The sequence below is a fragment of the Chlorocebus sabaeus genome, chromosome 8 (assembly GCF_047675955.1).
Source record: "Chlorocebus sabaeus isolate Y175 chromosome 8, mChlSab1.0.hap1, whole genome shotgun sequence".
Lineage (NCBI taxonomy): Eukaryota > Metazoa > Chordata > Mammalia > Primates > Cercopithecidae > Chlorocebus > Chlorocebus sabaeus.
Window position 1 is genome coordinate 70832739 of NC_132911.1, and position 60948 is coordinate 70893686.

Sequence of the window (60948 nt, forward strand, 5' to 3'; positions counted from 1 at the left end):
TGCTTTGAGGATTTTGTGGCATGCTGGTAAGTTATCATTTTAATGCCCTGAATACCCTCTTCCCTAACTTGGAGTTCCTATCCTTCATTTTGAACCCTCGGTTAGTAGGCTTACTTGTTGTAAATGAGGACTAGAGTTTGAACATTATGGAAAATTACTTTTTGAAGAGAAACATTACTTTTATTATTACAGGCCAAAACTGTTGAAAATTTCAGCAAAGGTGTATCAGTTTCCTATTGCTGCTGTAACAAATTACCACAAATGTAGTGGCTTAAAGCAATACAAACATGGCCGGGAGCAGTGGCTCACATGTGTAATCCCAGCACTTTGCAAGGCCGAGGCGGGCAGATCACGAGGTTGGGAGATCGAGACCATCCTGGCTAACATGATGAAACCCTCTCTCTACTGAAAATACAAAAAATTATCCAGGTGTGGTGGCACATGCCTGTAGTCCCATCTACTTGGGGGGCTAGGGCAGGAGAATCGCTTGAACCCGGGAGGCAGAGATTGCAGTGAGCTGAGAGCGTGTCACTGCACTCACTCTGGGTGACAGAGTGAGACTCCATCTCAAAAAAAATAATAAAATACAGGCTGGGCGCGGTGACTCAAGCCTGTAATCCCAGCACTTTGGGAGGCCGAGACGGGCGGATCACGAGGTCAGGAGATCGAGACCATCCTGGCTAACACGGTGAAACCCCGTCTCTACTAAAAAATACAAAAAAACCTAGCCAGGTGAGGTAGCGGGCGCCTATAGTCCCAGCTACTCGGGAGGCTAAGGCAGGAGAATGGCGTAAATCCAGGAGGCGGAGCTTGCAGTGAGCTGAGATCCGGCCACTGCACTCCAGCCTGGGCAACAGAGTGAGACTCTGTCTCAAAAAAAATAAAATACAAACATTACCCTAAGGTTCTGGAGGCCAGAAGTACAAAAAGGATTTCATTGCGCTAAAATCAAGGTGTCAGGAGGGCTGTGTTCGTTTTCTGGAAGCTCTAGAGGAGAATTTGTTTCCTTGTTTTTGCCAGATCCTAAAGGCACTGTGCACTCCTTGGCTCACCACCCCTTCCTCTATTTTCAAAGCCAGTGGTGTAGCACCTTCAGATCTTTCTCTGACTCTCCTGTCTGCCTCTTCCATTCGTAAGTATTCTTGTGATTACACTGGGCCCACCTGGATAATCCAGGTTAATCCCTCCATGTCGAAATCCTTAATCACATCTGTAAAGTCCCTTTTGCCATGGAAGGTAATATATTCACAGGTTTTGGGTATTAGGACATGGACACTTTTGAGAAATCATTATTTTCTCTACCACAAAAGTGTAGAGCAAGGGGTCTTGGGTTTAAGTAGGGACACTTTAAAACATTTTTTTCTCTTTACAATTTTTCTTCCCATGCAGTTCAAGTGCTCTTATTTTTAACTTTAAAAGCCAAACTAAGAATTCTATAACTGCTTATGTTAGACAGTGTGATTTCTATTTATAATTTCCATCAAATTTAAAATAGCACCCTAAATGTAGACTGAAGATTAGCAAAAATATTGGTGGTGAGGGGACAGAGAATGGAGCAAACATTTCTCTATCCAAGATAGAGTTCTGAACCTGAGTTTTGTTTTCAGATTGAATACATAGTTTCATCATTTCTGTCCAAGCACTTTTATTTTTTGGAGCTCTTTCCTTCTAGGATTGATTGGATTGACTGATTGATTGATTTTTTTGGAGACAGAGTTCGCTCTGTCACCCAGGCTGGAGTGCAGTGGTGCGACCTTGGCTCACTGAAACCTCCGCCTCCCGGATTCAAGTGATTCTCCTGCCTCAGCCTCCAGAGTAGCTGGGATTACAGGTCCACACCACCATGCCTGGCTGATTTTTTGTGTTTTGTTTTGGTATTTTTACATGTTGCCCAGGCTGGTCTGAAGCTCCTGAGCTCAGGCAATCCGCCTGCCTGGTCCTCCCAAAGTGCTGGGATTACAGGTGTGAGCCACCGTGCCTACTCATTCTAGAATTAAAAAAAAAAAAAAAAAAAAATAGCTGGGCCTGGTGGCACCCCTCTAGTTCTAGCTACTGGGGAGGCTGAGGCGGAAGGATCCCTTGAACCCAGGCATTTGAGGCTGCAGTGAGCTATAATCACACCACTGCACTCCAGCCTGGGTGAAAGCGGAGTGGCTCACATGTGTAATCCCAGCACTTCGGGAGGCTGAGGTGGGCGGATCACAAGGTTAGGAGATTGAGACCATCCTGGCTAACACGATGAAACCCTCTCTCTACTGAAAATACAAAAAATTATCCGGGTGTGGTGGCACATGCCTGTAGTCCCATCTACTCGGGAGCCTGAGGCAGGAGAATTGCTTGAACCTAGGAGGCAGAGGTTGCAGAGGGTAAGAGTAGGTTAAAGAGTAAGATCCCATCTCTTTAAAAAAAAAAAAAAGAAGTATAGTCTTCTAGGTACTGTATTAACCAGGGCTTTTCAAACCAGCATAAGCAAATCCTGGAGTATTGTCCTTTCGTTACAGGAGGATGGGAAGCAGTAGGGACAGCTCTGTGAATGGTGCATATTCCTGGGGAAGCAATTTAAAGATTTAGCGTAGAAAATGAATTACGTATTTTTTATTATTTACATAATAAAAATACAAATATATTTATCATATTTCCAAACTGAATTTGTAGAGATAAAACAATTCGCAAATAAAATGCCAAAAATTAGCCAGGTGTGGTGGCATGTGCCTGTAATCCCAGCTCCTTGGAGGCTGAGGCAGGGAGAATTGCTTGAATCCGGGAGGCAGAGGTTGCAGTGAGCCGAGATCATGCCACTGCACTCCAGCCTGGGCAACTGGGCAAGACTCGTCTCAAAAAAAAAAAAAAAAAAAAAGTGAATAGTGGGACATAAAACAAGATAGTTGAAGTGTCTGTTAATCTTGTCCACAATCTATTCCTACTTTCTTCTTGTGGAATAACTGCTAATGAATTTATACCCAGGCAAAAACAAGAAGCTTTTTTCCAAATAAATTAAATTATAATGACTGCCTTGATTTCACTGGGTGAAGAAATAGGTGAAAAAACAATTACAATGTTTGCCTTGAAAAAACTCCAACTTCTAATTGGTGTCCCAGGAAAAAAAAAAAAACCCTTTTCATTTTATTATTTTTTTAATTATTCTAGGGAAAATGAAACCCTTTTCATTTTAATATTTGGGACCACCTTGGCTATTTATTTGCTTAATTAAACTATAGACTTTTAAAAAGGCACTTATGGCTAAAAGAACATAACTTGAATCCCATCAACCTTGACAATGTAAAAGTAATAAATAGGATAGTTGATTTAAAAAATTAGGAAGTAGAATGAGGAGATAAGGGATTTCAGAAAGTGTAAAAATGCTAATTTCCTCATTTTTCATAGGGAGAGTCAAGAGATAATGTTTGAAATTAATGGATTAATAAACAGAGACCTAACTATATTATTTAAAGTTATAGAGAAACCTAAAAAGGGCAAGGGAACTAATATTTTTCACAATGGAGGAATAAAATACTGTCTAAAGTCGACAAATCAAGAGATTATACCTATGATATCTTATTTAAGTTGTGGAGGTAACCACCAAAGATAAAACAGTTGATTTAGCGATTGGGATGGGAGAACTGGGTGCCTTCTATAGTTTTGAATTATTTTAGCCATGTACATGTATTGCTTTGACAATAAGTTTTTGTTTGTTTGTTTTGTTTTGTTTTTGAGATGGAGTCTTGCTATGTCGCCAGGCTGGAGTGCAGTGGCGCATCTCGGCTCACTGCAAGCTCCGCCCCCTGAGTTCACGCCATTCTCCTGCCTCAGCCTTCCGAGCAGCTGGGACTACGGGCGCCCGCCACCACGCCCGGCTAATATTTTGTATTTTTAGTAGAGATGGGGTTGCACCGTGTTAGCCAGGCTGGTCTCGATCTTCTGACCTCGTGATCTGCCCGCCTCGGCCTCCCAAAGTGCTGGGATTACAGCCACCGTGCCCGGCTGAGAGTAAGTTTTAAATGGGAAAAAATTAAGGCCTATTTCAATGAGAACTTTTCCAGATAGTAATTTTCCTAATTACCCCATGTACTAAACATAAATTTAATAACATTCTAACGTTTAGAAAAGAGCCAAATCACCTGCCATAAGAAAGATCACGTAATGATAATCCTAAATTGAAATGGAATACTGTAAGCACAATTTAAGATAGGCAGTTGATTACTAGACACTTAGGCAGTCCCACTGCTTAATGGAAACAGAGGTGACAGATACTGGTATAGGCTGTGAGAAGCTATAGGAAGAACTGAAACTAATCTTTCTAGGTCGGGCACCATGATTTGTGCCTGTAATCCCAGCACTTTGGGAGCGGAGGTGGGTGGATTGCTTGAGTTCAGGAGTTCGAGACCAGCCTGGGCAACATGGAGAGACCCCATCTCTACAAAAAATACAAAAATTAGCCAAGAGTGGTGGTGTACGACTGTAGTCCCAGCTTCTTGAGAGGATGAGGCACAAGAATCGCTTGAACCCATGAACAAAGATCATCCGCAGCACTCCAGCCTGGGCAACAGAGTGAGACTCCGTCCAAAAAAAAATTAAAATGCCGGGCGCAGTGGCTCACGCCTGTAATCCCAGCACTTTGGGAGGCCGAGGCGAGCGGATCAGGAGGTCTGGAGATCGAGACCATCCTGGCTAACACGGTGAAACCCCGTCTCTACTAAAAAATACAAAAAATTAGCCAGGCCTGGTGTCGGGCGCCTGTAGACCCAATTACTCGGGAGGCTGAGGCAGGAGAATGGCGTGAACCCGGGAGGTGGAGCTTGCAGTGAGCAGAGATCGCGCCACCGCACTCCAGCCTGGGAGACAGAGCGAGACTCCGTCTAAAAAAAAAGAAAGAAAAAGGCTGGGTGCTGTGGATCATGCCTGTAATCCAGTACTTTGGAAGGCCGAGGTGGGTGGATCACTTGAGGTCATGAGTTCGAGACCAGCCTGGGCAACATGGTGAAACCCTGTCTCCACTAAAAATACAAAAATTAACTGGGCATGGTGGCATGTACCTGTAGTCCCAGCTACCTGGGAGGCTGAGGCACGAGAATCACTTGAACCCGGGAGGCAGAGGTTGCGGTGAGCCGAGATTGCACCACTGCACCCTGACCTGGGTGATAGGGCAAGACTCAGCCTCAAAAAAAATAAAATAAAATAAAGAAACTAATCTTTCTATAGTCCTGCTAATGTTGAAAGAAATCAGAATAACTGAGGGCTTCTAATCCCTAATTTGATTCTGGCTTCACTATTTTGCTTACATTTGTGTTATTCATCTATGTATCTAATTTACATTGGTCATATTACAAAGACACCTTTTCATTTCAAAGAAGAAGCTTATGTATGTTACTTTTGTATACTCAGTGCAGAATCTCATTCCTTGCTAAAGGTTTTTCTTTTTCTCTAGCAACCCTATTTTCAACAGTTTTCTCAAAGTTCCTCATCCTTTTCTATTCAGCTGGCTCACTGCCCCCTTATAGGAAAGATCTGGAGTCTAAAGTATGGCAAACATAAGCATCCTATTTAATTTTGTTTGATAGACTGACCTAGTTAGTAAAATATTTTTGGAGATACTGAGTCTTTCCAATTTATTTTTAAGAAACAGGGACTCACTCTGTTGCCCAGGCTGAGTGCCGTGACACAATCATAGCTCACTTATAAACTTCCCCAGCCTCCTGAGTAGCTGGGACTACAGGCATGCACCACCACACCCAGCTAATTTTTTTTCAATAGTGTTGGGGTCTCGCTATGTTGCCCAGGCTGGTCTTGAATTCCTGGCCTCAAGCAATCCTCCCATCTCTGCCTCCCCATGCACTGGGCATGATCTTCCATCCCTGGCCAGTTTGATTTTTTTTTTTTTTGAGACGGAGTCTTGCTTTATTGCCAAGACCAGAGTGCAGTGGCGCCATCTTGGCTCACCACAACTTCCGCCTTCCGGGTTCAAGCAATTCTCCTGTCTTAGTCTCTAGAGTAGCTGGGAGTACAGATGCATGCCACCATGCCTGGCTAATTTTTGTATTTTTAGTAGAGACTGAGTTTCACTAAGTTGACCAGGCTGGTCTCCTGACCTCGCGATCTGCTGACCTCGCGATCTGCTGGCCTTGGCCTCCCAAAGTGCTGGGATTACAGACATGAGCCACTGCGCCTGGCTGGCCAATTTGATTTTTAAGTATCCTATCAATTATTTAGGTCTCAGATGGTACATCACCTCTCAGGAAGCATTCCCTAACCATTTCACAGGTCAGGTTAATTCCTCTTGCAGCATAATCCCACACCACCCAATGCTCCCCCAGTATGTACAGTTACTTGCTTGTTTAAATGTATCTCTCTCTCTCACTAAAAATGTAAGTGTAATGAAGGCAGGAAGTGTCTTTTTCAGTTTATCATTCCTTATGTTTAGCAAAGTACCTGACACATGATTCCATAGAAATAAATTTTCTAGGTGAGATGCATATAGCCCATGAACTATTTTTTGAGAAACATCACCTTTGGGAAACCTCCCCTCCAAAGCAGCAGACACACTTAGTAAACAAGAATTATTTTAGGTCCTTGAAAAACTGGACTTTAACCAGTGATTCTCAAATGTACCCAGGTTAGTCATGTAAGAAATTCTGAAACTCTTCCTTAAAGCACCTCCAAATTTACAGGAGGCAAGAAAACAAATTCAAGGAAGGAAGAACTTGGGATAGAGGACTAGGGTCCAGGAAGGGAACTAGTAGGAAGTGAAATTAAAGCTGTTGCTCATGCCTGTAATCCCAGCACTTCTGGTATTTGAGACTAACCTGAGCAACATAGGGGAACCCTTTCTCTACAAAAAATAAATTAGCCAGGTGAGGTGACACACATCTGTAGTCCCAGCTATTTGGAAGGCTGAGACAGCAGGATCACTTGAGCCCAGGAGTTTGAGATTGCAGTGAGCTATGATGGCACCACTGGGCACTCCAGCCTGCACAGCAGAGTGAGACCATCTTTTAAAAAAATAAAAAATAAAAAAAAGCCAGATACTCTATACACTGAAATCAATTAAAACCATGTTGGTGTATCTGAAAACAAGCTAGATTGAACAATAAATGTAAAGACTTATGTGACCACCAAATTTTATTCCTTTGCTAAATTACAAATGTAGCATTAAAGTTAAGAGCATAGACCCTGGAGTCTTAAACATCTGGATTTAAATCTTAGCTCTGCCACCTAACTCCAGGACTTCAGGTAAACCAACTAATCAACTTGTTTCCTAAAAGATGATAATGATAGTACCCAACCACGAAGGGTTTTGACGGTTAATTTAATTATTGCATGTAGTGTTCAGCCTATTGCCCAGATATAAGGAAAAGAGTCACTAAACGTTAGCTATTACCAATGTGTTTTGTGATCATCTCCATCTTTGGGATGTAAGCTCTAAGGACACATGGAATTTGTCTCATTTGGAACTGTTTCCCAGGTTTTTAAAACAGGCATTTGATCAGTACTTGTTTAAAATAATGAATGACCCCTCTATTTAGTAGAGACCCCGTTTCTACTAATACAAAAATTAGCCAGGCATGGTGGCGGGCGCCTGTAATCCCAGCTACTCGGGAGGCTGAGGCAGAATTGCTTGAACCTGGGAGGCAGAGGTTGCAGTGAGCTAAGATGGTGCCACTGCACTCCAGCCTGGGCAGCAGAGCGAGACTCAGTCTCAAAAAAGAACAGAAAATAAAAAATAAAATACTGATTCCATGAATCAAATATAAAAATGTAATCATTTTATAGGTAGACTTCGGACTATACCTGTTTCTATAAATAGAACAAACAGGGATAATCCCCCCCAATTCCTACATAATGTATCTGTTTTTCAAATAATTTATGTGGTATGACAAATGGGCCAAAGACAGGTTTACTTCTAAGGAGTGTGCAAATTTGAAAAGCCCATATGTTTTTCACCTCAGTGTATCATATACAGTTCAGAAAATCAATTAAAGACTTATTTCAGTTTTTCTATATACATTTTTAATGATTAGAAACAATCGATTATTAAGTCAGAATTTCAGTTACTGGGGTCTGAAAGAGCCAGACAATAAAAATAAAATCCATAATGAGCTGTTATAAGTAGGATGTTTATCTTACTAAAGAGTTTTTGAGAATTCTATTCTGATGGTATGTGACCAATGGCATGCATATACAAGACCTCAAGTCCAAGTTTGGGATAACTGTAGTCAACACCTAAAGGAAAGGTAATTATGTTTAGTTTACATGGGGCTCATACCCATGTCACTTGTCCCATCAGCACTATGCCCTCTGCAAGTGAGACTATGACGACAATGGTAGGCAGAACAAAAGGTTAACAATTGTGAAAACACAAGGTTACAGAAGAAATGGAGGCCTTGAAAGGCTCCAAGACTTGCCTTGGGTCACAGAGCACACTGTCAGTTCATGAGATTCTCAGTGCTGCACATGGTCATAAAGCCCTTGCATAAATGTTTGAATGTACAACCATCCATTTTTTAGTCAATTATGTACAAGTAAAATAAGTTTTAATGTAACAAATTACTTAAATAATGTGTGCCCTGTGAAGATTTATCCCACTTAATGGCAACTGAACTCTACCATATTACATTAACATATAACAATAGCGAATATTTACTATGTGTCAGGCACTCTTCTAATCATCAGATACGTGTTAACTCATTTAATACAGCCACCCTAGGAGCAGATGTGATTATCATCCTCTCACAGAGGAATGCACAGAGAGGTCACAGAAAGCAGCGTACCACGACTCAGACCTAGAAAGTCTGGTGTCTAAGGCTAGACTCTAAATTACTGAGTTAAATGATCTAATAAAATGTATATTACGCATATACAGTAAACATTAAAAGTAAGTATGTGTTGACTGCTAAGCTACACAAATGTTATTTAGTACCATTATCTGTAATTCCTTTCATTTATCACTAACCAGTATTTTTTTTAAACCACCACAAAATCAAGTTCTCTATTAGAATTTGCCTTTATTTCTGAATATTCAGTAAGCATTATGGCCCAATTATGTAATATGTCTAAAGAAATTTTGCTGGCTGGGTGCAGTGGCTCACGCCTGTAATCCCAGCACTTAGGGAGGCAGAGGAGGGCAGATCATTTGAGCTCAGGAGTTCAAGACTGGCCTGGGCAACATGGCAAAACCCTGTCTCTACAAAAAATACAAAAATTAGCCAGGTGTGGTGGCACATGCCTGTAGTCCCAGCTATTCAGGAGGCTGAGGTGGGAGGATCACTTGAGCCCAGGAGGTTGAGGCTGCAGTGAGCCCTGATCGTGCCACAGCAATCCAGCCTGGGTGGTGGAGTGAGACCTGTTTTAAAAAAAAAAAAAATTGTGCACTCTTTTTTCACTGGGTCCATTTCATCTAGCAATGAAATCTACATTAAGGGGAAAAATTACTATTCCTGTATGATAACTCACTTAAGTTCAACAAGAAAACTTTAAGAATTTCTTTATAAAACTGAATTATATGTTCATGCATTGTAATTCCAGGAAACTAAGGAATATAAAATTACCTTTAAAAACTAATGTGGAGAATTTTGGGGGAAAATCAGTATTAACTTATAGTTTTATTACTGATATAAAAGAAAACTTCAAATACTGTACAGTAAGGTATGTTGTAGAACACTATAATACACTATTACCAATTATTCATTACTCAAATGTAATATATACAGCAATCACGAAATCAGAAAATAATGGGCAACAGCCAGTGCCTTAAGGGTGACATAACATCTATACTATTTTATTGAGCAGTTAAAGCACTTGCTATTTTTCTAAATATTTACACTATTACTGCTTAGTTTACAAATTCTAAGTATCGTTTCCCTCCAAAAAGTAGACTTTCCAGTTCTTGGCACTAATTCTTAAGTCAAATAAGCCTGGAAATACTGATAACCTTTTCATTATTTTATTGCTCTACCACAGGCATAAGGGCTCAGGACGAGATTTCTGCATTCTAAAGAAAAGTATGCAACACCTTAAACTTTTAAAAACTAAGTAATTGATACTCACAAGCAGGTAACATCAACTAAAACTTTTTTCTTTACTAATTTTTCCTTTTCTTTTACAAGAGAATAATCATTAATATTATACTACAAAAGCATGTAGTCTCCATAATTAAAAAATTAAATGTCAGATATACAAGTAATGGCATTTTCTCCAGTAATTCACAATTTTTACAATTTCTGCTATTTTGGAACAAACATTAAAATTCCCACGATTTAGGTATCATTAAATATTAACTGAAACACTTAGCATCTCAAAGAATTATCAAGAATGGTAGAATTTGTAATTAACTCTATAACTTACATTGGTGATATAGTTCCCCTGTTATTTTATTTCTTAAATATACATTCTACTAAGCAATATTTTCATGTGAACAGCTCTGGTTTGAAAAATTAATTTATACTGTGAAGAGCCTTAAGATTGTACAATTTTGTTAAATTATATGATAACCTTGAATGGTAGGATACATTTACTCGACTTAGAATATGGCGCTCACTATTATTATTATAAATGGTCATTTTTAATTCACATTAAGTGGAATTTAATCCAATTTTGCAAAGGCTTTGTTTTTATAAAAAGCTTAAGATGGAAACCTTGCTTTGAGAACCATAAAACTCAAAATCTGTGCTGCAGTATTTTAAGTATGGACCAATTGAAATTACTATTGAAAAATGAAGACAAAACTGTATTGATATTCTGAAATAAACACTTTATGCTGTCACTATATTGACCAGTTGAAGTGTAATTAATGACAGAAGTAAATTTTTTACCTAAAGGTTATTAGTGAGGTCTACATATTTAGAGAGTTATTCAGTAGCAGATAGTATTGGTAGGTAACTACATAAAACAATACTTTTATACATTTTGCATTTAGTAGCTAACATGTGATGTCAGTACAATTCTCAAAAACCTGTCATTAGTAGTATGAGTTGCTAGCAAGTGATCTTCCCTGAGGTAAGAGACCATATGCAAAAGTCAGTGTTCATCTCCAATGAAGATACTTAAAAATAATGGCAATAAGGACCTGTGGCCAGGAATTATGGATGCATTTCAGATTGATATCTTAATTGCAAGCAGTAGGCTTGACTGTAAAAACCAAACTAAAAATCACTGGAAGACACAGAGCCAGTATCAGTCAAAAAAAGTTAGTATTTGCTAACTTTCTCAGGCCTCTACCCTAACATTTTCCAATAAAATATCTGAAACAGAGTGAAGCGGGAGAAATGGGTTTGCTCTTTAACTAGTTCCTGAGTAACCATTCTCATGGAGTTAATCATATTCTATTTTAATATATGGCAGCATCTTGTTTTCTTCAACTTACACCAATTTCTCACTACCAGTATTCTAGATATATACTATCTTCAACACTACCTGGACTTTAGGTCATCAACTTAAATTTGGTATGATTAACTATAGAATGGATTATTGAAGAAAAAATTTACAACTTTATTTCAGTGTTTAGTGAAGCACTGCAAACAGAATTGCAGGAATGCATTTTAGTTATAATCTTACATCTAGGGCTAAAAAAATTTTTTTTACCTGAGATGTCTAGCTTGCACTCCAAGATGTGGCTATATCACAAATGGCAGTACTAGAAAAATAACCATTCTACAGTAATGTATTTGGTTATGAAAACCATATGGAAAGACAAAGGATGATATTTAAAAACTTAAAGAAACCCTATTCTAAAACTTCTTTGTGAGGATACCTGGCCTACTTCTCAAAAACCATCAATCACCCCCACCAAATTTTCAGCTGATTTGAAATAATTTCAAGAAATTTGATCACTTATCAGAATTGAGCCTTTTATTCATTTATCAAGGGAGAACCCAAACTGTTATTGTACTATTCATACCTAACTGGCTTTTAAATAGCATTGCTGTAGCTAGAGAAATAAAGTTGTCAGAGATTAAGTCCATCTTCTAACATTCACATACGCATTCTAATTTGCACTAAAAGAAAGAATAGGGAGAGATAAAGTTTGTTTCTGATATTTTATGTTAATGCTATGAGAGATCTGTCAGTTATCAATGAAGAAAATATTTGTTAAAGATGATTATATCATTTTACATGAAAGCAGTGCATTTTTTGATTAAACAGTTTTCCTGTATTTAAATCCCCCCCAAAAAAGTTCCAGTGGCTGAAAAAGCCAAAAATAATTATAGTGGTTAGTGAAGTGATATTTGTAATTTGTAGTTACAAATAAAGGTGGCTTACAAAAGCCACCTTTACTAAGTAGTAAATAGTATTTGGTAGCTACAGCTCTTATTTTATGCAAAAATAGTGTACAATATAAAAGTTTAAAAATTTCCTGCTGTTTTGATAGGGAGAAGATGCTTGAAAGAAAATTTAGGATGAAAATAAAATATAGACAAATGTGATAATGTGACAAAAACTAACCCAAATATATATTTTGTTCAGATACACCTGTAAAATGTCTAGATTCTCCATTCTTTCCTTATTTAAAATAGTTTGTTTAAGAAGTGGGTTCAGTTAGAGATACTTTCACAGAAAGATGACCAAAATCTGCCTTATCTGGAAACACAAGTTAAAGTACTGTCTATATCCCTTATGAATCAACAGGCAGAGATTTTTAAACATCTGATAAAATACTTTCTGACATACATTGTCTTAGAATTACAAACACAGTTCTGCATCTGTTACATGTGCAAACAGAGACAGCCAGGCTTTGAATGCTCTAGGTAAGAGATTGTATTAACATACATTTTGTCTTTCAGCCATTCAAATTCAACTTAATTTCAGTGAACAGAGGAAAAATATGGGTTGAAATGTACATTTCAGAATACAGATTTGCAGAATAAAATAAAATAGTGCAATACCAATCTCAGGATAAACACTCTTTTGTTGTTTTTAAGGAATAAGCATGAAAGCTGCTTCTCAAGGAAACTGGCACTAAAGATTTGATGAATACACTAAGCAAACACCCAGCTGATCAGGGTGTGATGCAGTAAAATTTGCATCTAAACCCAAGTGAAGCCAACAAATACAGAAACTTATAGATTCTAAGAAAAAAAAAAAAAAGAAAACATTTTGGCTCAAAGGGGTGTAAATACACTTAGCATATACAGGCTTAAATACCACTGATCAAAATTGTAGAACAATTAACTCATTCATAAAGATAAACTCTTATTTATAAATTCTCTACTGCTACCATTATTTCTTTTTCTACCACACTTTGCAATCAACTTTTCTGCAAGATTAAAAAAAAAAAAATCAGGTGGTTCTTGACCAAGCCAGGAATCAAAAATAATGGTAACATATTAATAACGCACACACACAATTGGCTGTGTTGGCTCAGACAGCAACACAACTGAATCACATTGACCTCATCAATCTAGAATAGATTTTTCCCCCACCTTGCACAAATCAGCAAAATGTTATATCATTACATTCTATTCTCAAGACATTTTCGCCAAGAAATCTCTATGAATGTGTTTACGTTCATGGAAACACTTGCATCCCACTGTCTAATAAATAATTGTATGAATTTTAAGATACAATTTAGTCCAGATAAAATTCAAGTTTACATAAACCTTTTGACACTAGTATGTGAGATGGTTACCTTGATGACATCAACATTAGCAAAATCTCATTTCCCCTCCATTTTTAGCCTTTTCAGAAATCAAACGTATTTAGTAAGACAATTTTCTTGTTGGAAACATTAACGCTTTCGTGGAATTAAAATTACAAAGAACTTCCAATGAACCACATACATGGAAGAAAGTCATCTCAGCAGATCTAATAGCTAATTTATAGAAATTCAGAGCCAGCCTGGGCAGCAGTATATTAAAAGCTATGGCCAATCACACACTTGCTATCATGCACTGAATAACAAGATATAATCTTTGAATTACATACGTACAAGATTTTTAATGACTAATCAAGTTACGTGGCCCAGCCAACAAATATTACATATTCACAATAAACATTCTGCCTTTATTAGCCTCTAATTAAATCAAGAGTGATCCATTGGCTCAGTTGTGTTAGTCATCTCAGCATCTTGACTATCCATCTCTTCAAGCTCCTCCACGGAATTTCCCCTTTGTGCTTTTGACCTTGTGGCAAAGGCTGCTCCCAGTGCATCTGCTACACAGCCATCAGTTGTTTCTGTATTCAAATTTTCAGTACCACCAGTTAAAGGAAAAGATTCAGGCAAGCCAGTCTGAAGACTCCCAGACTTTGCAGAAGAACTCACAACTTCTATTTTCCTTTGAGGAAGATCAGATGGTGACTGCTCTGTACTTTGATCCCGCAAGTGCCTGTCCATTGAAGCCTGAATAGAAGAAACCATTTCCTGCAATTTTTTTCGCTGGGCCTCAACCAAATCAGGATCAAGCTGCCTGCCGTCTCTCATTGTTACTACTCCAGGAGCTATTCGAATAAGCTCACTATTACTAGAAGAAGCTGTGAATACAGAAGGCTCTGTTTTAGTGGAACTATTACTAAAGTCTGTCCCTGTGTTATGCTTTCTTACAACTGAAGTTTCCCTAGCTCTTGGATCAAGGTGTGGGTTACCAGATGCAGTTCCTAAAGAATGCCCTTTTCCCTGAAAGGCAGTTACGTTATGAAGTTGCTCAGATTTCTTTTTTACTACTCCACCACTACCTAGTTTTAATAGCCCATGTGAGGGACTTGATTCCCTACTTCTTGTAGTAGCCTCTGCTCGAACCTGACTTACAGCCTCTTTAACTAAATCTTCAACATCAGGACCAATGGGGAAATGTCCTGCAGCATCCACACACAATTCCAGTCTATCTTCAGAAGCATTATAGACAAAGGTTTTGCCAGGCAGATGTGGAAAAGTACAATGCTTGCCATCAGCCATTCCTAAAAAGGGGAAAAGATATTTAACATATTAAAATCTTAAGGTATTAACAAAAGTGTAGTCAAGACAATTATAGTTAAAATAGTGAATTTTAAATAACAATTAACAGATAACAGCTTTCAAAACAAAATTCAATCAAATTTATTGTATTACAAAAAAGAACAATCACCATAGACCCTGAAGTAGTTTTCCCCAGAGATCTTTTTTAAAAAATCATCCTATTAGCAAAGTTAAGAACGGGGCTTGAGGTCGTGCAGTGGCTCACACCTGTAAACCCAGCACTTTGGGAGGCTAAGGCGGATGGATCACCTGAAGTCAGGAGTTTCAGACCAGCCTGGTCAACATGGTGAAACCCCATCTCTACTGAGAATACAAAAAAATAGCTGGGCGTGGCAGCAGGCGCCTGTAATCCCAGCTACTCGGGAGGCTGAGGCAGGAGAATCGCTTGAACCTGGCAGGCAGAGGTTGCAGTGAGCAGAGATCACGGCACTGCACTCCAGCCTGAACAACAAGAGTGAAACTCCATCTTAAAAAAAAAAAAAAAAAAAGGGCTTGAGGCCAGGTACAGTGGCTTATGCATGTAATCCCAGCACTTTGGGAGGCAGACGGGTGGATCACCTGAGGTCAGGAGTTCAAGACCAGCCTGGCCAAAATGGTGAAACCCGTCTCTACTACTAATACAAAAAAAAAAAAAAAATACCCGGGTGTGGTGGCATGAGCCTATAGTCCCAGCTACTCAGCAGGCTAAGGCAGGAGAATCGCTCGAACTTGGGAGGCAAAGGTTGCAGTGGGCCGAGATCAAATCACTGCACTTCAGCCTGGGCGACAGAGTGAGACTCTGTCTCAAAAAAAAAAAAAAAAAAAAAGAATGGGGATTGAAACAAACAGCTGAGCTATAAGGAAAACACAATGTAAACAAATAAAAGAATATACTTTTATTACTAAAATTCAAATTATGAACTTTGCCAAAACAGTTATCAAGGCAAAGTGAGGTATACCTAACTTGTTACACAGTGTGTTGAACTAAAAATCAAGTCATTCTATTGAATTGTAAAATACCAGAAAGGTGTTTTCACAGTGTGCCGTAGATATGTATCTTTCACAAATATAAAAAATATGAGCTTTCAAAATAAGATATTCCATAGTTAAAGCAGTAGCTATGGGGCACATTTAGAAAAACTAATAATGCACTATGACTTCAGTGTGAACTAACACTTGCTTGTAAAAAATTTAAAATACCTTATTCAATTAAATTCCTTTGAAATAATTCTTATTCATTTCTGGTAGGCCAGAACCACCCAAGTAAGCCAGGGGTTATGGATGCTCCTCACAAGGCTCACTGCTGTTTATTTCTCCTGGTCCACTAATGCAGCAGCAGAGGATAAAAATTTTAAAGTAAACTTCTCTTATTTTCTAGTCAAGGAGTTGGTCTCACTACAGGGTATTCAAAGATTTTACACTTGTTTCAGCCTGTGTATTAAAAAAAAAATGTGTGTTTTAAACAATCCACTACCTTTACATTTTAAAATTGCCACTCTAAGTATACTCCACATACGTGACAGTAAGAGTTTTCCAATTTATAACATTATATACTATTTTGAAAAAAAAGATAAAGAACATTTTATAATATATGGTACATAGTAATATGTTTATGGCAAAATATAAAGGCAAAAGCAAACTAGTTAGAAACAAATGAAAGGGTAAGTGCTAGCTACAGAAATTCAGAGAGGAGGGATAATGAATAAACTCAGGAATGCTTTGTGGGCATTTAGGCATTCTCCAGTTTCGTAGGATATTAAGAATAGTTCTTCCTTCCCTTAAAAGAGCTTCAATGGTTCCAATGTACCTCTCTGAGAATATTCCAAACAACTAGCAAAAATAGCTCAGTTGCAAATGAATAAATAACATAAATTTCAAATAAACATTAATCTCAATGGTAGGTAAAGTATCAATTAATAAAAATCCAAGTAGAATTTCCTCTTGACACATTTTCAGCAGAGATAAATGACAAAAACAGACACGCCAAAGTTGAAGTCTGAGATGTAGTCTAAATACTACTTTTCTGGGCACATCTGGAATGAGTTTATTGGTTACCAATCCCTGTCCTCAGAGATCTATAAACTATAGCTCAGGAAACAAAGGTAGCAAAGAAGAGAATTTTATAAGGCCAAAACTGCCTCAAGGCAAAGCTTTTAAACATCCATCTGAATAGATAACATCTACTGAGCCTCACTATGTGCCAGGAACTAAAATAGACTCTGAGGATTTAAAAATAAAATACCATAATTCTTAGAAGACAAATACAAACAGATTATTATAATACAATTGGGTAAGTATAATGATGGGTATATTACTCATTTCACTCAATTATTTAAAGATTAAATGAGAAAACATTTAAGCACATTAAAAACATTAAAACAATGAAGCACATACCATAGTGCCTAATATCAATCAGGTAGTCAATATGTTTTAATTCTTCTATTAGAACAAAAAGGCCGGGCGCAGTGGCTCAAGCCTGTAATCCCAGCACTTTGGGAGGCCGAGACAGGCGGATCACGAGGTCAGGAGATCGAGACCATCCTGGCTAACACGGAGAAACCCCGTCTCTACTAAAAAATACAAAACACTAGCCGGTCAAGGTGGCGGGTGCCTGTAGTCCCAGCTACTCGGGAGGCTGAGGCAGGAGAATGGCGTAAACCTGGAAGGCCGAGCTTGCAGTGAGCCGAGATCCGGCCACTGCACTGCAGCCTGGGCGACAGAGTGAGACTCCATCTCAAAAAAAAAAAAAAAAAAAAAAAAAAAAAAAGAAGAACAAAAAGGTTTTGTGACCGGGTGTGGTGGCTCACTACTGTAATCCCAGCACTTTAGGAGGCCAAGGCAGGCAGATCACTTGAGGTCAGGAGTTCAAGACCAGCCTGGCCAACATGGTGAAACCCAGTCTCTACTAAAAATACAAAAAGTAGCTGGGCATGGTGGTGTGTGAGCCTGTAGTCCTAGCAACTGGGGAGGCTGAGGCAGAAGAACTGCTTGAACCCAGGAGGTGGAGGTTGCAGTGAGCCGAGATGGTGCCACTGTACTCCAATCTGGGTGACAAAGCAAGACTCCATCTCAAAAAAAAAAAAAAAAAGGTTATGCAGTTGTTTCCAGATTGCTACTGTGATGCTTTCCCTTGGCTATCCCTAGAAAGAGTCATAGTTCCACATAAGTTCATCACAGTATTACTTACAATGCAACAATGGAAAAAATCTCAATTTTCAACAAAAAATAATTAAGTAAATTATTTCCTATCTACCTGATGGAAGTATATGCAGCTATTAAAATTTAGATAAATAGGCCTGGTGCTGTGGCTCACACCTGTAATCCCAGCACTTTGGGAGGCCGAGGCGGGCAGATCATGAGGTCAAGAGTTTGAGACCAGCCTGGCCAACATCGTGAAGCCCCATCTTTACTAAAAATACAAAAATTAGCCAGGCATGGTGGTGCGCGCCTGTAGTTCCAGCTATGCAGGAGGACGAGGCAGGAAGAATTACTTGAACCCAAGAGGTGGAGGCTGTGGTGAGCAAAGATTGTGCCACTGCACTCCAGTCTGGGCAACAGAGCAAGATTCCATCTCAAAAAAAAAAAAAAACACACACACACATTAGCTAAGTAATGCTTGAACCCAAGAGGTGGAGGCTGCAGTGAGCCCAGATCATGCCACTGCACTCCAGACTGGGCAACAGAATGAGACTCCATCTCAAAAAAAAAAAAAAAAATTAGATAAATAAAAAAGCTGTGATGCCTGATATATACAGTAAAATGTGCATGATGCTGCAATAGCAGGAAAAAAATCTAAGTACTATGATTACATTCTTGCCTAAAACATGTATGTATAAGACAAGTATTTGTAAATGATAGGTGACGTTTCCCATTTCTATAGTTTCTGGACATTTATACCGTTATTAAATAACTCCAGCCAGGCGTGGTGACTCAGCATGTTGGGAGGCTCAGCATGTTGGGAGGCTGAGGTGGGAGGATCGCTTGAGGCTAGGAGTTTGATACCAACTGGGCAACATGGTAAGACCCTGGTCTCTACAAAAATACAAAAGGTTAGCTGAGAGTGATGGCATACACCTATAGTCTCAGTTTTTTGGGAGGCTGAGGCAGGAGGATCATTGAGCTCTGGAGTCTGAGGCTGCAGTGAGCTATTACTGAGCCACTGAACTCCAACATGGGTGACAGCAAGAAACTGTCTAAAAACAAAACAAAAAACAAACGCCCCAATTTAAAATATATATTTAAAAATCAATGGATAGGCCAGGCACAGTGGCTCACACCTGTAATCCCAGCACTTTGGGAGGCCTGGGCAACAGAGCAAGACTCCGTGTCAAAAAAAAAAAAAAAAGGATATACTTTAAACACAATACAAATACTGTTGTGATACTTTTAAGCATAATTGTTTATGGGTTTTTTTGGCAGGTATAGACAGAATGTTCAGATTTCATATAGTCCTTTGAATTTTAAGAAGCAAGGTACATTAAAAATTCTCTATTACATATCAACAATTCCATTACTTAAGGCCGGGTATGGTGGCTCACGCCTGTAATCCCAGCACTTTGGGAGGTTGAGGCAGGCGGATCACAAGGTCAGGAGATCAAGACCATCCTGGCTAGCACAGTGAAACCCCATCTCTACTAAAAATACAAAAAAAAATTAGGCTGGTCTGGTGGCGGGTGCCTGTAGTCCCAGCTACTCAGGAGGCTGAGGCAGGAGAATGGTGTGAACCCAGGAGGTGGAACTTGCAGTGAGCCGAGATCGTGCCACTGCACTCCAGCCAGAGCGACACTCCGTCTCAAAAACAAAACAAAACAAAACAAAAATTCCATTACTTATATATGCTAATGATATGTATGCTAGTATTTATAGTTAAATTATTCTTTACATTAAAAACCTAGAAACTACCCAAAAGCTCATGAGCAGAACAATGAATTGTGTTAAAAATAATACAACAGAATACTATGCAGCAGTGAAAATGAATAACCTATAGTTGAATTCATCAACATAGATGTATCTGAAAAAGTGTTGCTAAACTAAACAAGTTAGCCAGGTATGGGGCTCATGCCTGTAATCTCAGCATTTGGGGAGGCAGAGGCAAATTGACTACTTGAGCCTAAGAGTTCCAGCCTGGGCAACCTAAGGAGACCTCACCTCTACAAAAAATTTTAAAAATTAGCTGGGTGTGGTGGCACATGCCTGTAGTCCCAGCAACTTGGAAGGCTGAGGCACAAGGATCACTTGAGCCTGGGAGGTTGAGGCTGCAGGGAGCTGTGATCATACCACTGTGCTCCAGCCTGAGAGTAAAACCCCATCTCAAAAAAAAAAAAAAAAAAGCCAGGTGCAGTGGCTCACACCTGCAATCCCAGCACTTTGGGAGGCTGAGGCGGGTAGATCACGAGGTCAGCAGATCAAGACCATCCTGGCTAACACGGTGAAACCTTGTCTCTACTAAAAACACAGAAAATTAGCCAGGCACGGTGGCAGGCACCTGTAGTCCCAGCTGCTCAAGTGGCTGAGGCAGGAGAATGGTGTGAACCCGGGAGGCAGAGCTTGCAGTGAGCCGAGATCCCACCACTGCACTCCAGCCTGGGCGACAGAGCAAGACTCCGTCTCACAAAAAAAAAAAAAGAAAAAAGAAATCATAGAAGAAGGTATACAGCATAATTCCATTTTTATAAAGTCCACAGGCAAAGCTGAGTATTATACAGTTAAAACTAAATTTGCCATTCATTTCTTCATTTCTCTGTACAAAAACCTGCAAGAAAACTTACTATATACGTATATATAGTGGGGGACAGGGTCTCACTCTGTCAACCAGGCTGGAGTACAGTGGTGTCATCATGGCTCACTGCAGCCTCCACCTCCTGGGCTCAAGCGATCCTCCCATCTCAGCCTCACCTGCAGCTGAGACTATGGGCGCATGCCACCACACCTGGCCAATTTTTGTATTTTTAGTAGAAACAAGGTTTCGTCATGTTGCCCAGGCTGGTCTCGAACTCCTGGGCTCAAGCAATCTGTCCACCTTGGCCTCTCAAAATGCTGGGATTACAGGCATGAGACACCACACCTGGCCAAAAACTTAACTATATTTTAAGTCAATTAATTTTATTCTATTTTTTGTTGTTGGGGTTGGGGGGAATGGAGTCTGCTCTCAGCTCTGTTGCCCAAGCTGGAGTGCAGTGGTGCAATCTCGGCTCACTGCAGCCTCCTCCCCCCAGGTTCAAGCGATTCTCATGCCTCAGCCTCCTGAGTAGCTAGGATTAGAGGTGCCTGCCACCATACACAAATAATTTTTGCATTTTTTGTAGAGACAGCGTTTCACCATGTTGGCCAGGTTAGTCTCGAACTCCTAACCTCAAGTGATATGCCCACCTAGGCCTCCCAAAGTGCTGGAATTATAGGCATGGGCCACCGTACCTGGCCTGAGCCAGTTAATTTTAGAATACCTTTCCAAAAATGAAGAACAGAAATAGTATAGTTTAGTTATAATGGGCAATACTGTTTTTCAAATGTAGATGTAACCATCTGTATGTTAAGGTGGATTTGAATAAAATAAGAGAGTTATGTATGTTCCTTTCCTGTTTTTGGAAGACAGAGGTAAATGGCTGAGGTTGAGAGGGGCTTGATATGTTTTGATTCTTTGACCACAGGATGATGATGATGATGAGGATGATGATAATTATAAAATGGGAGCTAAATGATGAGAACATATGGACACAAAGAGGGGAATAACAACACACACTTGGACCTTTCGGACGGTAGAGGGTGAGAGGAGGGAGAGGATCAGGTGGGTGCTAAGCTAAACATATGAGTGATGAAATAATCTGGACAACAAATCCCCATGACACAAGTTTACCTAGGTAACAAATCTACACTTGTACCCCTGAACTTAAAAATAACAGTAATCACTTGCTACATGAATCTGTTATAAAAATACAGAGAAAAATTTACCACAAATATCAGAAAAAATTCTATTTTGGAAGGTACCTTTCTGAGGATGATCCATTTTAAATGGCTGTGTTACAGTCAGAATTTTAATTTTGCAAACAATAGCTGGAATTCTAGTAACAACAACAAACATTTGCTAAGTTTTTATTAGGTACCAGATCTTCTGCTAACTGGTGTACATTCACTATCTCCTTTGATCCTCACAATCACCCCGACATTATCATACTCACTTTACAAATAAACTGACACTTAGAAGTCAGAGTGCAATGCATCCAGAATTTGATCTCCAATGTTCTGACTCTGATACAGAAAGGAGGTGGGGAAATACCAGGCAGAAAAGGGCAGGGTCCCTGGTGGTGGCCTACCCTCAAGCCCAGACCTGCGGCCCAAAGTGAGAACATGTATTCCTGTTTTTCTGCTCAAATGTTGCTTTTTGGCCTGCCCTGCCCTCTTTCCTGTACCCATAAAAACCCCAGGCAGACCAGCAGACTGGCAGAGAAGGACAGAAGAGAAGAAAACAGCTGGATGTCACAGAGAAGTAGCTTGACTTCAGAGGGATAGCCTGACGGGGGTACTTCAGAGAAGAGTTTGGCTGGGGACAGCTGAACTCCAGGGGAAGACCACCTTTCCACTCCATCCCCTTTCCAGCTCCCCACCCCACTGAGAGCCACTCCCACCACTCAAAATCCTCCACATTCAGCACCCTTCAATTTATTCGTGCAACCTGATTCTTTCTGGATGCCAGACAAGAACTTGGGTACCAAGAGGGTGGGTGCAAAAGGCTGTCATCCTGACCCTCCACTGAGCTGTTAAACACGCTATCAGTGGAGGGGAAAGTTAAAACAGCACACTGTAACACATGCCCTCTGGGGCCCTGGGGGTCACAGGTACCCCGCTAGACGCTGCTGCAGGGCCGCACGGAGTTCTACTCCTGCCGGTGCCTAGAAGCACTCGTCCAGGCCCCTGTATCTGCTGCCTGTCCCATGAAGGGTTGAGAGCTGCGGGCTGAGTAAGCAAGCCAACCCCTTCACAAGCCCCTCCAAGGGGTCAAGGGAACTATTCCGTTTCAACTCCAGAGCTCTAAACTACCTCTTAATGATAAATACCACATGCAACATTCTAAGAAATATGACCACTCTATTGAGATACAGTTCACATACAATTCACCTATTTTAAGTGTATAACCAAATGGTTTGGGATATATATGTAGTTTTTTTGGAGACAGAGTTTCCCTCTATCACTCACGCTGCAGTGTGGTAGTGCCATCATAGCTTGCTGCGACCTGGACTCAAGAGATCCTTCCGCCTCAGCCTCCCAAAGTACTGGGATTACAGGCATGAGCTACTGTGCATGGCCAGCTTTTAGCGTATTCACAGAGTTGTGGAACTTTTAGAACAGTTTCATCACCCCAAAAAGAAACCCTGAACCTTAGCAGTCATTCCCTCTACCTCACTCCCAGCCCTAGGGAAGTCACTGATTGACTCTCTGTTTCTCTAAGTGTTCCTATTCTGGATATTTCACTATATGCTCTTCTGTGACTGGCTTCTTTCATATGGCATAATGTTTTCAAGGTTTGTCCATGATGTAATGAGTACCAATACTTTACTACTTTTTATTGCCAAATAATACTCCACTGTATGGCTATACCACATTTTATTTATCCAATCATCAGTTGATGAACGTTTTAGTAACTTCCGTTTTAGGCTATGATGAATAATGCACCTACGAACATTTGTGTACAAATTTTGTGTGGACCTATGTTTCCATTTTTCTTGAGTATATCCCTAAGAATAGAACTGCCGGATCATAGAGTAACTCTACGTTTAATCTTTCGAGGTACTGCCAGAATTCCCAAGTGGCTGCACCATTTTTACATTCTTACCAGCAGTGTATGAGGGTTCCAATTTCTATATATTCTCACCTACAATGCTTATTATGTGACTTTTGGACCACAGCCAGACTAGTGAGTATGAAGTATTATACCATCCCATTTTTGTTTTGATTTGCATTCCCCTGATGACTAATGATGTTGAGCATCTTTTCACGTGTGATTGGCCATTTATATATTTTCTCTGGAGAAAAATCTATTCATATCCTTTGCAGATTTTTAACTGTTATTTGTCTTTTTTGTTTAGTTGTAAGAGTTCTTTATATTCTAGATAAAAATCCATTCTCAGATATATGGTTTGCAAAAATTTTCTCCCATTCTGTGGGTTGTGTATTTATTTTCTTGATGGTATAATTTGTAGCACAGAAGTTTGCTTTTTATTTACTTTTTTCTCTTCTTATTTATGCTTTTATTTTCATATCTAAGATTATGCCTAATCCAGGTCAATACATTTTATGCCTATGTTTTCTTCTAAGAGTTTTCTAGTTTTAGCAAGTAAACTTAGGTCTTTGATCCATTTTGAATTAATTTTGTATATGGTGTGAGGTAGAGGTCAAACCTGAGGTAGACATCAAACTTCAATATTTTGCATGCTGATATCTAATTGTCTGAGGATCACTTGTTGAAAAGACTATTCTTTCCCTACTGAATTGTCTCAGCACCACACTTAACATTTAAAAAATAATTTCAAACTAGAAACAAAACTATTTTGAAAATAGTAAAGATAGCCATCCCCATGCCACCCTCTTATCCTTCAACCCCTCCCATACACAAAACACAACTGAAGGAAGTTATTTGCAGTTGCATGGAAGACAGTGCATATCGATCCAGATTACTGGAATCCCCCATAATCAATCCTAATTAAATACTAACTTCTAAAAACCACTAATTAGTATCAATATATTTCAGAAATTAGAATTTAAAAAAGAATAATAAAAAAAAACAAAGTAGAATGAAAGATAAAAAGTTTAAAAGGGATGTAAAAAGGCCAGGTACAGTGGCTCACGCCTGTAATCTCAGCACTTTGAGAGGCCGAGGTGGGCAGATCACCTGAGGTCAAGAGTTCTAGACCAGCCTGGCCAACATGGCAAAACCCCATGTCTACTAAAAACACAAAAACTAGCCAGGCATGGTGGCACGTGCCTTTAATCCCAGCTACTCGGGAGGCTGAGGCAGGAGAATCACTTGAACTCGGGAGATGGAGGTTAAAGTGAGCTGAGATTGCGGCACTGCACTCCAACCTAGGCAACAGAGAGAGACTTTGTCTCAAAAAGAAAGAAAGAAAGAAAAAAAGGATGTTAAAAAAAAGGGAAGGGAAGGGATGCTTAGAGAGAAATTTATAGCTTTAAATGCCTACATTAAAAAAAAATCTGTAGGCTGGGCATGGTGCCTCATGCCTGTAATCTCAGCACCTTGGCAGGCCAAGGTGGGTAGATCTCTTAAGGCCAGGAGTTCAAGACTAGCCTGGCTAACATGAAGAAACCCCGTCTCTACTAAAAATACAAAAATTAGCTGGGCATAGTGGCGCATGCCTGTAATCCCAGCTGCTCAGGAGGCTGAGGCACGAGAATTGCTTGAATCCAGGAGGCAGAGGTTGCAGTAAGCCAAGATTGCACCACCGCACTCCAGCCCAGGCAACAGATTGAGACTCTGTCTCAAAAAATAAAATAAAGAAATTAGAAAAAAAAAAGAGTGAATTAAACCTAAAGCAGGCATCAGGAAGGAAAAAAAACAAAATAAAACAAAAAACATGAAAGTAGAAATCAATGAAACTGAAATCAGAAAAACAACAAACAAAAAAAACCCTATGAATCCAAACGTTTCTTTGAAAAGATCAACAGCCAGACCGGACAGCCAAAAAGAAAAGAAAAAAGAGGCACAAGTTGCCAAGATCAGAAATAAAAGAACTACAGATTCTACAGACATTAAAAGGACAACAATAGGGGAATATTAGAAACAAGTTTATGCCAACACAGCTGATAACTTGGATGAAGTGCGCAGACTTCTTTAAAGACAAAACTAACAAAGCTTACTCAAGAAGAAATAGATAATTTTAAGAGTATTCTATTAAAGAAATTAAATTTGTAGTTAAAAAACTGCCCAGTAAAGAAAACTCCAAGCAAAGATGGCTTCACTGGTGAATTCTACCAGTTAAAATAAAACTATTAAAAAATCTACCAGAAAACAGAAGAAAAGAGGAGGCACAGCTTCTCAATGCTATTTTATAAAGCCAACATTACCCTGATTAAACAGTCATTACAAGAAAACTACAGATAATTATCCTTCCTAAACACAATCACAAAAACACTCAACAAAATATTAGCAAATTAAATCCAGCAAGTAAAGTTGGTTCAACATTCAAAAAAATCAATGTAATTCACACTATCAACAAACCAAAAGAGAAAAACCATATGATCATCTTGATACATTTAGGAAAAGAGCATCTGACAAAATTCAACATCCACTCATAATATAAACTCGCAACAAACCCAGGAATAGAAAGAAATGTCCTCAATTAATCCTCAATCTTACAAAAGGTATCTCTGAAAAACCTGCAAGCTGAATGCTTCCAAGACATGGAAAAAGGAAATAATGTCTACTCTCACCATTCCTACTCAACACTGAACTGAAAGTCCTAGCCATTGCTAATAAAATTGTCTTTTATTTCCAAAAGACATGATGATCTACATAGACAAGGATCTGCTAAAAGTTGCTAAAATATGTGAGTTTAGTAAGGTCACACATGGGGTACAAGGGCAATTAAGGGCAATGTTAAAAAAAAAAAAACAACAATTTTAGGCCAGGTGCAGTAAAAAAAACAATTTTAGCCCAGGTTCACAACTGTAATCCTAGCACTCTGGGAGGCCGAGGCGGGCAGATTACTTTGAGCTCAGGAGTTTGAGACCAGGCTGGGCAATATAGTGAAACCCTGTCTCTAAAGAAAATACAAAAATTAGTCAAGTGTAGTGGCCCATGCCTGTAGTCCCAGCTACTTGGGAGGCTGAGGCTGGAGAATCGCTTGAGCCCAGTTGGTGGTGGGGCACGGGTTGTGGGGGCTGCAGTGAGCTAAGACTGCGCCACTGCACTCCAGCCTGGGCAACAGAGTGAGACCCTATATCCAAGAAAAGGAAAAAAAGAGGCCAGGCATGGTGGCTCATGCCTATAATCCCAGCACTTTGGGAGACTGAGGCAGGCAGATCACGAGGTCAGGAGTTCGAGACCAGCTTGGCCAACATAGTGAAACCCCATCTCTACTAAAAATAAAAAAATTAGCTAGGCATTGTTGTGTGCACCTGTAGTCTCAGCTACTCGGGAAGCTGAGGTAGGAGAATCACTTGACCTCAGGAGGCGGAGGTTGTGCTGAGCCAAGATCGTACCACTGCACTCCAGCCTGGGCAACAGAGCAAGACTCCATCTCAAAAAAACAAAACAAAAGATAAAGAAAAAAGCAAGCCAATTTTATTTCTATGTACTAGAAATGAACAATAGGAAATTTGACATTTGTAGAAGCATCTTTTACGGTATCATCCAAAAAACAAATATTCATGGTGTAAATCTAACAAACTATGTGCCAGACCTATATGCTGTAAACTATAAAATTTTGATGAGAGATATTAAAGACTTAATGAAGAAATATAACATTTTTGCATTTTTGGTCAGGCACAGTGGCTCATGCCTGTAATCTCAGAACTTTGGGAGGCTGAGGCAGGAGATGCCTTAAGTCCAGAAGTTCAAGACCAGCCTGGGCAATATGGCAAAATCCTGTCTCTACAAAAAAACACAAAAATTGGCAGGGCGTGGTGGTGCACACCTGTAGTCCCTGCTACTCAGGAGGCCGAGATGTGAGATCAACTGAGTCAGGAAGGTCAACGATGCAGTAAGCTGTGATTGTGTCACTGCATTCCAACCCAGGTAACAAAGTGGGACCCTGTCTCAATAAAACCAAAAACAAGAAATATAACATCTTCATGAATCAAAAGACTCAATGTTGTCAAAATATCAACTATCCCCAATTTGATCTATACAGATACTCCTCAACTTACAATGGGTTACAGCCAGATAAACTCACAGTCAAAATGCATTTTTTTTGAGACAGTCTTGCTTTGTCACCCAGGCTGGAGTGCCAGCGGTGTGATCTCGGCTCACTGCAACCTCCGCCTCCTGGGTTCAAGGGATTCTCCTGCCTTAGCCTCCCAAATAGCTGGGATTACAGCCGCATGCCACTGCACCTGGCTAATTTTTGTATTTTCAGTAGAGATGGGGTTTCACCATGTTGGCCAGGCTGGTCTCAAACTCTTGACCTCAAGTGATCTGCTTGCCTCGGCCTCCCAAAGTGCTGGGATAACAGGCCACTGCACCTAGCCCAAAATGTATTTAATACCGTGATAAACCCATCATAAAGTCAAAAAGTCCTAAATCAGGCACGGCCTGTATATTCAATGCAATAACAATAAAAATCCCAGCGGACTCTTTTTGAAGAAATCAAGCTGATTCTAAAATTTATATGGATAGGCCAGGCACAGTGGCTCACACCTGTAATCCCAATACTTTGGGACGCTGAGGAAGGCAGATCACTTGAAGTCAGGAGTTTGAGATCAGCCTGACCAACACAGTGAAACCTTGTCTCCACAAAAATAACAAAAATTAGCCAGGTGTGGTGGCATATGCCTGTAATCCCAGCTACTCAGGAGGCTGGGACAGGGAAGAATTGCTTGAACCCAGGAGATGGCAGTTGTAGTGACCTGAGATGGTGCCACTGTACTCCATCCAACCTGGGTGACGGAGTGAGACTCCATCTCAAAAAAATAAATAAATACAGGAGTTCGAGACCAGCCTGGCCAACATGGTGAAACCCTGTCTCTACTAAAAACACAAAAAATTAGCCGGCTGTGGTGGTGTGCACCTGTAATCCGAGCTACTTGGGAAGCTGAGACAGGAGAATCGCTTGAACCTGGGAGGCAAAGGTTGCAGTGAGCCAAGATCACACCACTGCACTCCAGCCTGGGTGAAAGAGCAAGACTCTGTCTCAAAAATAAATAAATAAGTAAATTAAATAAATAAATAGGCCAGGCGTGGTGGCTCACTCCTGTAATCCCAGCACTTTGGGAGGCCAAGGCGGATGGATCATGAGGTCAGGAGTTCAAGACCAGCCTAGCCAAGATGGTAAAACCCCATATCTCTACTAAAACTACAAAAATTAGCCAGGCGCGGTGGCAGGCGTCTGTAATCCCAGCTAGTTGGGAGGCTGAGGCAGGAGAATGGCTTGAACCTGGGAGGCAGAAGTTGCAGTGAGCCAAGACTGCAACACTGCACTCCAGACAGAGTAAGACTTTGTCTCAAAAAAATAAGCAGGTAAGTAAGTAAATAAATAAATAAATAAAATAAAATTTATATGGATAAACAAAGAACTCAGAACACCCAAAACAATTCTGAAAAAGAAAAAAAGATGGAGGACTCACACTGATTTCAAGAATAACTATAAGATACAATAATCAGGATGTTATACTGGAGAAAGGAGAGACATAGATCAACAAAACAGAAAAGAGATTCTAGAAATACTAATAGAACCACACATATAGTCAGTTGATTTAAGAAAAAATAATTTCACTGAGGTATAATGTACATATCACATAATTCATCCTTTTCAGGTATATGACTCATGGTCAACTGATTTTTGACAAATATACCAAAATAATCCAATGGATAACATAAAGCCTTTTCAACAAATGGTGCTGGAACAACTGGGCATCCATACATTAAAAAATGAACCTTGACCCATACCCTGAGATATATTTAAAAATCAACTTGAAATAGATCATAAACCTAAATATAAAACCTAAAACTATAAACTCCTAGAAGAAAACACAATTGATCCTCCCACCTCAGCCTCCTGAGTAGCTGGGACCACAGGCACACATCACCACGCCCAACTATTCTTCGTATTTTTAGTAGGGACGGGGTTTCATCATGTTTCCCAGTCTGGTCTTGAACTCCTGAGCTCAGGGAATCCGCTCACCTTGGCCTCCCAAAGTGCTAGGAATACAAGTGTGAGCCACAGTACCTGGCCAGTTACAGGTCTTTTAAAATGTGACACATCTATATCATGGACTACTACTCAGCAACAAAAAGGAATAAAATCTAGTTATTTGAAGTGTTTTTAAAAAACGAAGGAATAAACTAATACATGCAACAAGACAGATCTCAAAAGCATATTAAAACATAAATAGGCACATTTTTTCTGTATAGGGCAACATTTGTGCACCATATGGTTTCTTTCACAAGTATTCAACTCTGCCACTGTAATGTGAAAGCAGCCAGACATGTAAACATGAGTGTGGCTGTGCTCCAGTGAAACTATCTATCTATCTATAATCTATCTGATCTAATCTAATTGATAATTTATCTAATCTATCTAATCTATCATCCATCCATCCACTACCTATCTAATCTATCATCTATCTGATCTATCTAATCCATTATGTATCTATCTAATCTATCTACTCTATTATCTATCTATCTATCTATCTATCTATCTATCTATCTATCTATCCGTCCATCCATCCATCCATCCATCCATCCATCCATCCATCCATCCTCACTCTGTCACCCAGGCTGGAGTGCAGTGGCATGATCTTGGCTCACTGCAAACTCCGCCTCCTGGGTTCAAGCAATTCTCAGGTCTCAGCCTCCCAAGTAGCTGGGACTACAGTCGTGCACCACCACACCCAGCTAATTTTTTTGTATTTTTTGAAGAGATGAGGTTTTACCATGTTGGACAGGCTAGTGTCACACTCCTAGCCTCAAGTTATCTGCCCAACTCGGCCTCCCAAAGTGCTGGAATTACAGGCGTGAGCCACTGTGCTCAGTCCCAGTAAAACTTTTAAGTATTCAGCCAGGTACAGCCGCTCAACACTTTGGGAGGCTGATGCAGGAAGATCACCTGAGCTCAGGAATCCGAGACAAGCCTAGGCAACATAGTGAGACCTTGTCTCTACAAAAAATTTTTTAAAAATAGTAGGGCATGATGGTGCATGCCTGTAGTCCCACCTACTCAGTAGGGTGAGGGATGAGGATCACTTGAGCCCAGAGAATTGGGGCTGGAGGCTGCAGTGAGTCACGATCATACCACTGCACTCCAGCTTGGGCAATAGAGCAAGACCCTGTCTCAAAACTAATAATAATAATAATAATAATAAATTATATAAACAATCAGCAGGTCAGGTGCAGAGGCTCATGCTTGTAATCTGTCGCTTGTAATCCTAGCACTTTGGGAGGTCGAGGCGGGAGGATTGCTCGAGCTCAGGAGTTCAAGACCAGCCTGGGCAACATGGCAAAACCCCATCTCAACTAAAAATACAAAAAATTAGCTGGGCATGGTGGCAAATGGCTGTGGTCCTGGCTACTTGGGAGGCTGAGCTGGGAGGATCACCTAAGCCCAGGAGGTCAAGGCTGCAGTGAGCCATAACTGGGCCACTGCACTCCAGTCCAGGAGATAGAGTGAGACCTTGTCTCTAAAACAAAAAAACAGGCAGCAGATTTGAGATGGCCGCACAGGCCACAGTTTGCCAATTCCTGTGCTAAATTAAAGATGCCAGACACAAAAAGTCACACTATAGGATTCTATTTACATGGTAATATGAAAAAGGCAAACATATAGGGGCAGAATCAAATGAATGGTTGCCAGGGCCTGGGATTGAGGAGAGTTGACTACAAAGAGGCACAAGAAAACTTTTTGGAGTGATGGAAATATTCTGTATCTTGATTACAGTGGTGGTGTTGGTTACATGACTATATATGCTATATATATATGTTTGTCAAAATTCATATACAGTATACAAAATTTGTATACTTGTAAGTCTGAAAAGGATGAATTTTACTGTTTATAAATTATGCCTCAATAATCCTGTCTTGAAAGAAAAAAACAAGGCATTTTTTGGTCTCTGATTAAAGAAAAACCAAGAGAAGAAAACATCTTTTAGAAAATTATCAACATTAATTATCGAGAAAATTCAAACACTAGATATTTCGTGACATTAAAAAAAATTGTTTTTTTAGGCTGTAATAATTTTTCTTTTTTAAAGAGTTCTTATCTTTAGAAATACATATTGAAGTTCGAAGGAGAAAATGAGAAGAAAAAAAGGAAACATGTGCCAATGTACTTACAGGTGAAATTATAGTATATCTGAGATCTACTTTAAAATAGTCCAATTAAAAAGGGGACAGAGATGTACTAATCATTATTGAGGCTGGGTAGTAGGTAAATGGGGGTTCATTATATTATTCTTGCTACTTTTGTATATGTTTGAATATTTCTACAACCAAGTTGGAAGGAAAAAAAAGTGTATGAGGAAGAGATGAAAACAACAAAACAGATTATGCAATTAATGTCTACAATGGCCAGGTAGGTGAAATATATAAGCCAGAGCGGTAAGTCTGGGGCCGAAAGCATTAACGTAAAATCTTTGAAAAAAATGTGTGAAGTCCAAACACATGGCCTGGCAACCTCTCTCTTAAGACCACTCTGAAGATACAGACATACACTTGTACACAAGTCTGTCTTTACAAACAATGTATGTACAATGTGAAAGAAGCTAAATGTATAATGAGCTGTATCCTAGAACTTAGAAAGCAATCAGATATATGCTAAATATGGCCAAACACAACAACAACAACACAAATATTATCTGGTTCTTGAATACTAGCATTATAAACAAATCTGCTTCTAATTTCACAATTTGTCTTTAGTTGTTAAGAATCGTACACATGGCTAGGTGTGGTGGCTCACGCCTGTAATCCCAACACTTTGGGAGGCCGAAGCGGGCAGATCACCTGAGGTCAGTAGCTTGAGACCAGCCTAGCCAACATGGTGAAACCCTGTCTCTACTAAAAAAAAAACACAAAAAATTAGCCAGGCGTGGTGGCAGGCACCTGTAAGTCCAGCTACTCAGGAGGCTAAGGCAGGAGAATTGCTTGAACCCCGAGGTGGAGGTTGCAGTGAGCCAAAAGCATGCCATTGCACTCCAGCCTGGGGAACAAGAGCAAGACTTCATCTAAAAAAAAAGAAAAAAAAAAGAATCATACACATGGCCGGGCACAGTGGCTCACGCCGGTAATCTCAACACTTTGGGAGGCCGAGGTGGGCAGATTACCTGAGGTCGGGAGTTCAAAACCAGTCTAACCAAATGGAGAAACCCCATCTCTACTAAAAATACAAAATTAGCCAGGCGTGGTAGCACATGCCTGTAATCCCAGCCACTCGGGAAGCTGAGGCAGGAGAATCGCTTGAACCCAGGAGGCAGAGGTTGCAGTGAGCCAAAATCGTGCCATTGCACTCCAGCCTGGGCAACAAGAACGAAACTCCATCTCAAAAAAAAAAAAAAAAAAAAAAAAAAAAAAAAAAAAAAAATCATACACCCATACACATAATTTAAATGAGAAAAGAATAGCAACAAAGTGATAGATTTTTAGTAATACTAGCAGAAAACATAGCTGACCATGTCAGGGTAATAATCCATTTGAACTAGGCAAACTGCTAAAGAATATAAACCTAAAATTAACTTTGAAAATATTTTAGTAGAAAACTATATGAACTTTCTTAATCTTGAAATAGCTTCAGTAGAGCTATTATTTAAGAATAAAATCAAATTAACTATACCCATGGTTTTCTTCATAATACTGTAGAATACACCACCCTGCTGAAACATGTGAGGAAGTCCCTTTGCATAAGACCATACATCTTCTCCTGTAAGACAAAAACAGATACAGTATTAGCAACAAACAAAAGAGTTCCATCCCGGGCTGCTTTAGTAAAGATTAACCTAGAATAAACATCAAGGCAGAGCTCCTAAATGAGTGAAACAGTCTGATACGCCATAGAGAGATGATACTGAGTGACAGGATTGTGGCATACTAGAAAATGCATGGCCTATCTAACTGTGCCAGTCACTGACAAGGGCTGTCATAGAAGAGTGCATGCCTAGTGTTTCAAGACCATGTGGCTTTTCAAGAGAAGCCCAAAATTCAAGTTTTTAATATGAATTCTACCAATTTTAAAATGTAGGAACTAATTAAAAAGTGTCTTTAAAACCGCATGAGTCAACAAACATGGTGGCTCATGCCTGTAACCCCAGTACTTTGGGGGGCTGTGGATAGCTTGAGTTCGGGAGTTCCAATACCAGCTTTGGCAACGTGACGAAACTCCATCTCTACCAAAATAAACAAATAAATAAATAGCCGGACGTGGTGGCGTGTGCTTGTCATCCCAGCTACTTAGAGGGCTGAAGCGGTGGAGTGGCCAGGGGGAATCCCTTGTGCACAGGAGGTCAAAGCTGCAGGGAGCAGTGTTTGCATCACTGCACTCTACCCTGGGTGACAAAGTGAGACCCTGCTTCAAAAAAAGAAGAAACAAAACCACAAGTCAAGGTAGTCAATATTATGATGAACAAAATAGATCTGAAGACTCAATCCAGCTCAAAGGAAACTAGTCTGTAAACTCTGTACTAGAACAGATAAGATTATTAAAAGATATTTTCGGGCCAGGCACGGTGGCTCACTCACGCCTGTAATCCCTCACTTTGGGAGGCAGAGGCGGGCAGATCACCTGAGGTCTGGAGTTCAAGACCAGCCTGGCCAACATGGTGAAACCCCGTCTTTACTAAAAATACAATAATTAGCTGAACGTGGTGGCGCGCACCTGTAGTTCCAGCTACTTGGGAGGCTGAGGCAGGAAAATAGCTTGAACCCAGGAGGTCAAGGTTGCAGTGAGCTGAGATCATGCCATTGCACTCCAGACTGTGCTATAAGAGCAAAACTCTCTCTCAAAAAAAAAGAGACTTTTTTGAAAGTAAAATACAAAATTGTAAATATAAATTTTATATTTATATTAAAACCAAGAAATAAACAGAAGGGGCTATTTCAATACTTATTTCAGTAAGAAATTTCAAATAAAATGTAAAGAATGATCATCACTGTTGAAGAAATCAATAAAGAATGGCAGGAACATAACAGTTACTATGGCTGTTTCTATTTGTTTCTTTATAGTTTACATTCTAATCTGCTAATGTATATGTACTACTTTTATAATCAGGAAGTTTTTAATTTTAACAAAAAAAGTTAACTTTTGTCTTCCCTACCTGAAGATTATATTGTTGGACCTGAGCTCTGAATAGTTGTGACTGACAGTGCTAATTAATCACTATGTACTTACAACATCTCAGAGTTCTAATCCCGCCTCACATTCATAAACAGGATATGACTTTGTGTGGCAGCTGGCTAAACTTACCTTCAGTACACCAGCTTAAAGTAGGTAAGTTTTAGAAGACTTGACAATTAAAGTTTCAGTTAATCAAAACATTTACTTATAAACACTTACTAATGATGCAGTACTACTAGAATAGCTATATTTAAGGGTGGACACACAGAAGTTTAATAAAGAGTCTACAAATAAAGAAATATTAGTAACCACTGGTGGTGGCTCTGATTGCTGAGCTTACTATTAAACCTCACTTAGATAAATTATTTCTGTGATGATAACCTTTCATTTCGTTATTGTCAATGTTGTCCTAAATGTACTTAATATTTTCTAAAATATTCTAGTATAGCATTTATTTGGAAGTCATATCAAAAAAAATACGGCGGTAATTTTTTTGATAAGAATCCAAACAGGGCTGGTCTGAAGGTAGTGAGTTATCTCAACTAACTGTTCAGTTACAGTTAGAACTGCTTGTTCTACCATTTCCCCCTTCTCACTACCTGCACTTGACTAGTCCAAACAAACAAAACCCACAAGAATCTGAATAGGTGCCAAAATGGTGAACTCCTCAGAACTGACCAACTGATTAATAAGAAAAATCACATCTCTTAGTACTTTACATACCTAGTTATTCATAATTTAAATAGGCAAATCACTTAACTCTACTGCAGTGTTTGTCAACCTTGTTTCCATTATCTCCCCCTAAGGACCCTTTACAGGCATTATTTTTCTAGTCCTCCCCATGTCCTCATGATATCTGAATTACACATATATACTTTATATCTGCTTATGTACTGTATATATATCTTAGTTTTATACATTAATGATAAGATTTTTTCACCCTTTCTCCAAGAACAAATTTTCACCCCCTTCAAAGCAATATGGACCCACTGTTCTATTACTTTAAGAGAAATACCACGTAAGCCTCTATTATCTACCAAGCTTTGAGCAGGCTCTTCACATAGTTTCATTAACTCATCACAACTAAGCTCTACGGAAAAGGAAACAAGCTCAGAGAGCTTAAATAACTCTTCCAAGATCACACAGCTAGTAAGTGCTAGAGCCAGGATTTGAATCTTGTATATCAGTCTAAAGTGTATACCCTCCTTTCCATTGACATTAAACCTCTACTGAAGGTCAAATTGGCCAGGCTCACACCTGTAATCCCCGCACTTTAGGAAGCCGAGGCAGGCGGATTACCTGAGGTCAGGAGTTTGAGACCAGCCTGGCCAACACGGTGAAACTCCTTCTCTACTAAAAATACAAAAATTAGCCAGGCATGGTGGCACATGCCTGCTATCCTAGCTACTCTGGAGGCTAAGGCAGGAGAATTGCTTGAGCCCAGGAAACGGAGGTTGCAGTGAGCTGAGGTCGTGCCACAGCACTCCAGCCTGGCTGACAGAGTGAGACACTGTCTCACACACACAGAAAAAAAGGTCAAGTTGTTTTGGTAAATTTGAAAGAACTATTCAGTCTTTTCTTAATAGAAATTCACGGCATCAACAACTAACTGGTTGGAGAAAAAAATAGGTAATTTCTTTTGGTAAACAAATATCTCCACTGAAAGTCATGTTTGTTGGTAACAAAAATGAGGAAAGGAATTAGAGATCAGGAAGCAGGGGTTTTGACACTTTGCACAAGTCCTGCACCACTCTCATATGGCTCTCCACTGCATTTCTCTCCATCCCTCCTAATGCCCAGGTTCAATGCCTGGATTACTGCCACTTCCTCACAGCTGGTTTCCCTTGAGTCTTATCCCCCATAAATCCCTCCACTATACAGTCTTCAGAGTTAAACCTATAATGGTTCCCCAATGCCATATGGCAAAGTCCAAGTTCCTTTTCCATGGCATACAAGGCACTCTAAGAGTTGACCCTTGCCTTTCCCATCTGACATCATACCATACCTTTATTTTTACAATGTTATACCACCAAACAACTGTTCCTATTCCCTAAAGGCCAATAATTGTTACATATTATTTAAAACTTAATCTAGGTATCACTTCCTTTAGGATTCTTTGGAGTGTTGATTAGGTAGGTACCCTTATTTGATGCTCCTACGTATATGAATACCATAGCCCTTATCACACTTTAGGTTAACTAACTTTCCTGTTTTACCTTCTAGACTAGGTTTCCCTTTTATACTTTTCAGATTCAGGGAAAGGTCAGTGGCCTGACTTTTTACCCCCAGGGCCTGGCACAGTGCTGAACTGACGGCAGCACTCTTAGTATTGGTTGAATGAATGTATAGATGCAAGCTTATCCAATCAGCCTTATTTTGTTGTTGTCCTGTTTTGTTTTGTTTTGTTTTGTTTTAGGCTTTTAGCAGCCTGAAGCTATGGTTTTAGTTTCTGTCTCTAGTGATAAGCAGAAAAGAGTGATGAGGAAGGGGCTCTAATGGTCCATCCCAAAACAAAAGCTAAGAACCCATAACTGTATTCTCTCCCTTAGACACCCTTGACGGAGTGAATATTATAAATGAGGTTTTTCCTTTTAAACAGTGCCTGAAAGCAATCCAGAATAAACTTAATTGAAGCATCATGATGATAACCATTCTTCAATGTTACACATATAAAACACAACTAATGATTATATGCCACTGACTTTTCCCTGAATCTTGTTTTCTCTTCAAGAATCTAATAAAACAAAATAATAGCAAAAACAAAGGGAAACAGTTTTTCTAACATTTTATTCGAAAGCAAACTTTTAGAGAATAGGAACAGTTTGGAAAAGCTTCTAACAAATATGTTAATTTATATTTTTGTTAGTCTCCAATTATTTTTACTTTATAATCCAACTGTTTCTTCATACTACAAAAGTAAAAATACTTCTATCCAATGTACTGTGTATATATAAATATAGAAAAAAACTATACTGACTGCGAGCACCATAGATAACCACTGTTAATTACCTTGCTTCCACAAATCCTTCCTCCTCATAACCTTCCACCTTCTACCTGACACAGTAGCTATATATGGCAGTGGTATTATGAACGTTTTTTCTTTTGGTTTATCCAATTTTTTTCCTATTTGATATGAAGTAACTTTTGTTTAAAAATATGTTAAAATACATTTTTTAAAATGTATTTTTCTAATTTTTTCTAATAAAATTATAGAGTTAAAAGTTTAAAGTCATCATCAAAAAAAGATTATTACCATTCTAATTTTTAAATTTTAGGTGTTTATTTATTTTTTGAAATAGGGTCTCGCTCTGTCACCTAGGCTGGAAAGTATTGGCTCAATCACGGTTCACTGCATGATCTCCTGAGCTCAAGCAATCCCCTCACCTCAGCTTCCTGAGTAGCTAGGACTACAGGCGTGTGCCACCACAGCTTGTAGAGATAGGGTCTCCCTGTGTTGCCGAACTAGTCTTGAATGCCTGGTCTCAGGCCATCCTCCTGCCTTGGCCTCCCAAAGTGCTAGGATTATAGGCATGAGCTACTGTGCCTAGCCTTCTAACTTTAAATATTTTAAAAGGCAATTTGAATTTTTTACTTTGCAATTTACGGGACAAAGCAGTAAATTTAAAAATCTAACACCTAAATGAAATACATTTTTGTTTTATTTATTTATTTATTTATTTATTTTTGAGACAGAGTCTCGCTCTGTCGCCCAGGCTGGAGTGCAGTGACCGGATCTCAGCTCACTGCAAGCTCCGCCTCCCGGGTTTACGCCATTCTCCTGCCTCAGCCTCCCGAGTAGCTGGGATTACAGGCGCCCGCCACCTCACCCGGCTAGTTTTTTGTATTTTTTTAGTAGAGACGGGGTTTCACCGTGTTAGCCAGGATGGTCTCGATCTCCTGACCTCGTGATCCGCCCGTCTCGGCCTCCCAAAGTGCTGGGATTACAGGCTTGAGCCACCGCGCCCGGCCCTTATTTATTTATTTTTAAGACGGAGTCTTGCTCTGTTGCCTAGGCTGGAGTGCAGTGGCATGATCTTGGATCACTGCAGTCTCTATCTCCCACGTTCCAGCAGTTCTCCTGCCTGAGCCACCTGGGTAGCTGGGACTACAGGCACAAACAACCACATCCAGCTATTTTTTGTGTTTTTAGTAGATACCGGATTTTACCACGTGGGCCAGGCTGGTCTCAAACTCCTGACCTCAGGCGATCCGCCCACCTCGGCCTCACAAAGTGCTGGGATTACAGGCGTGAGCCACCGCACCCAGCCTATTTCATTTTTGAGACAGAATCTTGCTCTGTCCCCCAGGCTGAAGTGCAGTGGAGCAATCTCTGTTCACTGAAACCTCCGCCTCCTGGGTTCAAGCAATTGTCATGCCTCAGCCTCCAAAGTAGCTGGGATTACAGGCATGTGCCACTACTCTCGGCTAATTTTGTATTTTTAGTAGAAATGGGGTTTCCCCATGTTGGCCAGGCTAGTCTCAAACTCCTGATTTCAGACAATCTGTCCACCTCGGCCTCCCAAATTGCTGGGATTACAAGTGTGAGCCACCATGCCCAGCCAAAATGTATTTTTAAACCCCAAAAGAAATACCCAAAATGAACTCTGAAGTATTTACGACCATAAAGTACTTAACTTTATTTAAATTTAAAATTTAAAGAAACAATTCAAAATTGTTTAATAATTTGAATAAATGGTTCCAAATATAAAGTAGGAACACAGGACTGTTTCAACTAGACAGAATTCCAAAGGTATTTATTTGCTGAAAGAATTGTTGGCATCTCTCTACCCTTCCTGACGTAATCCTCGCATTTAAAAGTTTATCTACCCTACTGATAATCAAGATGGTTTATAAAAAAGGCATATCTGTTTCTTGCCTGAAATTCAGTCCCCTTAAGGGTATAGAGTCACACAACTTTAGTGTCACCAGCGGCATTAATGAATATTTTTATTATACACAGACATGCACACAAACTCAATAGTGTTTAAATGAGTACAGAGTCTGAAAGGACACATCCCAATTTATTAATAATGATTTTATCTGGGGAGTACAAATGTTAAGAACTACCATATTTTATATGTACTTGAATTATTTGAATTTTAAAAATTATATTGTAATTGAAAAGATATTAAAAATAAAAGTGATCAAAGTAGTTGGAACAGAATCTATTACTACCTAGATTTCCTTTTCTATCTAGAAAGGAATAGCATCAATATTTGACTTAATCTTCAATTATAATTATATAAAATCACCATTTACAATATATACATTTATCTTAAGATACATCTATGCATTATTTTTTATTCAACTTTATAACTGCTCTCCTATTACAAATATGCTACATATAAATCAACAGAAGGGCTACCAGAAGGCATAGAAAGAATGATATGCGGCCAGGTACAGTGGCTCATGCCTGTAATCCCAGCACTTTGGGAGGCTCAGGTGGGCAGATCACGATGTCAGGAGTTCGAGACCAGCCTGGCCAACACAGCGAAACCTTGTCTCTACTAAAAATACAAAAATTAGCCAGGCGTGGTGGCAGGCCCTGTAATCCCAGCTACTCGGGAGGCTGAGGCAGGAGAATTGCTTGAACCTGGGAGGCAGAGTTGCAGTGAGCCAAGATTGCGCCACTGCACTCCAGCCTGAGCGACAGAGCAAGGCTCTGTCTCGGATAAAAAAACAAAAAAAAAAGAAGAAGAATACGCATAAGCACTATCTAGATTTCAAGCTGCCCCTTTACCCAACATTTGAAAAAAAAAAAAAAAATCAAGGTGCAATAATAATACTCAGTTGTTGCCTAAAAAATAAGTGTCTCAGTCCCATGCGTGATTCTGGAAAATTCTTGCTTTTTTTTTTTTTTTTGAGACAGAGTCTCACTCTGTCGCCAGGCTGGAGTGCAGTGGCCCGATCTTGGCTCACTGATACCTCTACCTCCCGGGTTCAAGCAATTCTCCTGCCTCAACCTCCCGAGTAGCTGGGATTACAGGTGAGCGCCACAATGCCCGGCTAATTTTTGTATTTTTAGTAGAGACAAGGTTTCACCATCTTGGCTGGCCTGGTCTCAAACTCCTGACCTCATGATCCACCCGCCTCAGCCTCCCAAAGTGCCAGGATTACAGGCGTGAGCCACTGCGCCTGGGTGATTCTGGAAAATTCTAAGGCATTTACAACATCAAGAGGTATTATGAAATTACAAAACACTGTGTATTTTAAATATATATATTAAAAAGTCACACAGTTCTTTCAGGAACAGAGAAAGTATATCAAAATGAAACAAGTTTCTCAACTCCTGAAAGGTTGGTACACTTTTTAGTAAAGCAAGGAAGTGTCACGTAGCCTAATTTCATTTAAGTAACTCCAAAATGACAAATTCTATTCTTCACGTAAATCTGTTCTTACCTCTAGGAAAACAAAAACACAAAACTAGAAACTTAATGAAATATAACACTAAGAAAAAATAAATTGGCCTAGATATTTATGGTGGATAATGTACCACCTATCCTATCTACCATGAAAGAAAACCCACAAATAACTGATCTACAAGAAATTTTTTTTTTTTTTGAAAAGTGTTGCTCTGTTGCCCAGAATGGAGTGCAGTGGCACAATCTCGGCTCACTGCAACCGCACCAGGTCTACAAGAAATTTGAACGACATATTTTGCAAAGCCAGAGTTAGTCTTTTAAGTACTATGTAAATAATGAAGATGACTGTCTGCAAAAAGTTAAGTTCAATTACCTCGTGGTCTGGATAAAAGAGATTAAAATGTGAACTATTATGGGTAGAATATTGTTATTCCAGTTTATACTTCCTAAGATTCAAAGTTACTAGGTTCCAGGAATGACTTGTACTAAGCCAAAGACAAATACACATACTTATTGTTTTATTAACATAAGTAACAGACAATCTGGTCAATGAATATTCTACTTAAAAATGAAAGAAAAAGCTCATGTCCCTGGCTATCATGCAGTCAGCCTATTTAGTGAAAACATACAGGCCGGGCGCAGTGGCTCACACCTGTAATCCTAGCACTTTGGGAAGCCGAGGCAGTGGATTGTCTGAGCTCAGGAGTTTGAGACCAGCATGGGCAACATGGCGAAACCCCATCTCTACTAAAAATACAAAAATTAGCTAGGTGTGATGGTGTGCACCTGTAGTCCCAGTTACTTGAGAGGCTGAGAATCACTTGGACCCAGGAGACAGAGGTTGCAGTGAGCTGGGATCATGCCACTGCACTCCAGGCTGGGCGACAATCTGTCTCCAGAAAAAAAAAAAAAATTATACAATCCCCATGTATATATTTGATTCTTAATCAAATGAGAAGTTCTAAAATGCTGTGTTGGTCCTATTTGGGGATTTTATAATTTTTATGTATTTAGAAAATAAAGCTGGAGATCTGCTGATGAAAGCTAAAAAGTATGGAACTCCCTCAGCTGAAGGCCTGTAGGTAAGTTAATGGAGGGCAAGGACTGACTCTCTTTTATCTTCATACACTCAACATACATACAAGTTCACAGAATACACTGATTTTGCTGAAATATTGCATTCATTAATTCAACAAGCATTTACTTGGCATCTACTATGTGCCAGGCCCTGAACTAGGAAATAAGGTATTCATTAGTGAAGCAAATAGAGTACAGTCTCTGTCTTGATAGACTTTATAATATAGTGGGGGAGGCAAACAAATAATTACACCAACCAATAAGATTATTAAAAATTGTGATAGATGCTGTGAGGGACATCAACAGGGTACACTGATAGAGGGAACCTACTTAGAATGGTCAGCAAAGGTTTCTCAAACCCTTACAAGGTGGTGGTATTTAAGCCTAAACTTAAACGAGAACGAGCCAGCTATCTGAACAGCATAAAGTCTGATGAGCTATATTCTAAACTAACATAACACAGCTTAGCTCACATTTGGTAATTCACAAAGTAATTTCTGCACTTTGAAATCTGCAATCTTCTAAACAAGGTCTGTCATTTCTAGCCCTCTCCAATCTAAACATCAACAATTACCCAGCACTCTTTACATATGGTTAGCATTTATCCCCAAATTGACTTTTGTAGAAACATCTTTTTTTTAAATTAAGAATATCTTCGGCCAGGCACAGTGGCTCATGCCTGTAATCCCAGCACTTTGGGAGGCCGAGGCGGGTAGATCATGAGGTCAGGAGATTGAGACCATTCTGGCCAACATGGTGAAACCCCATCTCTAGCAAAAATACAAAATTTAGCTGGGTGTGGTGGCGCATGCCTGTAATCCCAGTTATTCAGGAGGCTGAGGCATGAGAATTGCTTGAACCCAGGAGGCTGAGGTTGCAGTGAGCCAAGATCACACCACTGCACTCCAGCCTGGTGACACCGCGAGACTCCGTTTCAAAAAAATATACCTATCTTCTACATAATTCAAATACAGTTACAAGAGAACCAGAGGGAGAAAACTAATATTTATAAGGGACTAATATAGGCTATGCACTTAATACTTCAATTTAAAGCAGAAAGTATCTCAAGTGATACCATTACAAAATTAACAAAATGCTCTCTTTTACACCCAAATTTTGTGTTGGTAGTGGAAGCAGTTTTAAAGAAATGTATGGGTTTATACAGGCATAAATGTTGGATGTGAGGAGGGAAGAGATCAGAACAGAAAGACATTATCTTGGTAAACTCACTGCAGTCCATAATGTAGTTCTCTCAGATATTCAGGTCCAAGAACTTCCACCCAAACTCAAAAAGTATTTATATACCAGAATTATATTTTATTAATTTTCATTATGAAATATATTATCAACCAGGCACAGTGACTCACGCCTGTAACCCCAGCACTTTGGGAGGCTGAGGTGGGTGGTTCACGAGGTCAGGAGATCGAGACCATCCTGGCTAACACGGTGAAACTCCGTCTCTACTAAAAATACAAAAAAATTAGCCGGCCATGGTGGTATGTGCCTGTAATCCCAGCTACTTGGGAGGCTGAGGCAGGAGAATCGTTTGAACCCAGGTGGCAGAGGTTGCAATGAGCCGAGATCATGCCACTGTACCCCAACCTGGGCGACAAGAGTGAGACTCTGTCTCAAAAATCTATATATAATCATATTGATCAAACCTTTTTTTTTTTTTTTTTTTGAGATACAGTCTTGCTCTGTCGCCCAGGCTGGAGCGCAGTGGTGCAATCTTGGCTCACTGCAACCTCTGCCTCCCGGGTTCAAGAGATTCTCCTGCCTCAGCCTCCCGAGGAGCTGGGACTATAGGCGCCTACCACCATGACCGGCTACTTTTTTTTTTTGTATTTTTAGTAGAGACAGGGTTTCACCATCTTAGCCAGGATGATCTCGAACTCCTGACCTCGTGATCTGCCTGCCTCGGCCTCCCAAAGTGCTGGGATTACAGGCGTGAGCCACCGTGCCCAGCTCTGATCATATTTTTAAGGCTACTGCTCATAATCCTGCCCATGTCAATTTATTAGTCTACAATGGAGATTACAGCTTTCAAAGTGAACATGTCCTTATCTGCACTGTCACCTGTACATCAAAACTTGTTATCAGGAAGCTAAAAGTGTTAAGAATACATGCCTGATGAACATGGAAATCAGGCAAAGGGATAGAGATGTTTCAGTCAGGCCATAGTCAGGATTGATCAAATATTCCTACCCCTCGACAGAGATTACCTTTCTAGTTACCAGAATTTTCATGAACTCCAGATGATGTATCTTTTTCCTTTGTACAGCAGTATATAAACATTGCCGAATTTTGCTTTTCACTTTTTTCAATGTTCAGTGCTGACTGACCATCCATTCCATTTCTGCAGATACAGCCTTTCTTTAGCTGTGTTAATGTCATCTATTTAATTCAATTAAAAAACATTTCAGAGTGCATACTACCTGCTGAGCACTATATCAGGTTCTGTGCATACAAGGATAAAGATAAGAGCCACATTCTCAAGACTCCATCTTCTATTAAGGAAGACCTTCTCTTTCCTGTTTTTGACCTGGGAGATTGCAGGTCTTTTACTTTATTTATCTATTTATTGAGACGGAGTCTTGCTCTGTTGCCAGGCTGGAATGCAGTCGTGCAATCTAGGCTCACCACAACCTCCAACTCCCGGGTTCAAGCAATTCTCCTTCCTCAGCCTCCAGAGTAACTGGGATTACAGGCACGGGCCACCTAAGATTTGTATTTAAGTACACTAGCATTTGTATTTAAGTGACCTTGATCACAAGGTCAGGAGATCAAGACCATCCTGGCCAACAAGTTGAAACTCCATCTCTACTAAAAATACAAAAATTAGCTGGGCATGGAGGCGTGGGCCTGTAGTCTCAACTACTTGGGAGCCTGAGGCAGGAGAATTGCTTGAAGCCGGGAGGCGGAGTTTGCAGTGAGCCGAGATCGGGCCACTGTGCTCCAGCCTGGAGACAGAGCAAGACCATCTCAAAAATAAAGGAAAAAAATGAAATATATAAAGTGCGTAGGACAGTTCCTGACATATCCCCCAATTCACTTACTATATCTGGCAAACTAAAATCAACAATTCCAGGTTCTAAATTTGTGCAGGGTTTTTAGATCCCCTATTTACTACTCCCCCAGATAAACCAGGAGTAGTATTCATTTTGGTAGATTAAGGCCCAATTCACTGCCATATAGTACTATCAGAAAACAGAATCAAAACCCAGATCACTTTTCTAGCTGAAAGCTTTAATCTCAGCAAAAAGAAAACCCTTCCAGTAACTAACAAATTTAAATTTTACTTCATACTTTAAGACTTAATAAAGCATATTAACAGTTATTTCAAAACAAAGACTAAGCAAACACAGACACTGTAAAAAGTATACCATTGAACAGTATCTGAAATCATCTAAAGCTTTAAATTACACATTTGGTTGATAATATATTTTTCTTTATGCTGAATTATTAAAAACAAATACTTCTTTACATGATTACCATCTATCTCTGTTAGTTGTTTCTCATGAACTACAACTTACAATAGTTCATTACAATTGATGGCAAAGACTTATTGAGTAGTGAAATTACTTAAATACAAATCCTAGTGTATGAATAAGAAAAATGTGATGAACTGGGAAAGGAAGAAAATGAAATGTAAGAGACTACTAGGTGGGAGTGCAGTGAGAATATAAACACCAGAAACTGCAATTCATCAAACAGGAAGTCCTGAAATCACATGACATACAGGAAAATAAAAATTAAAAATAAATGAAAAAGGGGCAAGGTAGGCAGGATCCATAGAGCCTACCAAAAATTTAAAACGCTTTAAATAAATACAAGTCTGTTTTTTAAAAAGCAATTGCGAGAATAAGACATATTTAAATAATCTGTTGACTATTATTGAGGGAATACCTTAACTTTCTATTTTCCTAATAGTTACTCAATAATCCTATTAACATCTATCCATTAACTGTCAAAATACTAAAAATAATTCTCTCCTGAAATATATAATTAAAAACTTACAATGGCCACAGATTTCTTTTCCCCCAAAGACAACAGGAAAACTCAAGTGTATTATATTTACAATTAAGATATACCATCAGAATTAAATGTATCTTACCCATTAATGTTGCTAAAAGACACAAGGAGTACATTTCTTTTTCAGCTTGCTCCTGAAGTTCCTTAGATGACAGTTTACCAGTAACAGCAATATCTTCTTGTTTCACAGTGTGGGCTGAGTGTGCTGCAGCAGACTGACCACCTTCAGCTTTACTTTTTAGAATTTCTATTGTAATTCTGTCGCCGTGCTGTAAAGGAACTGGTTCCTTTTCCATTCCTGCCTGTGGTGGCATTAACTCTTTAGGAGGAAACCCGTATCGAATACACTGTAAATATGGAGGAATGTTGAACTCTCTGGCTATACTTTCCTGAAGTTCAAAAAAGGTTGTTGAAGACTTAAGGGTAACCATGGACTGTCGTCCATCATTAGTTGTGATTCGGATCTTCTTCTCCTTAGAAGTTGTAGGTGAATAGGGAGCCTTGGTAGGTGTAGCAGGTGCAGAGGATGGACCATCACGAATGGAACTGGGAGAAACAGTCCTGGGTTGCCCTTTTTGTTCTTGTTTTAACTTCTCTGTTTTCCGTTTCTGCATTACAGAAGCCTGTTCCGTAATATTCTGTTGAATAGTTCTTTCAGTTTTACTCATGTTTAACTCCTCCTTGTGCAAAGTTTTTGTTTTCTGCCCGGTAAGAATAATTTTAGTTGGGAGCTGAGACTCTGATTCTTGTCCTTGAACATCTCCAACTCTTTGGGCATGAGCACCATCTATATTTACAGGAGTATAATCATCGGGATTCTTTTTGGCAGTCTGATGCAATATAGTGTGGACAACTTTCTGAACTAGGATTTCACTCCCAAATTCACCTGGAAAGTGCTTGGTAACAAGTTTCATTGCAACATCGTAAACATTACTATTCAAAGATGAATCACTTTCATACTGGAACCAATATACTGTCTCTCTGACCACTCTTCCACCCCATTCTAAAGTAATAGGGAAAGCTTCTGGTAGATTGTCATACTCCTTACCATCCCAAAAGTGTTTGAATCCACAACCACATTTGCCACCAGTGGACCTAGAATTAGTTCTGTCTCCATCCAAATACACAATAGACCCATCTCCTCTGACCTTTCGCACAGATGTGCCATGGCACCAATTACAAGCTGTTAGGTTACTCAATCCATAGTCTGGTACCAGAACATCTTTCACTGAATCATATGAGCAAACCAAATTGTTCAAGGGAAAGCTATAATTTTTGTCAGTCCTCAGCTGTCCATGAGTACTTTTTGCCAGGTTATACAATTTCCCTCCAGGAGCCAACCACTCTGGAGGAACATGAAGTTCAGAAAGGGCACCACAGAGCAAACATTTGTGAAGGCGATTATCCATTACTGCTTTTTTAGCAGCTGCTGTGACTTCTTCAGGCTGAACTCCTATCACTCCAGTCCTTCTGTAGAAATACTGATGGACGTCAGCAACCAAACTAGGATGGATACCATGTTTGTCCATAAAGACTTCTTCCATAGCAGCAACAAGCCTAAGTAAGTATTTATCTTGCAAACTTCTGTCACCTCCAATAACACAACCACCATCCTCTTCAAGTTTGATGTACTTTTTAATAAGGTCCTGAGGCACACCCCATGCTTTAGGAAGCAAATTCATAGGCAGTTTGGGCAAAGCAGCCCCTTTTATGCCTACCAAGGGGATATAATGGTTTCTACCGGAGCTGCTCCATGCAATACAGATTGGTTTGTTCAAATGACCATCTTTCCCAGTGCATTTCTCTGCAGGGATGAGCCCAGGTAGAAAGGTGGCTGAATAATCACCAGAGCTTCTCATGCCACTGAGGGAATCTAACAGAATAATAGGACGATGTAGCACATTGGCAAGACCAAATATGTGGATATTCCTCAGGCCCAAGGGAACACCCTCAGGTGGTACAAACAGAGGGTCACACTCATTGATAATGTCCTCCCACTCAGCGGCATCAATGAAGTCATGGAACAGAGCTTGATATCGGGCCAAGTGCTGCTGAAAGTGCTGTTTAAGATTCTCTCTTAAGGCATGCCAGAAGAGCTCTCGGCCTACTAGAGCACGAGACACAGCATGCACCAGGCAGTGTCCATCCCCGTCCACATGCACTGGAATGAGACATTCCTGACTTTTATTGGCCCGCTTAATGTCTTCCAGAGTATCATGCAAATACAGGAGGCTTCCGGAGCGGTCCTTGCCATAGCCCACAGTGTTAACATGCTCTGGTTCTATGAGGAAGGCGCGGTCGCCCAGTAAGGCGCAATCGAACAGTTCGCCCTGGTTCATGTCCCGGAGAAGCTTGGCCCGGCCTGTCTGTTTGTCCATTCCATAGCGAGCTAATATGGGCGACAACAATTTGCAGTGATAGTTGGAAAGGCCCATCACCTTTACCAGTTCCGTGTTCTTCTTGGGTGCCCCTGTCACCCCGAGCAGCGCGTTCCGCAGCAGGTTGTGTAGCACTACGTCCGGGTCGGTCACCTCCTCAACCCCCAGCAGCTGTTGCTGCTCGTGCCGCTGGCCGCACTCGGTACACTCGATGCTGACAGAACCGGAGGCCGGGAAGAACAGACGCGCCTGGCACTTCGGATCCGGGCAGCTCCCGGAAAGGATTCTCCGGTCTCTCCGCTTCAAAAGCCCCCCCGAAGCAGCCGCCGACGCCAGGGACGACGGAGTCTGTGGAGCCTCAGGGGGAGGAGGTGGCGGCGGCAGCGGAGGCGGCGGCGGCGGCTGAGACATAGCTCCCGGCTCTCGTGTCTCGCTCCGCGTCCCAAGCGACCCTCAAAAGCTCATAGCCCAGACCCCCACCAACCCGACTCGGTCTAATCCAGGCCCAGGGTGAAACACTTTCCTTTCCCTACCAGCTCCTCCTCCTCCTAAGCGAAGGCGGAAGCGCCGGACGTTGTTTCTCTTCTTACTTCTCCACTGCCGTAGCCGTTGCCCCGAACGTAACGGCCACCACCCCACCCCGCACTCACACTCACTCACTCTCGCTCTCTCCCTCAGACACAGACATACACGCCCTCATTGCGTGTGCGCAGGCGCAGCTTCCGCTCTGCCCTCTGGGAATTAGAGTCTTCTGGCCTCTGTGCTGGCCATCGAGCCCTAGGATCTTGAGTCCAGAAGGAACTACAAGTACCGTGAGGCCAAGCGGTTCAGCGCTAGCGGAGAGGAGGAAGAGGACGGCAAGAGGAAAAGGGGCCAAAGAAAGATGGTGACTCGCGTTGCCTGCTGGTAGTTGTAGTTTTGCTGGGCTCTCCTTCGTCTTCTTCCCCACTCTGCAGCCCAAGCCAAAGAGTCTGAGAGACCACATTTCCTAGGATGCCGTGCGGTGCGTCCGGCTGCACTTCCTCCTTAGGCGGAGGGAAGGATTCAGGGAAGGATTCTTGGTTAAAACCAGAGTTAAAGGCAGTGGGAGTCGAAGGAGAGGGTCTGAAGTTCACGACTACTAGAAGGGGAGGGGAGTGGAAATGATCTCAGTGAAAAAGGTACAGTAAATAAATGTCCAGGGATACTGTGGGCTGGGAAATTGAATAAGTGGTCCAATCTAGGCTGAAAGCCATAAGGGGGAAAATAGTTGATTCTCGGAAGCTCTGCCTTCCCCCCTTCTCTAGTGCGAGTCACTGAGGCGCCATTTGAGTTCTCGTTTCCTGCGTGTCTTGGCAGTTTACAGTACAAATAACGGTACCTTGGATGTCTGTAGAGTTTTATGTGCATGTACAAAGCCTCTTAACTAAGTTTAATTTCATTTGCTCTTTACCACCCTAGCCCCCTAGAGAGTAATAAGAGCTATCATTTATTAAGTGCTTAATATGTGCCTGAACAGCATTTACATAACACGATTATCATTTGATCTTAAAAATAACCTTCTTAGGAAACAGGCCCAGAAAGGAAATGACTTGCCAAAGTTCACGCAGCTGATAAGTGACTGGATAGACCTTCAGATCTCAATCCGTCCTCTTTTTACAGATAAGGACATAGGCAGGAAAGGTTAGGCCTGTATTACATAGAATAGTAACTAGCATTTGCTTACTATTGCCTTATAGTTTACATGTTTAGTAATATGTTCACATGTATCATCCTCACCAGTCCTGTAATACCTTTACCAGGTGGTATTGACTTCATTTACAATTAGGGAAACTGACACTAAAAGGAATTAAGTAACTTGCCCAAGGTCAAATCACCAGTTACGCTGGATCCCAATCTCAAACCTAGAGTGATTTTTATGCTGCTTTTTACCAAAAAAATCCGGCCGGGCGCGGTGGCTCACGCCAGTAATCCCAGAACTTTGGGAGGCCGAGGCGGGCGAATCAGGAGATAGAGACCATCCTGGCTAACACGGTGCAACCCCGTCTCTACTAAAAATACAAAAAAATTAGCCAGGCGTGGTGGCGGGTGCCTGTAGTCCCAGCTACTTGGGAGGCTGAGGCAGGAGAATGGCGTGAACCCGGGAGGCGGAGCTTGCAGTGAGCCCAGATTGCGCCACTGCACTCCAGCCTGGGCGACAGAGCAAGACTCTGTCTCAAAAACAAAACAAAACAAAACAAAAAAATGTTAGGCTCAGATCTTTTGCTAGGCCTTAGAATCTCCTCTTAGTGATGCAGGGATGTTTACTATTAAGGAGTCAACAGCTTTATTCTTTTTTCACCTGTGTTGGAAACTGCCTCTTCATACAGAACAATATTCATATGTTAATTGAAAGCTAGTATTAATTATTTTTGTACATTCATCCCCTTTCACTTATCATTCCGGAAATTCTTGCTTTCTGGAAGCTTAGTATCACCTTGGGTAAGTGGACTACCTCAAAAGTTCTGAAACACTTGGCACAAACTAGAGACATTAGTGAAGTCCATGAGATCATTTGAGTCTTCTGTAGCTGCCCAGGAAACCTCCTGATTAGGTTTTGTGTGTGCGTGTGTGTGTATGTTTATGTGTATGTATGTAGAATTTGATGCTTTGAAATGAACCATCTGTAAAATAGAGGCCCATAAAGGGTATTAGTTTTGATGTGCACCTAATTGTTACAATTTTCTTGAAAAGAAATTAAATATTTGAAAGAGAAATCCTTCAAATGTTATTTTCTTGCCAATTTTACCTCCATGATGGACCCAACCAAGAGAAGTGATTTTTCCTATCTTGGGATATTTTTCTTTATTTTTTATTTTTATTTTTATTTTTTGAGACAGAGTTTCACTGTTGTTGCCCAGGCTGGAGTGCAATGGTGCCATCTCGGCTCACCATAACCTCCACCTCCTGGGTTCAAGCGATTCTCCTGCCTCAGCCTGCGGAGTAGCTGGGATTACAGGCATGCGCCACCATGCCCGGCTAATTTTGTATTTTTAGTAGAGACGGGGTTTCTCCATCTTGCTCAGGCTGGTTTTGAACTCCTGACCTCAGGTAATCCGCCCACCTTGGCTTCCCAAAGTGCTGGGATTACAGGCGCCAGCTACTGTGCCCAGCCAGAGGGGATATTTTTCAATAAAGTTTTTCTCAAATAATTAATGCAGGAAAAGTTGTTTATTCCAACGCGTTTGGTGGTAACTACACAGATTGGTTTTGGCACTGATTTTTTATTAACAATTGAATGCTTTATGAGTAGAGGAATTGGATATCTCCTTTAAGTGGAGATTATTTTATGCTGTGACTAAAAGGTTACACCTGCAGCGAAACTTTTTCTCATACAGAATCCAAATAATTGAATTAAAGCTTTGTAGCACGTGAGATGACAACAGTCTGCAATTCTAACACCGTCATGTACTTTTATATCTTAACAACACCAAGCCACATTTTTCTTATTGATGGTACATATAGTGAAGTAGATTTTTAAAATTGTATTTGAATGTGTCATTCTGAATCATACCTTTACAAAATAATCACTTCCCACCCCACTGAAGAAATGAGAAGCCTTTTTCTGGCTTGTCTAGATCATTTTTTAAGTTTGTAGATGCACTCAAAGTTCAGAAAGTAAGAAAGCTAACATACAGGGGCAATGAAATTAATCATACCAAGTTTAATGTGTGAATTAATTCTTTATTACTAGCACTTAGAAGGCATGGGTACCTACAAAGAAAAAAAATTGTTAGGTCAAAAATAGGACATACTGTTTCTTATAAGAGCATAGGAGGGTAGAAAGCCTCTCATCTGCTTATGCAAGATCTACAGGCTTCCTTCCTCCATCCCCCCCAAATTCCATGATCTTGCCTAATGAAGATTAACTTAACTACCTAATTAACTTTCACAGGATTTTTGTGGAGTAGATAATAGTTCTTGTTTTTAGTATTCCAGATGAAAAGAATAAGCTGGGCCCCTGACATTAGCTGTGCTGATACACATCTCTTCTACCACCATCACCCCAGCATCACTAATATCTAAATGTCCAAAATTCAGTTGAAATTGAAATTCATCTTTTTCATAGTTTCTAGTATGGCACTTGTAAACTCCCTGTATTGCTTTTAACAAACATGGTAAATGTAAATGCAGAAGTCACCCACTTTTACCAACAGAACAACTATCATTGTTCTTGATCTTTTATATTTTATATATGTAAGGAAGGGAATCATAACTTTGGGAATTGCTGTAAGTTGGCCACATACCTGCTTATATAAACTATACATCTTTACTAAGAATTGACTGTGTTCTTCCAGACCCGTACCACATATAATCAGACTTCCAGTCACAAACTTCCACTGAAGCTCAAAGTGGATTTGTGAACACTAATTACTGAAGTAGGTATTATAAGAATTTAAAGGGATGCAAAATTTCATCTCTGTCTCAGAGGAGCTTTGAGTTTGATAGAAGAGAGAGGCTAAACTAAATTGTTCATAAATATAAGTAGAATAAAGCATAGAATCAAAATACAGGAAATATCACAAATGCTAAGAAAATTTAATTGAGGATTTATTATAGGGCAGTGTTTTGAGTATATCATCTTAATCTTTAAAACACTCCTGTGATACAGTATTGTCCTTATACAGGATAAGATTTAACTCTAAAGGTTAACATCGTTTTTATTACCACCAGCTATGAAATAGAGCTGGGCTTCAAATCAAGGTTTTCCTTGTTCGGCACTCAGTCTTTCCACTACATCACAGCTGCTTACTGATTTGAGAGAGAATTAGCCAAGAAGTCAATACAAACTGGTGGCCAGTAGCCAAACTCGGCTTGATGTAGTTTTGTTGGGTCAGCAGCAGTTTAACTTTTTTGTTGTTGTTGTTGTTGTTGTTGTTGTTGTTGTTGTTGTTGTTGTTGTTGTTTGAGACGGAGTCGCGCTCCGGTTGCCCAGGCTGGAGCGCAGTGGCTCAATCTCGGCTCACTGCAAGCTCCGCCTCCTGGGTTCACGCCATTCTTCTGCCTCAGTCTCTGAGTAGCTGGGACCACAGGCGCCCGCCACCACGCCTGGCTAATTTGTATTTTTAGTAGAGATTGGGTTTCACCTTTTTAGCCAGGATGGTCTCGATCTCCTGACCTCGTGATCCGCCTCCCTCGGCCTCCCAAAGTGCTGGGATTACAGGCGTGAGCCACCGTGCCCGGCCTTTTTTTTTTTTTTTTCCTAATGTGAATGTCTTTCAGCAGTGGCCAGTATTTCACTCTTTAAGGCCTTACACAGGGCCCCTTGAGACAAATGACCAAGTACAGAGATACAAGTTATTCCTTCACACAGTAGTCCTCAAGCTTTAATGTGCATGACAGTCAAATGGAAGGCTTGCTAAAACACAGATTGCTGGGCTCCATCTTAGAATGAATGTGTCTCAGGTGGAGCCTGAGAATTACATTTCTAGCAAGTTCTCTGGTTGCAGATGCTGCCAGTCCTTGCGAGGATCACACTTTGAGAATCACTGCTTACCAAACTTGTAGGACACTTTTGGGGAAGATCTTGTTGTTGTGTTTCTGTTGTTTATAATACAAAAGGAATTGCGTGTCAGAATGTACAGAAATAGGTAAAAAAGAAAATTAAAATTATCTATCAATTAGAGATTACAACTGCTAACATTTTTAATGGACCATTCAAGCTCTTTTTTTCCTATGTGTATATAGTATGTACTTTTTTAAGAAACAAAAATTATATAAAAATAGCTATTAACACCTTTTTAGCATCTTTTGTGCACCAGGATCTTTACATGTAGTATTTACTTAATCCTTTTAATATCCTTATGAAGCAGGTACCATTACTATTATTATTTTTCAGATGAAGAACTTGAGGCTCAGAAAGGTTAAGTAACTTGTTCAGTATCTCATTGCTAGTAGGTAGCATAATTAGGATTAAAACCAAAGCAGGGCTGGGCTCACACCTGTAATCTCAGCTCATTGGGAGGCCAGGACAGGTGGATCACTTGAGCCCACGAGTTCAAGACCAGCCTGGCCAACATGGTGAAACCCTGTCTCTATTAAAAATACAAAAATCAGCCAGGCATGGTGCCTGCCTGTAGTCCCAGCTACTTGGGAAGCTGAGACAGGAGAATTGCTTGAATGCGGTAGATGGAGGTTGCAGTGAGCCAAGATCACGCCACTGCTCTCCAGTCTGGGTGACAGAATGAGACTCTGCCTTAAAACAAAAAACAAAAAGGAAAACAAAAAATAAAATAAAATCAAAGCAATCTGGTGCCAGAACCACTCTGCTATACTGACTCTTATACTGTGCATATCGTTTTTCCGCTGTATTGTGTAATCACATCATGAGCAATCTTGTTATTAGATATTTCTTGTTTAACATTTAATTTTTTAACTTTATGTAATTTTTTGTTTAAGAGACAAGGTCTTGTTATGTTGCCTAGGCTGGAGTTGAACTCTTAGGCTCAAACTATCCTCCTACCTCAGCCTCGCAAGTAACTGGAACCTCCAGCACGTACCACCACACTCATTTCTTGTTTAACATTTTAAGTGAAAGTCTACTTTTTTCTCTTAAAAGATTTGAAACATTTAAAGGTATACACAAAAATAATGTAAAAAAACTCGTGCACCCACTACTAGATTTAACAAATGTTAATTTTTCAGCATATTTGCTTCATAATCCTCCCTCTTTAAAAAACACATTATAGGCCGGGCGCAGTGCCTCACACCTGTAATCCCAGCACTTTGGGAGGCTGAGACAGGCGGATCACAAGGTCAGGAGATCGAGACCATCCTAACACGGTGAAACCCTGTCTCTACTAAAAATACAAAAAAATTAGCCGGGCCTGGTGGCAGGTGCCTGTAGTCCCAGCTACTCGGGAGGCTGCGGCAGGAGAATGGGCGTGAACCCGGGAGGCAGAGCTTGCAGTGAGCCGAGATTGCGCCACTGCGCTCCAGCCTGGGTGACAGAGCAAGACTCCATCTCAAAAAAAACACGTGTTGGCCAGGCTCGTCTTGAACTCCTGACCTCAGGTGATCAGCCCTCCTTGGGCTCCCAAAGTGCTGGGATTACAGGTATGAGCCACTGCGCCTGGCCCAATGAGGTGGATTTTTAAAAGTAAAAGAAAAAAATTGAGTTCCAGAGCTAGAAGTTCCATCCTCAGTCTGTCTGAAGCATGCCTCCTGCAATCCTTTTTCTTTTCTAAGGACCAACAAAGTCATCACTACAACATAAAGGACCCTGTATAATCTGGCACCTGGCTTCTCTGACATTATTTCCATGGTTTGTGTGCTTCAGCCACACTGACCTCCTCGTGGGTCCTCAAACATTGCAAGTACATTCCTGTCTTAGGACCTTGGCACTTGCTCTTCTGCCTGGAAAACTCCTCCCAGGTAGAATTTATATAGTTGTCAGCTCAAATCTCAGTTCCAATGAGATGGCTTTTCTAACCAACGTCTCTAAAACACCACCTCTATCCTTTTTCTCTCTTCCCCTATCCCACTCATTTTCTTTTTTTTTTTTTTTTTTTTTTTTTTTTTTTGTTTGTTTGCTCCGTCGCCCAGGCTGGAGTGCAGTTGCGCGATTTTGGCTCACTGCAACCTCCACCTTCTGGGTTCAAGCAATTCGCCTGTCTCAGCCTCCTGAGTAGCTGGGACTACAGGCACCCACCACTACGCCCGGCTAATTTTTGTATTTTTAGTAGAGATGGGATTTCACTATGTTGGTCAGGCAGGTCTCAACCTCCTGACCTCAGGTGATCCACCCTCCTTGGCCTCCCAAAGTGCTGGAATTATAGGTGTGAACCACTGTGCCTGGCCCCCACTCATTTTTTTTACACCACTAATCATCAGGAATTATATGATTACTTGTCTGTTGTCGTCCTTGCCCACTAGACTCTTTAGTAAGGCTTTTCATAAGGGTGGGCAGTTTGTTGATTGTTGGATTCCCTGTGCCAGGCATATATAGCCTCAATAAATATTGTTGAATGAATTAATGGCTATCATCTATGGCAGTGTGTTTCAGCCTGATATTCAAGCATAAGTTCCTGGAGAATCCACCATTTCTTTACAGTTTAAAAATGTTTGTGTTGTCATTTTGATGCTAATCTAAAGCAAAGTCATATTATTTGTGATTTTTTTTCCAGATGGCATCTTAAAACATGAAGTTTTGAGTGCCTGAATTCACAGAGTTTAGGATTTTGTTTTTATCCGTTGAAAGCCAAAGAACATTGTGACAAAACGTGTAAGGTTTCACAATCATTTTGAGAAAAGAGGTGGGAGAGTTGAGTCATCACATGTCACACAGTAGCCCATGGCAAACTCAGTGCTGTAACTGTCAGTGCCATGTTCCCACTAAAAATAGAAATTTCACATAACACGCAGGTACTTACATATATTTGCAAAAACTTAGTCACTGTAAGTAAAGTAGTAAATACACAATGAGGATTTTTTTTTTTTTTTTTGGTTCCCAGTAAGAATTAAATTAGATACTATATAATTCAGATTTTAAATAGTCAAAAAATACTAACCTTGTCTTAAAGTAAGACTCTGCTAAAGATTTATCAAGTGATAGTCAAACAAAACTGGCTTTCCGGGGTTTTGTAGTGCCAGAATTTTTATTAAAATTTGAGATCTGGTTATTTCAAGCTAGCAACAGAAGACTAGGAGGTTAATAATGCAGTGTATTTGTGCAAACAGGTGTTTTTGCATTGACATTATTAAATGTACAGAGGGCCTGGGAGCCGTGACTCATGCCTGTAATCTCAGCACGTTGGGAAGCTTAGACTGGAGGATTACTTGAGGCCAGGAGTTCAAGACCAACTTGGTCAACCCCATCTCTACAAGTAATAAATTTAAAATTTTTAAAAATTAGCCAGCTGTACTGGTGTGTGCCTGTAGTCCTAGCTACTCGGGAGGTTGAGACAGGAGGACTGATTGAGCCCAGGAGTTTGAGGCTGCAGTGAGCTATGATAGTACCACTGCACTCCAGCCTGGGTGACAGGGAGAGATGCCGTCTCTAAAATAAAAATAAACAATAGATTAGAAGTTGAATCTTAATACTCATAAACCTAACACTTTACAATTCAAGTTACTATTGATTTTAGTTTATTTTTGTATTTATTTATTTATTTTTTGAGACAGAGTCTCACTCTGTTGCCTAGGCTGGAATGGAGTGGCGCAATCTCAGCTCCCTGCAATCTCCGCCTCCCAGGTTCGATTCTCCTGCCTCAGTCTCCGGAGTAGCTAGGATTACAGGCATGTGCCACCATACCCAGCTAATTTTCATATTTTATTTTATTTTTGTAGAAATGGGGTTTCACCATGTTGGCCAGGCTGGTCTTGAACTCCTGACCTCAGGTGATCTGCCTGCCTCAGCTTCCCAAAGTGCTGTGATTGCAGGTGTGAGCCACCATACCCAGCCGAGTTACTATTAATTTTAAATGGCAAAACCAAACAACCAATATTGTTGTAGCAGGAGAATGCTTATCACTGCAATTGTATTATTTTTGCCTGTTACCTGTCTTTATTTTCCCTTTATTTAGAACCTGAAGGATGCTTTTAGGGTGGAAGAATATAAAGTTTAAGAATTAAGTGAAAGACTTGTTATATCTTCATTCTAGTAAGAATCTTGAGTTTTTGTAGAAGGGCCTGATTCGTCTCTCTCTGATCCATTTAACTCTGTCTCCTAAACACAGTCTAATTCAGTTCCTTTTGTATGACATAAAAATCAGAATAAGAAGTACCTGACATACTTTCTACATCTGTAGTTGCAGAAGACATTTTAATAGGTAAGAGCAAAAGCACAAGCCTGCATACTTCTTTTTTAAGTGGATCATTTAAATAAATCCTTTCATATTATTCCGAGATATAAGTGCATTGTGATGATGTATAAGAATTTAAATATAAGGCAGTCTGCAAGCAGGGTTTTTTAGTAGGTGGGCAGCAGTTTATTGTAGGAAATTATGTGTATATACTAAGTTAAAGCATCAGCACTAGGTATCCACAGATTACATCAAAGAGGGCCTCAAATTGAGTATCAGTAAAATCACAGGAAATGGACTACATCTTTTACAAGGACACCTCTGGTACAGCATTTTCCTGTTCAAACATTAATTTCCACATAGCCTGGAATTCTATGGATATTAGTAGGCATCTTGTTGAAGGAAGAGTTCTGTAGTCAAATGTGGACTAAATTAGTTTTATTCTTTTTCCACTGTAGGTCTTCTCAGAGCCTTTCTATGCTAAGGACATTGTGACTCTCCAGAGAGCAATAGTGACGGCTCTAGAATGTCTAGGAAAAAGGCTTAATGTCAGGAGTCTGCTGGGGGCACACAACACTGGACTATGTCCTCCTGCACATTGTTTCATATCGAGTGTTTATTTTATGGTGATCTGGGATGCTGATAGAAATAATTGGATGTTAGTGCCCTAAACCACCTCTGCACTATTTTCATTATTTATTTATTTATTTATTGAGACAGAGTCTTGTTCTGTCACCCAGGCTGAATTGCAGTGGTGCGATCTTGGCTCACAGCAACCTCCGCCTCCCAGGTTCAAGCGATTCTCCTACCTCAGCCTCCCAAGTAGCTGGAATTACAGGCACCTGCTACCATACCTGGCTAATTTTTGTAGTTTTTGTAGAGACGAGTTTCACCATTTTGGCCAGACTGATCTCAAACTCTTGACATCAGGTTATCCACCTGCCTCGGCCTCCCTACTGGGATTACAGGCGTGAGCCACTGCGCCTGGTCCTCTCTGCACTATTATTGATAGGTAGCATTTTCACACTTCTATGGCTATGAAACCATTTTGAACCTATATCAGAGGCGCACACTTTAGGAAAAACCAATACAGACAATAGTGCCTCTTGTTATGGTTTTTGCTTTTATCAGAGTGTTGGAAAAAGTCCTCTTTATCCCCAAGATCAGTTAATGCTTCCTTATGTTGTCATTTCTGTGGGCTTTTTTCCATTTAATGTTTTAATCCAGTTGAAATATATTTTTGTATATGATGTAAAAGACATTCAGCTCATTTTGTGTATGTATTTATTGATTGAAAAATGCCAGTTATTCCCAAACCTTGCATTAAATGTGTTTTTGTTTTTGTTTTCAGGTATGGAACCCTTCAGATCAAAGCTTACCAATAAATTCAGTATGTAGAACAGATTAGTGTAGTTGAAGTGGGGAAGATTGAGAGTTATCCCAACCAGCCAGCACCCCCTACTCCCATTCCCACACTTTCCCTCATGGGAGGCTGCCAGGAGCACTTTGAAAACCACTGGAAAGGCCGGGCACGATGGCTCATGCCTGCAATCCCAGCACTTTGGGAGGCCAAGCAGGCGGATCACCTGAGATCAAGAGTTTGAAACCAGCCTGGCCAACTTGGCGAAACCCCATGTTTACTAAAAATATGAAAATTAGCCGGGCGCAGTGGTGCACACCTATAATCCCAGCTACTGGAGAGGCTGAGGCAAGAGAATCGCTTGAACCTGGGAGGCGGAGGTTGCAGTGAGCTGAGATTGTGCCGTTGCACTCCAACCTGGGTAACAGAGTGAGACTTCGTCTCAAAAAAAAAAGAAAACCCGTTGGAAAAATTCATCCTCTTATAAATGACTTGAAATGCCACCTCCGTAGTATACTACCTTAAAAACTTTACATACTTCAATTGTTTTTCTCTTTTTGTGCCAAGTCATACTTTAAAGAGCCCAAGAGCTTTATAACATAACAAAAGAAGAAACTCAAATGTCTAATAAATGTGTATGTAACAATATGAGTTGTTTGTGTCTTTTTTGGCCTATAAAATTAGCATAGATCTTTAAAATAATATGCAGCATTGGTAAGAGCTGAATAAATACCTTTAACATAGAGAAGATTTAACTTAGTAAAACTATGGTAGATAACGTGTGTCAAAAGTTTATAATGCTCATCGTTTGATCTAGCATCTCACTTATAGGGTTTCACCCTAAAGAAATAAACAGAAGCATGTGAAAAAAATGTGCTATTATTGACAAAATTGAAGATGATCAATAACAGTGTGGGACTGGGTAAATGAATCATGACACATCCGCATGAGATGGGATACTCTTCAGCCATAGAAGTGATACTGTAGAAAGAAAAATAGTGCTTGTGATGAATCTGGCACCATACCAGGCACCTCATTTATACTGTCTTAAGCCTAACAATACCTCTATATGA

General features: G+C 40.2%; 1 protein-coding gene and 1 long non-coding RNA gene across 2 annotated transcripts; one reads left to right on the forward strand and one right to left on the reverse strand.

Moving 5' to 3' along the window:
* Positions 1-7978: 7978 nt before the first annotated feature.
* VCPIP1 (valosin containing protein interacting protein 1) lies at positions 7979-49436 on the reverse strand. Its single transcript, XM_008000780.3, has 3 exons — positions 46459-49436; positions 33409-33495; positions 7979-14883 (listed from the first exon to the last, which is right to left on the reverse strand). The coding sequence occupies exons 1-3, from the start codon at positions 49163-49165 to the stop codon at positions 14012-14014; spliced, it is 3666 nt and encodes a 1221-aa protein (XP_007998971.1). The 5' UTR covers positions 49166-49436; the 3' UTR covers positions 7979-14011.
* Positions 49437-49800: 364 nt separating this feature from the next.
* Positions 49801-60523, forward strand: LOC140712205 (uncharacterized). Its single transcript, XR_012093700.1, has 2 exons — positions 49801-49914; positions 59867-60523. It is a non-coding gene; the product is annotated as an uncharacterized lncRNA (long non-coding RNA).
* The last annotated feature ends 425 nt before the right edge of the window (positions 60524-60948 follow it).

Excerpts from the sequence above, each read along its gene's own strand:
- VCPIP1 (XM_008000780.3), bottom strand. The coding sequence starts at position 49,165 with ATGTCTCAGCCGCCGCCGCCGCCTCCGCTGCCGCCGCCACCTCCTCCC. Across the intron at positions 33,496-46,458 it reads TCTTTTAGCAACATTAATGG|GAGAAGATGTATGGTCTTAT; the intron begins GTAAGATACATT and ends TTTGTCTTACAG. Across the intron at positions 14,884-33,408 it reads TATTATGAAGAAAACCATGG|GAATGGCTGATGGCAAGCAT; the intron begins GTATAGTTAATT and ends TCCCCTTTTTAG.